The 60,948-nt window shown below is 35.9% G+C and overlaps 1 protein-coding gene across 1 annotated transcript; it reads left to right on the top strand.

The window, feature by feature from the left end:
- The first annotated feature begins 2,925 nt into the window (after positions 1-2,925).
- LOC149801679 (protein disulfide-isomerase A3-like) lies at positions 2,926-34,763 on the top strand. The gene is made up of 13 exons (XM_089956828.1): positions 2,926-3,097; positions 4,409-4,624; positions 9,819-9,912; positions 14,181-14,268; positions 16,188-16,302; positions 18,043-18,150; positions 19,515-19,641; positions 20,839-20,952; positions 23,315-23,437; positions 24,403-24,609; positions 26,877-26,979; positions 29,763-29,891; positions 34,680-34,763. The coding sequence occupies exons 1-13, from the start codon at positions 2,926-2,928 to the stop codon at positions 34,761-34,763; spliced, it is 1,680 nt and encodes a 559-aa protein (XP_089812954.1).
- Positions 34,764-60,948: the final 26,185 nt, after the last annotated feature.

Raw genomic sequence — 60,948 nt, 5'->3', positions numbered from 1 at the left:
AAGCCCTTAACAAATTTCGCGACACAGGTCTTTCAACTGATTATAAAACAATAGCTAAACAACTAAAGAACATTACACTGGACAACAAATTTTTACAAAAGTCATGTTACTGAAATAAAATTAGTCAATTCTTATCAATTTTTATGTGCTGAACACGAATATGACAGTCAAATTGCAAAATTGGCTCTAGTTTTTTTGCAATCTGCAAGAAATTAATGTTTACATAACGAAATGCATTCCAATAGTAAAAGGTCAACTGTAATAGCCTACCTATAAAAAATCAAGTCATTGACTACATCTTTGATTTCTTCGCCTGTCTCTTGTACAGCTGTTCGGGAGCATCTCTGAGGAGTGTCCAGCAGTAGTCAGCCAGCATTGTAGTGGACCATTTTCCCTGGTATCTTTGTTCCATTGTTGCGATATCTTGATGAAAACGTTCGCCGTGTTCATCACTAACAATACCACAGTTGCTAGGAAAGAAATCCAAATGGGAATGAAGGAAGTGAATCTTTAGAGACATATTGCAGCCAAGTTTCTTATACTTCATCAACATGTCTTCTACTAGTTCCTTATAGTTTTCTGCCCTAACATTTCCGAGGAAGTTTGTAGAAACTAGGCGAAAAGCATTCCATGCTTGTTTCGCGTCACCTTCCAGCAAGTTGTTGAACCGGTCATCTTTGAAAAGCTCTCGAATCTGAGGACCCACAAAAACTCCCTCTTTAATCTTTGCTTCGCTGAGTCGAGAGAATTTTTCATGCAGGTATCGGAATGCTGGCAAAGTCCGGTCAATGGCTTTCACGAAGTTCTTCATCAAACCTAGTTTGATGTGAAGGGGTGGTAGCAAGATTTTCTGAGCCTCAACCAGAGCTGGGTGTTGGATATTCTTCTCTCCAATGGCTACATTCTGCCTGTGAGTCCATTCCTTCCTCATGTAGTGCATTTCCCTTGCTCGGCTATCCCACTCGCATAAGAAACACATGTATTTTGTATATCCTTGCTGCAGTCCCATTAAAAGGGCAACTACCTTCAAATCACCACAGAGGTGCCAGCTGTACTTGTTATACTCAATGGAATTCAGTAGCTGCCTTAAGTTATCGTATGTCTCTTTCATGTGGACAGCATACGCTACTGGAATAGATGGAAGAATGTTTCCATTGTGCAAAAGCACAGCCTTGAGACTCAGTTTCGAAGAGTCCACAAATAGTCTCCATTCTTGTGGGTCATGAGTGATTTTTAAAGCATTCATGAGGCCCTCAATATCGGAACAGAATATCAGATTACTTTCCTTTCTGAAGAAAGGCTCCAATTGCTGGTGGCGCTTTCGATATGCAGTAATTGTGACATCTTCTTCTAGAAGATTCCATTGTTGGAGTCTTGATCCTAGCAATTCTGCCTTGTTCTTTGATAAGTCCAAATCACGAATCAGGTCATTTAGTTCTTCCTGTGTTATTCTGTGTGGGGTTGATGATGCACCACAGTGAAAATCTGGATCACTGCATGCTGATGGACCAGGAGAAGAACAGGTCGACTCACCTTTGTCTTCGTCAGATGAATCAAGAGAATATTCTGCTGGAGGTTCTGGAATAGGAAGTCCCTCACCATGTGGAACTGGTCTCAATGCAGACGGAATGTTTGGGTAGACTATTCTCGACTTCTTTCGCTTCGTTATTCCGCCGGAAAGAGGAGGAACCAAGCAGAAGTAACAGTCATTTAGGTGGTTGCTTGGCTCTCTCCACACCATTGGGACTGCAAACGGCATTGATGACCTTTTGCAATTCAACCACTGTGAAAGCTGTGTTGTACATGTAGCACAGCATATATGCGGAGCCCAAGGCTTGTCTTGGTCACCAACCTTGCATCCGAAGTAAAGATGATATGCCTTCTTCACTTGAGAATTGATACTTTTCTTCTGGTTGGCAAATGTCACTTCCCCACAAATATAGCAAAAATTGTCCGCGGTATTAACACACTTTCGAGGCATTACTGTTCTTTATTGTACGTAAATGGATAAAATAATAAGTTTTATGTAACAGTAGCTTGAACTGTCTCGCACAACGTCTAAAATATTTTAAATGCTGAACCTATCTGATTGGGCTTTATATAGTACACTGCTTACGTCAGCTTCAGCAGCCGCCTGGCATTAGTATAATAGGCCTACACATGTATAGTACACTGCTGACGTCAACTTACTTCAGCAGCCGCATGGCATTAGTATTGCATTGCATCAGAAAATGATGCAATCAACTGTGGATGATGTGAGCATGATGGTATTATGCAATGTTACATCATTATTCCGGATGTTGCTGCAGTCCTACTGGAGAAATTTACACAGTGAAACATAGAAAATGAGGTATATGAATATCTTCAAAACGAGAGCCAATACAAATTTTTCACGGTTATATTCGTGTTCGGCACACCAAAATACTACAGATTAGGGCCTTTTCAAGTCAGTAATGATTTCACTGTTGACCAGTGTTATTAAAAAAGCAAAAGGACATATATTGGCAAAAATATTGCTCTACCGTTGAAATTAATCAAAGTAATTCGAAACAAGTTTGGAAGAAACTAAAAGCAATTCGAGGCGCAAATAGTAACAGCATTCCAAACATTAAAAGTGCAACAACTGAAAAAGACAAAGCTAAAAAGCTAGCAATACACTTCGCTGGAATGAGTAAAAACAATAACCACACAGCTAAATTCCAAGAACATAGAAAAACAACAGAGTGTAAATATTCGCACCTATTTACCGAAATGGATCCAATGAACATCGATTAAATAACCCATACAGCTTGGACGAATGGAAAACAGCAATTAGATATATATTAAAAAAATCCACTCCCCGGGGGAAGACAACCTCGGATACGAGATATATAAGAATACACCAGCAAATATGGAACAAGTCATACTAAACTTCATAAATCAATCATGGCAGACTGGACGAATCCCCCTAAACTGGAAACAGGCTATAGTCATCCCTATCCCCAAGGCAGCAAGGATCCCACTGAAATATCATTCTACAGACCGATATTCCTTACATATACAACACGCAAGTTGATGGAAACGATGATCAACAACAGACTCAAACATCACCTTGAAAGTAATAATCTTCTCAGAAAACCAAAGTGGCTTCCAGAATAAAATATTCACTTTAGATCAACTAATAAGGATTGAGTCTAGTATCAAACTAGCCTTTAATTCTAAAAGGAAAAACGATATAGACTTCGTAGCTATTTTCCTAGACCTTGAGAAAGCCTTTGACTCAGTCTGGACTGATGGTCTCATTATCAAATCGAACCGTTATTGAATCAGTGGCAACATGCATAAATGGATACAAACATTTTTAAAAGATAGACACATCATAACCAGAATAGGAGCTCAGTACTCAGAAGAACACGTGCTAGAGAACGGCACCCCACAATGAAGTGTAATGAGTCCGACCCTATTCAACATTATGATAAACCATCTAGAATGTTCCACCAATCTCAGAAAAATAGACCTATCACAATTTGCTGACGACAATGGTCTATGGAAAGCAGGCAACCCACACAGCCAACAACTACTAACATTACTACAAGATAACCTAAACAAGATCGGCATAAGGAGCCGATAAATGGGTGTTTAATCTATCAAAGAGAAAACAACTGGAATTCTATCCCCCATCCATAAGGGCTATAAAATAGAACCACCCAACCTATATATCCAAGGCTAACAAATGAAATTTGAAAGATTCGCAAACGTTTTAGGCATGTATTATGATCAACAGCTTACATGGAACCATCACATAACAGACCTAATACGGAAATGCTGTGGAGACCTAAATCTTTTGAAAAAATGAACGGCTCACAATTTGGTGTAGACCAAGGCACGTTGGTGACGCTGTACAGAACCCTAATTAGATCTAAAATGGACTATGGATGCCAAATCTACGCATCGGCTAAACCAACATTACTAAAACGCCCTGATAGAATCCAATCAAAAGCATTACAAAAATGCACAGGTAGACTCAAAAACACATCAAAAGAAGAACTACAAATCCTTACAGGTGAAACAACACTAAGACTAGGGAGAGAAGAATTTATACTTAAATACTCCGCCAGCATGTCGATACATAATTGAAGCCATCCAACAAGAAACATCATCGACAAATACAATATCCCACTAGCCGGAGACTCGTCCCGCTCCGGCCATCTGGAAATAGTATCCATACATTATGCAAAGAACTACAACTCGATTATCCATACGCAGAACCAATACGATATCCGGACCTGGCCCCGTGGTCAAGGGACAAACCAACGGTCAACACTATAGCAACATCATTCGGATGCAAAGAAGAATTTCCATTAGAAATACGATAAAACATCCTCGATATATTGGACAACTCATACACAGACTGTCAAAATATACACAGACGGTTCTAAATCAAATAACCCAGACAAAACTGCTGCAGAACTAACCATACCGGAAATGAAGAATGAAATAGGATACCGACTCCCAGACAAATGTTCAGTATACACAGCAGACTTCTGGGCCATCCTCGAAGCAGTAAATATAGCACACAAACAGGAAATCCAGAAAATACTAATAGTAAGGGAAACACTTATAGTACTCAGAACACTTGAAACAGGTAACTCTAAGGGACGTGACAACTTTCTTAGAGAAACCTACTTGATAATTAACAACATGAAAAGTCAAGGTCAAACGTTACAATTCTTGGGGGTCCCATCTCACATTAACAACCCAAGGAACAAAATTGCAGATCAAGCAGCCAAAAACGCCCTAAACAAACCTGAGTTAACCCACATCGGCTACAGCGCACTAGAACTATATAGCAGCTTGTGTGGTTTGAACTTCTTTTCCTGCTTTGGGAGATTCGATAGCAGAACGGTTTTCGCATTTGCTTTTGCCAAATTATTTTCAATCATGAGTCTTATAATGGTCTCTTCATTTTGGTGTGGGGGCAATCTTTGGAGATCGGGTGATGTGGGCCGTTGCAGTTAGCACATGTTTGACCAGTGTATGTGCATTTGCTGCTATGATTTCTGCCGCAAGTGTCACATCCTTTTTTGTTTTTGCAGCTGTTGGGTTGATGTCCCCATGATTTGCAGTGGCTACAGAATCGTGGGTTGAAGTTATATGGCAGTAGCGGGTGCCCATCGAAATAGACTAGGAGTGGTGTAGTTGAAATAAAATCGAGTAAGATAATGTTGGTCGGGTGTCCTTTGCTTGATTGAAACTGGAGGGACCTGTTATGTCGGCTCCCGGTTTGTTAATTCCAATGCAATGTCGTTGTTACTTGAAAAGGTTGAATGTTTGATGTAGTTTGATAACCTTTTTTGTAAGTCGTATTTGATTTATAACCAGTCTTTGATTTTTGTGGACTGCTGCTTTTTGGAGTGGCATTGGGTTTATCCTTCTTTTTCTCAGTCTTTGTGCAGGCCTGTGGTATGGTATTTGGGGTTCTTTTGGTGAGTGCTTTGTGTCTTGTGACATTCACTTTAGTTGGTCCTTTTTGTTTTAGTTCCACATAATTGACAACTTGTTTTGATGTGCTGCATCTGACTATGATGTAGTTGGTTTTAGGTCAAATAATTTCAAAGACTCCATCGTGGGATTTGGTTAGGACTTGCAATATACTAGATGTGCTTATGTTCAGTTGTTTGGAGCTGTTGTTGTTGATGAATACGGTTAATTCTATGTTGTGTTCTTGCCTATTTGTGTTTTTGTCTCCCCTTCTATCTGGATATTCGGTTTGGTATGATGGGTTGTCCCTTCATTTACGTTTTTATTTCCTCTTGTTGCCTGGGTCGATATCGATTCTTTCTTTGTGGCTTGATTGTAGTTTTCGTTGGTTTTATGATTATTGTTGCTGGCTTGCTTGTTTCTACTGTTGTTTTGTTGGCCTTAGGTATTCCATTTATGAGTGTTTTGCCTTTCTTGATCTTTAATATTTCCTATATTTAATATAATTTGGAGTCAAGTTAGTGGGTGAGGATAACTGCGCGGATTTTGATAAGTGTGAGTCAGTTGTGGAGTAGCGGGTAAGAGTGTGTGTGGGTCAATTGCGTAAGACGGGCGGTCAGGGTTCTGTCTGTTGTAATGAAATCCAGCAAAAAATTAGAAAGGTCCGGCAACCCTGGGATATTTGGGAAATTTGGGACAGTTCGTTAATTCCGTCCCGTTCTAGATGTTTGTTGACCCCAGATGCGACTCCCAACATCCAATGGGCGCTCTACAACTAGACATGCAATAAGACTGGAAGTAAAATGACCAAGGATTGTATGGAAATTAAGAGGGCAGTCTGGTCTTGTATCTGGAGTGGTACTGGTGTCATTGCTTGCTTTATGTTCGCCAATTTTGCCTGAAATGTCTGGACTGCTTACATTGGAGTTGTTGAGCTTGATAACTTTCTTTAGCAAGTTTTTGGTTTTCCTTATTGTGTATCTATTTATGTTCATCTTAATCTGAGATATAGTAACTATCGAGAGTGTGACCGTAATATGGTGGGTCTGTACTATCTGTGTATTTCCTACAAGTTGACAGTTATAAACAATTGCAATAACGTATTTGTTAAAAGATTAAGAGCAAGAGATAGAAAGAATAGTGATTTTCAAATAGCACAAATAGATGTATACCCGAAGGCTTAATACCAATAATTGATTTACCTTAAATTTCCTGACTAACTTTGGTGAAATTATGGTGTGTAGCGTAATAAAGGTTTCCGCTTGGCGGGCTGCTAGTCCTCTTCTGCATGTCGAAACAGCTTGGCGGGCTGGATAGCGGGCTGTTGGACCACTTATGCAGGTCGAAACTGCTTGGCGGGCTCCTTGGCGGGCTGCGGATTCCTGTATATGTTTTGTTGTTGTTGTGGTTGGATTTTGGATTTGGCAGTGGGTCACGCGCATCAGATTAGCAAACTAGTATCGAGGAATTGGGTCAGCCACTTCTTGAGAGCGGCTAAACCCACGGCCGCTCTGTTCGGTTACTAAATACTGCATGATAGTCAGACTTCATCACCATCATCATCAGTTAAATTATAGTGATTTTCGCTCTCTTGGAGCATGTAATAATAATAATAATAATAATAATAATAATGAGGACTTTGTATAGCGCCTAATCTTTAGAAGCGCTAAGCGCTTTACAACATTAGACAAGACCTTTAAGATAAAAAACATATAATAAGATTATTAAAAAAACAAACACCATGAAATTAGAAAAACATCAAAAAATAAAAAACATGCTAGGAAACATTATTAGGTCTTTAAGTTTGTTCTTGCTGTCGAAATAAGTGAATTTTGAGAGCCCTCTTGAATGTGATCACTGTGTCTTTGTGTCTAAGTTCAGTGGGCAATACATTCCACGTTGCTGGGCCTTTTTATGCAAAAGAACGCTGTCCATATGACTTTGTCTTTATAGTGGGAATAATGAGTATACGATTGTCAGAAGAGAAGAGTAAGTATCTTGCTGGTATGTACACGTGGGTGAGATCGGATAGGTATGTTGGACTAGAGTTCAACAGTGAAATGTAGCACAGAGAACAAATTTTGGATAGCCAGTTTAGGGTACAGAGCAGCGGGGAGGTGTGCTCTGATCGTGGTACTCTAAGTATGATCCATGCAGCTGGGGCATTTCAATCCAACTAAGAGGCATGAGTGTGTGGTGCGACTATTCTCACTCATGTTTAAAGCAATGATGATAAAACTGAGGCCATTCTGATCACAAGCGGCACTCCTACGATTCAGTCACTTGCTGATATCCACCCCGTGCAGCAATTATTGCATTGCAACCACATGTCCAAATGCAAACAATATTTAAGAATTAACAAGAAAACAAACAAATATATTTCATATATAAATCTCTTTTTGACAAGGTTGACAACGTTGTGAAGTAAAGCTAGACGTCCAGAAACGGAAAGTCAGTGTGCCATTGATGTGCACTACGTTTCCTACCTAAAGACAAAATATAACCATAATGGTCACAAAACCATCTATCTACTTTGTCATCGTTTCTGGAAGAGTGACGATCAAATTACGTCACTAAATGTTCTAAAGAATATCAAAGACTGCGTTGATGAAGAAAATACACACAATATTGTCCACACACCATGGAATCTGTGCCTTGTAATTTCACATTATTGAATCGTGTCGTCTGGGCATTTCTTCTCATAAAGTCGATGATGTCACTTGTATATTTGATTTTTTATGATTTTATATATTAGGTCTCTAATTGCGGCATTGAATTTGTACATAGAAACTGGCCCCTGCCCCCTTAAGACTTAACAAGCTAAAGAGGAAGAAATCAAGGTGTTGTCTGCTTCCGATTGGCTCAATAATGCAACCCCACTGGATCGGTAGAGTCTTGTATAAGTACTACTTCAGCTGGGCCTAGAAGAACATGTGCAAATGTTTACCTCTGACCCGCCGCAACACGACGGGTCACGCAATAAATACGCTTTATCACTCATAAACAATTCAACACTGGTCACCTACCTATTGTAATGATGCCATTTTATCTTTATGAATCAATATAGCAAACGGTCATTATGATTTATGTCAATATATTGATCAATATATTCACTGTTCAAAACTATTTCAGAAGTTTCTGTGTAACGACTAGGAACAAATACTTATATAAGACTCATGGTTTCATGTTACACTTTGCCGACATTTCAATACACGACTACCATGAAGAGCACATATGTAGATATTGAACATGACTGTTTAAGCAAAAATAAATGAAAACTCGCTTCCATAAGATTCATATCAATTTGAAGACGGGAATGTCTTCAATTTTAATATATTTTTCTTTTTAATGGAATAATGAAAATTAATTAAAAGTTTTGAGCCTTGTAAAAATAATACTGAGTTTTGTCTACTACTATTTGTAGGGTTATTGAAATGTTCAATGACAAAGGCTATACTGATTAGAAATATGCATTTAATGTAATAGTTGCACAAATCAAACGTTGATACAATATAGACCACTAGCTGCAAGAAAAAAATAAAATACTTTGACCAATTGACATACTGATGAAATCCGTGCATTTTATATGGTGCTGTTGTTTGGGATTGGACTTAAGCGAATATATTCTTTGCATAATAATCATTTTTTATTCAAATTTAAAGGCAACGTTTTCTGAAGATTAAATTTACTTCTGAAACTAACAAAGTCTAACACATAAATGGAATTTAACTGCAATTTAAGGTTGTCTGTAAATTAATGTTATTGCTAAACATTTATGATAATTCCATACTTCTAACATTATTGAAACTATGCATGTCTTTAACTAATACTTAGTTTTCATATAAGAAGCATTAACATGGGTACAGTCGCCAATATCTGTTTGCTTTGCCAAGATCACTATTTGAAGACACCATATTGATAATGTTTAGATATTTGACCGGACAGTAACCCAAGCCAAGAAAACTATACAAAGGCACAAATGTATCATGAATGGTCACGAATTATTTTCGCACCTTTCACTCGTCATTACTGCCGATTAGGACGTAACAAACGACCAATCAAATGAAACTTATATTTTTGCATCCGTGAGTCGAAAACGTATTTTCTGTGTGACCTGTTCGTAGCAGGTCAGACTTAAGCAGATATATTTATTTGTCTAGCCTTAGGCCCAGATTATAAAGAACTTATGCCAGATTGTACAGCTCAGTAAGGAAGAATGATTGGACCAATCAGAAACCGACAACGCTTTGATATTGTCATCCTTAGGTAGCATATAAGACGAGAAGCTGTCACAAACTTGGAACACGCACGTACAAGCATGACACTTTTACTTTGTTTAACAAGTTTTATTTCGCTAGTATTTGCTGGTGATGTTTTACAGTATTCCAACAATGACTTTGCATCCAAGATTATGACACATGACTTGGCTCTGGTTGAATTCTTCTCACCTTGGTAAGCTCTCATACTTCTTGTAAAAATAGCCTGGGTTTCTTTTGTCACACCAAAACTGTATTGTTAAGTAAAACATTTATGTCATTTCCTTTATGGATAGTCACGTAGGAGTTATTTAAGACTAAATATTTCTTAGTACTATTTTCCGCCATTTCAATACACGATTAGCACGAGGAGCACATATATGGATAGTGAAGATGGCTGTTTAAGAACAATGAAAAGAAAATTAGCATCCATAAGACATATATCAATTTGAAGACGGGACATTCTTTAGTTTTCAATATATTTTCCTTTTAAAGGGAAGCTTAATCGTAATGCTACGTTTTGAGCCTTTTTAACAGAATACTGATTTCTGGCTCCTACTAGTTGCTGGGTTATTGTAGATTTTAAACTAGCAATGTAAAACATCTAAGTTCAATTGAAAAGAAGTGAAAGGCAGTGTGTAATTTAATTGTATTTGCTAATCATTTATGAAACATCCATATTTCCAAAATTATTTCAACTGCTTTTGCCTTCAATTCAGTGGTAGATTTCATATAAGAGGAATTAACCTGGATACAATTATCGATTTATGGCTCATTAGCCAATGTATTTTCTCTTATTATTCCCGGACTGAAAATCCTATCGAAAATAGATTTTCATTCATTAAAGACCCCATATTGAAAATGAGGTGCTATTTTACCATAGGTAACCAAAGCTAAAGAAACATATTCGCATTGATAAATGTATCAAGAATATTTATGAATTAATTTAGGATTTTACACACGTAAATACTAACCACTATGACGGAACACGAAAATATCTAACTGAATCTTCAATTTTGATCTCTCTGTCTCTCTTTCTCGCTCATTCTCTCTCTCTCTCACTATATATATATATATATATATATATATATATATATATATATATATATATATATATATATATATATATATATATATATATATATATATATATATATATATGGCCTAGTGGTTAGAGCGTCTGCCTCGGACGCGGGAGGTCCTGGGTTCGATCCCATACCAAAGACTTATAAAAATGGTACTAACATCTGCATCGCTTGGGGCTCATCATTAAGAGGTTAGTGTTAGGACTGGTCGGCCTGGTGTCAGGATAATGTGACTGGGTGGGACATCGTGCTACATGTCTGCGGCATGATGCCATAGTGCTAGACATCATTATAAACTGCCACACTGCAGACATCGTTGCGATATGACTCAGAAATTGTTAAAACTACGTTAAACAAAAGTCCATATCACAGTCCTACTACTTCTTCTCTTAAGAATAAATAAATTTGTGTTTGTTTTTTAACAGGAGAGTGTCGAAAGACTCTTGATTGAAAAAGAGTATTGATTGCGTGACCCTTCGTGTTATCGTAAGTTAGATTTAAGCCTTTTAAGTTTGTTGTCTAGTCTTATGCCCAGCTTTTACAAGACGTTACAACTCAGTAGGGAGGAATTTGTGGACCAATCAGAAGGTGTCATCGCAATGATATGACACTAGTTAGGTAACATTTAAGTGAATAGAAGCTCACACAAACGTGGAACCACGCCCATACAAGCATGAAACGTATAGTTTATTAAGCAAATTTTATTTCGCTAATATTTGCTGGTGATGAATTACCGCATTCCAAAAGTGATATTGCATCCAAGGGTCAGACACATGACTGGGCTCTAGTTGAATTCTTCGCGCCGTAATAAGTTCACATATCTATTATAAAGATGGCTTGAGTAACCTGCGTAATCAATATGAAGACGGTTAATTCGTCCGTGTCTAAAATATTTTCCTTTTAAAGGGAAAAATGCGATGTATCTTTTAAAGTTTTGAACCTTTAAAGATAATGCTGGTTTCTGTGTCCTACTAGTCGTAAGGTTATTTTAGCGGTAAATATCAAAAGGAAGTATTGAAAATAAATTGGCATTTAATTTAGTATTTACACAAGTCAAACATTAAATGACAAAATGGTACATTGACTAAAATTTGGCACAGTACAATATCCCAGCTGCAGGAAAAGGTGAACTAAAAATACTTTGATCAGCTGTCTTAATCGATAAATGTTACATGGTGCTGTTAATTATGATTGGACTGAAAAGTTTCGGTAAGGGAATATATTCTTTACCTAGTATTCCTTGCTTATTCAAATATAAAAGCAACATTTGCTCAATAAAATCTTACTTCTGAAACTAATAATGATGTCAAACATCTAAGTGCAATTTAAAATAAGTTAAAGATAATTTGTAAATTAATGGTATTTTTCTAAACATTTATGAATATCCATAGTTCCATCATCAATCCATTTTGCCTTTTATTAGGTTTTATTTCATATAAGTTTGCTTTGCCAATGAAGTTTTATTATTATGATTTCCGCTGATTATCCTTTGAGAAAAGATTATAATTGTTAAAGGTATTAATACTGCGTCAATATTTGACCAGACGGTAAACAAATCAAAATAAACTCATAAACAGGCACAAATGTACCATGGATTTCCATGAATTATTTTCAGACATTCACACGACAGTACTGACCACAAAGATGATGCACGCGACTACCCAAATATAGTTTAAATCTAAGCATACGGGAATGCAGTTCGATTGTAAATTAAGCTATGTCCATGTGTTGTTCTCACTCTCTATATGTATGTGCGCTTCCTCTAAGGTTAAAGAATGTTGTGCCTTTTATTTTTTTGCTAACGAAGATAATGTCGAAATGCTTGTAAAATATAGTTATAGCGGGACCCGTCTGTTAATGCTGATCAGACTTAAGGTTTTTCCAATGTATTGTCTAGATATAGGCCCAGCTTATGTATTACTTACATGACACTTTACAGCTTAGTAAAACAATTTTTACCTTTCATCTAGTTTCAGGTTTCATTTAAGAGTCACTGTCCTCGGTACAATCGTCGATATATATGTGTTTCGCCAGTGAAGCCTTTTTCCTCGGCTGATAATCCGTCGAACATCGATCCTCACTAATTTAAAGCATCTTGTTTATATTTTGGTGATATTTAACCGAACGCTAGCCCAAGCGAACGAATTTAGACACGCACAAATGTATCATGAATATTCATGTAATATTTTCGTAACTTTTCCTCATCATTGCTGCCCACACAAACGTAACAGAGACCCACCCGAAATGAAGCTTATATCTTTTCTTCAATTGCACCAAAAGAGTATGATCAGAATGTGGAGATATCCATTGCTTTGCGCTCTCTCTATCTCTTCTCTCTCTCTCTCTCTCTCTCTCTCTCTCTCTCTCTCTCTCTCTCTCTCACACACACACATTATTATATCCCATTGCACAGATTAAATTCCCAAATTAAATGGTTTTGTTATTAACGAGGAGCAGATCTATACCGTTATTGCTCCGAAAAACACAGAACTAAATTAAAATATAATGAGTAATCTTCCCAACACCTGTTTAAAAATGACACTGTGTTTAAAGCTGAATAGGTGGGTCTATCGCTTAGGACTCAGAGTAGGATGCGACCAAACGGTTGATAACTATTAAGCTGACACTTATTACTATCGAAAGAAAATATATTTGAAACTTAAACTTAAAATGATAGTATCGTTCTCTGTCAAATTCGCTCCTAATCTGAACTGATTGTTTTACTTTCGGTCCCTTTTGTGCATGGTAAGCTGCAATATTTTCAATTTGTAATTTTTGTGAATGATCCAATTTATGCGTATTGTAGTTTGGGGGGCAAGGCCCATCATATAAATGTTTCAAGATATATTTGTCTAATAACTGCAAAGTAAAATGTCGCTTTTCTTTAAACATTGATGCGTTGGGCGTATATTGTTGCAGATTAATCGGATTGACTGCAATTGTGTTATAGGATCTTTTGTGACCCGATGGATCTAATATTATATTTGCAAAGGGACTTAGAATTATCGTTCCCTTTTATTTAATCACGACGAATAAGAGCAGAACGTTTCATAGCACCCTTTCTGCTCCTACGACAAAATACAAGATGACGAACTTGCTCCGTTTGAATCGTGTCCCGATTGTTAATTCATTGCAAGGAATATTAAACTGTGGACGCATTTAGCCACATATAGCTTAAATAAGAACAAAAGAAAGCACTTTTCAATCTTGACTCCATTTACGATTTAAGTACTTTACTGGTCGTCTAGTTAATGGCATGATACACCATTTAGCATGGAGAAAACCACTGCTGTTCCTTTGATATATACTGGCATGGGTAACTCTTACTAAGGACATATGCAACATACAGTTTCTAATCTCTACCTTGTCTCTACTATAGGTCTGAGGAATGTAAAGAACTAGATCCAACGTACGAAGCAGCCGCAAGAATACTGAAAGACAATGACCCGCCAATTCCTCTCATCAAGGTAAATAATATTTTCCTAAATATAAAAAAAAAAAATATTGGACCTCTTTGACACTTTCCTTGTACTATGTTACATTAAAGCACGTTTGTTTGTCATCATTTTTGTATGCCTTTTAACACTAGCATCACCAGTCCGGCGTGAGCTTTTATTTTCCACTGAAGCGTTTAGTTCTCTTCAATTGCAGCGAGGCAGGTCTTTGCGTGGTGTGTAACTGTTTATTTTATCAAGGTAACTGGTGTTTGTGGGGCTCGTAGTCACTGTGAGAAATGCAAACATACTTTACGACGCATACACTGAAACTGAAGATTTCGTTTGCTTTGTTACACAAATAGAAATGTAACAGTTCGACACTTATATGTAAGCTAATCTTTATGTTTCCACCATAAGATATATTATGCTATAATTTGATATTGTCGCTCCTTCTGCCAGTAGCAAATTCTGTGTATTGATTCCATTGATTGCTTCCTGTTATTTTCGTTATATTACATTACTTTTCAACACTTCCATTTTCAATACTATCGAATTGAAATTATGGTTTCTGTTTACCCTATTGAAATAAAAATGCATACAGTTAAAATATATTGGTCAATGTACAAATAAATAAAAATTATACCCTCAACGACATTTAAAATCACTACTGATTTATAGTACATAGGTAATTATTGTCAATGGTATCTATGACATTTATTATTTAAAAAAAGAGACTGTAATGACAAAAATGTGTCTTATTGTCAATGTATTAATCATGAGTATCCTAAATATCAATCATATCCTGCACTTTCATTTCGCTTTAGTTTTGCTCAAAATTCATTACTTAATGTTTTACATATATATGTTTCATTTGTTTAACTCGAATATATAGTTTCGTTTGCATTCAGTTTGCACCGCGTATATATTCATTTTGTATTTCCTTATCCTTTATTATACATTACAGTTCCATGTAACTGTAGTAAAACTGGATTGTTATTGCTCCTTGTTACAATACTTAATTTTCTAAAGTATTCTGTATTCTGTACTGCCACTAAGATCGAAATGGAATTGTTCTCTTATGTGAGTGATGATGCAGAGATGCATTGTATGGCAACTGTAGTAGTAATCACATCTTCATTGTGGAGTTTAAGCATTATGCATTTACTGAAAACGGTTAAATCTTACCCACATCATTTGATATATTTAATTCAATCTTTTTAAATTTTTTATTTCGTTTCGATCGGTTGTTGCCAGATATTATAGGCCACAACAAGGAATGTTAGGAATGTTTAGTGTGAATCATTTGATTTGTTTCCAATGATGATCGGTTATTCTGCTTGATAATCGTTTGTTAAGTTTTGTCTCTAAGGAAATGTTGACCACGTCACGATATTACAAAATGTAACTTTGCTCAGCTCTGTATGATTGACCTTCTGGGTATATAGGTAATATCTTTAACCTGGCTGGTAGAAAAGACCTTGTATTCTGGTGACTTTCACTTTGCTGCATTGATTTATTTGACTACGTAAAATACGTAAATGAGAAAGCTGGTTCTATTAAACCGAGGAGGCACACTTAATAAACTACAGTTGTTTACAGCATTCTCTGCAATATAACTCCTAGATAATGTCTGTGTTCATCCAAATGTTCAATTTGTCATTGTTGTATATGTAGATTGATGATATGATATAATGCAAAATTGTTTTTTTTTTTTGTGTAAAATACAAATAGGATCCCGAAGACTGGTCAGTAATTATGTTGAATCATTTTCTATATGTGGAATATTATATCCATACACATCCTCACATGTTGAACCATTGTTCTATAGGTGGAATGTACTGTTAAGACATATCATTAGATGTTGAATGATTATTCGTCACATATTCAATCCTTGTTCTATAGGTGGACTATCGATACATATCATTACATGTTGAATTATTGTTTTATAGGTGGACTGTACTGTAGATACTGCAACCTGTGAACAATTTGGTGTTCAGAACTATCCCACTTTTAAAGTGTTTAGAAACGGTGATGCAGAGGATTATAACGGCGAAGTTACCACAGGTAGAGAGGCAGAAAGTGTTACCGTTTCTCTTATCTTTTTAATTTTAATTCGTCTAATATTTTGACATTTGTATTGCTAAAACTATTTAAGTTCGGTATAAATAGAAACTTTAATCCATAAAAAATTATTTTACCAAATTAATATTATCAAGTTATCAAAGCGTATATCTGAAACTGCAGGAATTAACTTCTTGCAAACAAAATCGGATAAAATTTTGATTAATTGATGTGCGCATTTAGTACATATTTTGCGCAATATGTCTTTATGTAACTTCTCTACATTTAGAGATTTATCTCTAGAAAAGATTTGTTTTTGTTTGCATTGCTTTTTATTCTTAGGCGCTTTTTGGAATTTACCAAGCGTATTTCGATATAAAATGATCGAATATACCATTTTATTGATGACGACATGAGTGGTAGACTACTGGACTAAAGACATGTTGAAACTAATCATTAATTTTAAAGTTTAAGGAAAACACGAAAAAGCCATAATATTATCAACTACCAGCCTGTCAAACATTTTCTTTAGAATATTTTCACAGTTAATTTTCATCATTATTTTAATGATTAACTTATTACATTAGAAGTTTATGCATTAGTTACACAAATATCGATACAGACATCTCTATCTCTTTCAAAATAACAGTCAAAATGAGACTTGAAGAATTTAAGTTTTTTGAATTCTTCACAATACTTATTTTATGATAGAATGTCTAAAATAAATTTTTGACAACATTCCTGAAGAAAGGGTTTACATGTCTATGCATTTGGATCATGCCGTAAATCATGAAAACAACTTTTACCAACTGGGCTAAACTTTATAGATGACTAACACATCTCACCTATGTTTGCCTGGGTCCGAGTCTCTGCTTCGCTAACGTGGGAATCTAAGACAGCTTCCCAATAACTTCCCATGGTCGTGGTGGTTCTACCTAGGATTTTACACCAAATATACTAGCGCCATGTATAGCAAATTATGTGCTGAAAAAAATGGCGTCAAAGCGGGCAGCTTTACCAACAACAATTGTTTTATCGTATGGCCGATTAATCATTGGTTAAATTTCCACCTCCTTTTTGGTAATTTAAAACTCCCTTGTTTTCTGTAGCTGTATTACATTTGCAGTATATTTTATCTGCGCGTTATCTACATATTGCAAAGTCGTTCTAACTGTAGTATTTTGCATAATTACTACAGTTTATATCTGCATACTATTATATTTGATTTGCATTTTGTGTTAGTTTTTACTATATGTTTTTATTTCATTAAATTCTATTGTAATGTAACATTGTTGTACTTGACCTTGTCATAAACTGGGCTTCGTTAGTAGTTGTGCCACATTATCTGTTTAATATAGGCGACACTGATCACCTTCAGATATCTTTTATTTAGGACTATAGATTATTAGGACTCGGTATCTGTGTTCTAGGATTATTTGGGATTTAATTCGTAATACCGTACGTTCCTAGATATTGCATTTTTATTTTATAGAGTAGGGAAATAAAGTATTTGTTTTATTTTACAAAGCTTGTTGCTTTTCGCTCTTTTTTATAATTCATTTTAAGAGCATATACTCGTAACAATACTTTAATTGTTTTTCGTGTTCAAGACAAGCACTTTATTTATTATTGGATCGTTAGATTTTCTTCGGATTGTAATCAATACGCAAATATTTATACAGCATTTTAATTTCAACATATCAGAAATGCTATCATAGCGTTATATTTACGTTTTATTATCAGATTTGATTGTGAAGAACATGCAAAACAAGGCCATTCCTGCATCTACAGAACTGAAAACTGTTGAAGCTGTCGAGAACCTATTAAAACATAACGCCTTTTCAGTGATAGGTATGTACATAGTTATAGTTGGTATCTGTGTGAGCGAATTTCACCTATATTGACAAAACAATAGGTGCTATATCGGAGACTGTTAACTTCTAAATGACCTCCGTGTGATAGCTATATTTTACATGCCCTCCATCAGGCAGAACGTTTATATTATGATTGCTATAGTCTGTGTATCATAAGTGTCTTTGAATAATTAATTTAGTATCTGCAGGATACCATCACTGACCCATTAATGAACAGTGGGGCACGACAAAATCTTTTTAATTTAACTGACAAGATCCTTCTAATTTATGACCAGTAGCTTAATTGTCAATATCATTTTGATTGAAAGAAGCAAATGTTCTCCGCACATTAACACTCTCCTAATTTCACATACCTGTATAAATGTTTGTAATGCTTCTACATACAGTAAGAAAGAAGCTTTTGAATTAGGGATGAAAATGTCAAACTTAACGGTCACTGTGACAAGCTGAAGAAAAGTGGTTTCAGCTATCCAACTTTCTATACAGATATGACTATTGAACATTGGCAAGATGTACATAATGTACCTTTCACGATACACGTGTTATGACCCTCTATTAATACAGAAGGTGTATATAGAGTTACATTGGCTGTTTATCCTTACATGTGTTAAGCTGTTTAAGTTTGCTTGTGATACAGATTTACGTGCACAATTGATCGTCAGTGAAGAGGTAACCAGAGTCGATTCATCTTCATAAAATTGGAACATAGAAAAGCACAACGAATATGACATGCTTGAAATTAATCCCAAAAGACCGGCGACCTATTAATGATAATGTAAAGCAGTTGATGAGCACACCTTTAACAGTGATAGCATTTGCTGGTGGTCCATATTTACAACAAAATATATATATTATCAGACTTTATATTGAAAACATTTAAGTGAAGTTGAAATGTGAAAATGCGACCTATATTTATATAAGGCGTTTCCTATCAACAGCATCATAGCGCCATATCATCTATTTCGTATTACCACGGTTATGTTTCTCTAATTACAAAAGTCAACTAGGGTTATATTTTATTAAAACTGATAATTATATTCTGCTGGCTAATACACATCTACAATTTTAGTTCATCCAATACATTTGTTTTCGTCTGTATTTAGTATATCCGTTGTGCAGAAAATATAATAGACTACGGGTTACTTTAAAGTATACTTTTCTAAACAGAGGAAGTGTCCATAATTAATGTTCTTTAGCATTTTATGCAGCCTGTTATTTACATAGGTTTATCTTAAAATATGTAAACATATTTATACAATAAGAACCCACGTAAAAAAAACAACAGAGTGATTGAAATGGTTAAGATTTAATAGGTCTTGTTTTTTAAATTTTATGTTGCAGGTTTCTTCAGCAATAGCGAGAGTGAATTGGCAAAAATTTACCTGAAGGTAGCGCATGCTATAAGGGGTGAAATATTATTTTCCCATACCACAGAACAAGCCATCAGAAACAATTATAGTTATAACGAGTAAGTGTAGAACTTTCCACTTAATGACAATTTAACCCTTTTGTCTTCATTAACCATGTACCCGTGAATTTATTTATAGCGAATCATATAGCCTATATAATAGAAAGTTATAATTGCAAAATTACACAACTGTGTCGGTCCACATTGAGCAAGAAGGGATTTAATTCAATTGCAGCAAGAACTGATTAAGCTCAATTTGGTTGTATTACAGATCCTGATATAAGTTTAGACTGGATCCCTGCAAGCCTTCAGTCTCGCCTCTCAAATAACGAACATGGTACTTTCAGTTTTCTTTCAAACTTCGAGTTCTGTTGATGCCCAATTTCCAGTAAATCATGAACATGTCTTTGTTGGCCAGTTACGGCAAATGACAAGAAACGAAATTTATCTTACAGTGCATTCGGTAAAGAATATATTCAATAATCTAAACTGTTACCAGGGTATAATTATATCCAATCATTCTATTCTAATAACATTGTAATTCGTTTTAAATAGCGATTTCTTGACCACTGATACATTCCAATTATCCTTATTCAAATACGTCACCCGATCATAATACCTAATGCATTATAATACCACCTCGCAAATCCAGACCACTCAGGCTACAATGTTCGTCTACTATGCTTAAAGTTATCTGCCAATCTAGGTGGTAGTTAGATAGGGTCACTGTCAAATGATTCGAGAGACCTAAATTAAAGATTAGTATTGAACGTATTTACAAATTAAATTGGAAATATGCAGAGTAAGCTATGATCATCTGAAGAATCATACATTTCAAAGTTAAATACCCACGAAGAGCCCTTACTCAAAAAGTCTTTCCTCCCTTTTCTCTTTGTTTTTACACTACATTTGTAGTTCGTGCTAGTCATTAACTTTCATTATGTACTGATTAGCAGACATGTGTAATATAAAGACTACGTATATCTAGTACTGAGTTAGACATCATAATTGTCAGCAAAACATATTTTAGTACTTACCGGACTAAATAGTGGATTCGTATTCATTTGGGTAGCTCCCGGCTTTGGAAAAGATCTTGCCTCAAATTAAAAAGTAAATTTTACCTTGAATCTTTGGCTTCCATTGAACAGTTACGACAATACTTCTTTCGCCTGCATTATCACTTTTTTGAGACATATCTTTAACGTGCACATTCTAACAACTCATTAATTTTGTAACTGATACTACTCTGTTTTTCAGTGAAATTGTATTGTTCCAGCCAAAGATTTTGCAAAATGAGTTTGAAGAACCTGCGAGAAAGTATGATGATGTTGCATCTGTGCACAATATTACAGCTTGGATTCAAAAGGAAAGGTATTCAGGTTTTAAATAACCACTTTATTAGCAATCGGAAAATATCTCATAGACATATTTACAGTGTTTTTGCTCACAAAATGGGCAAAAGAGTCAAGCAGCATCATACGTATGACTAATAAGAGCTGCAAGACATTTGCTCATGCCATTTTTATAGGTGTTTTTCTCATCTTGATTGCACAGTCAAACTCACCCATGGAATTATCATGTCATGTTCAAAATCTGTTTCTATTTTATTTTCACGATGCAAATAAACAAAAACTGTTTATGTTAGGAAAACGTTAGAAATTAAATGGAGTCCGCGTTATTGTGGACATTCCGTTTCTCCCAGATTCTCGTTTTTTTTTTCGGAAATAGAAAACATCACTGACTATAAAATTGAAATAGAAAGATAGAATTTAGTTGTGTCATATTGTTGTATGCGAGACCGCTATCGAGTACGTACTCCGTTAAGGGAATTTGTACCTACTCCCTTAAGGGGTGCGTCTACCTATTCCTTAAGGGGAGGGCTATAGCTCTCTATCTCTCAAGAATTTAGAGATTTATTGGGAGGGGGTAAAATATTGTATTTGAACCTTTTCAAGATTTATGCTGCTCCCTTATATTTACGAAAAACGTGTGGTATGTATACTCTGTACATAAGGGATTCATTTAGGATGATAGACAGATCCAGTGTCAGATCGCGTCGTATGAGTAATATGATTGACCTTTATTACTTGCAATGATTTGTTTTCTTCAAGTGTTTCATTCATTTCAAAATTTAGCTTGCTTTAGCCAACTGTGAATTGGATATGGTTCCATCTAATCAGATAGCAAAGAAGTATACACTTTTAAACTAGCTACATATCTAGTGCATCGCAAGCGGATGGAAGACAATCGGATTAACGAGAATGCCTTTCCAATATCATCGTAGACTTCGATAAAGATATTAACATTGTTTGAGTATCATAAGTAGAATACAATCTAACCTCGATTTACAAAACGAAGAAAAACAAAATGAAGAAAAGGCAGATAAAGAAAACAGAGAAGAAAGGATAAGAATGCTGTCCTAATAGCAGAAAAAACAAAGGAAACAGCATAAAAAGAAAACAAATAAAGATGAAAGAGTACGAAATATGGCAGAAGAAAAAACAGCAAGGACAATGCCGTTAAGGAAAATGTAAAGAAAATAGAAGCAGCAAAGAAGTAAACGAAAACGATGAATAAGTAAAACATAAAATTAGGAGAAGGAAAGAAGAGTAAAAAAGCAGTAGAATCTTCATTACTGCTAACATCAACAAAACCAAATATAATACCTAAGAAATACCGGCCAAACCGGTACAATCAACAATTATAGAAATAAGGAAGCAAAAACAAATTCGGATTACACAACGGTCATGGAAGACAACAATCTTATGATATCATAAAGCTAATAAACAAAGAAATAAATGTAATCGCAGAGATTAAGACAATAAGGTGTAACGATCTTATTCAATGGTTTATTGATTTTACTTGGTATATACAGATAGTCCTAAATACGCTAGACTCCACTTATTAAAGATACACGTGCCAAATGTTGATCTGGAATGAATTTGACTGGCAAACGTTACCTACCAAGAAAGGGAACAAATTATGCAAAGTCATATTTCAGTTTTACACTATTACGCACGGAACTATTTTTATTCTTCGCGAACTTTCTCCGTTTTGACGAAATGTCAAAACCTTTTCAACGAGGAACATTTGCCAGCATTTCATGTCATTTATATTGTTTTTTCTTCTGATACTTTATTCACATCTTTGAACTCCATGTGCATATTTTAATTCTTAGGATACATTTCTCAATATAGTATCTTATGTTTAAATTTTACTTCAAAGTTTCATCTTATCCCAACTTTAGACAGTAAATTTAATTAATATCATCATAATATCAACACATTTGATTTTGTTTGGGAATGGCATATCTCAGACCAGTCATCGTGAATTGAAGACACCATGAATATTATCCCGAAGACTCCCAATTACCTTGTAACTTACATTATTGTCATTTAAATGAAAACTGTTTTAAGGGTTCAAATGTCAGTACAAATGAATAGCATGTACCGAATCAATTCTATATCCTGAATGTGCTGATGCAGCAACAGTCTGATATATCACATTGACACTATCTGAATCAATCAAAAACAAACAAAATATAGATATATAACATGCATTTAATGTATTATGATGAATGTGGTAACAGCATGGCATCTTATACCTATCTGTATTTTATGGTGTTATGGGTTTATCTCATTTACTCCGTTATGGACATGGCTATTGTCCCCGACAACCTCAGTAAGCAATATCTGTTTCGATGTACTAACTCTAGTTTATTTACTTCTTGCAGCCTTGGTCTATGCTCTGAGCGTACTGAGAAAAATGCCGAAAAATTTAAGAAACCTCTTGTTGTGGTATATTATGATGTGAACTTCGTTGAGAAAGAAAATGATACGATCTATTGGAGAAACAGGTTTGTATACATCTTTGTTCGCTGTATAAAATGTTACTGCTCATACACTTTGGAATTTTTAATCAACACTATTTTTAATGTCTTTCACATTATTGTTAAAACTAATATTAGATCATGGACTGTTTTAACAAAATATTTGAATTATTAGCCAATCCTTTTTTTTGGCACTAAAGCTTCACCCTGAAAGACATTTAAAGACCTCAATTCCATGACAATTATAACGCGTTGATTTACCAAATAGAGTTCTGTAAACAAGTGATATCATAATTAATCTTTCCCATCGATATATATTGAAACCTATAATAATAGCATATATAAACGACCCAGCCACCGATAGGACACTGTGAAGCTAATTAAAATCTACTATCAGAAGTGTTTCTCCACGCTGATATTTGTATTGTGACATACGCAATATGTAGAAACGATAATCCAAAAGCAGTGTTTCAGTCAAAATGCCAATGAGCACTTATAATTCCATGTTATATTAAATTTAGACACATAATTCCTCTCCAGTTATAACTGAATACAAATAAATATGATGTCATAGTCAGATCGTACGTCATATAATAAGACCCTATTTATATACAAATGATCACCTGACCTAGCTATTAGTCGTTCAAATGGAAAATTACAATAAATTTTAAATATATTTGCTCCAAGCACATTCTCATTTCAAAAGGCAGTGTCAACACATTGTTTATAAATCATAATTATCTTACATTACAATCTAACGATCAAGGACAAAGTGAAGAACATACTATGTCTACATACATACATACATACATACATACATACATACATATTAAAATAAATAACCATTTTTAAACCTCGATATTAATGTATTAAACATTCAGACAGGTCTAACATGCCAATTACTTAACCATCATCATGTTTGTACTTTTGAACAGCTGACTATATAAGTATATTTCAAAAAGGTTTTAACATGTTGTTTGTTGGACTTAAAGAGTACTGAAAGTGGCTAAGGACTTTCAGGATGAAGGGAAAGAGGTTACTTTTGCCATCAGCAACCACAAAGTTTGGGTTCATGAGCTTGGGACGTTTGGACTCACTGAACTTAGAAACAACAGGCCGGTGTTTACTCCACGAGACAAACCAGTTGTTACTGCCAGAGACACAAGGGACAGAAAATATGTCATGTCTGATGAGTTCACGTAAGCATTTTACTCACCATCAGAACCTTATTTAGAGTCTAAAGGTAGAATGTGACGATTGATTGTGTTTAATACAGCTAAACACTGATTATCCAGATATTAAATTTGCAGATCATTCACAGTTGTATGAACTTCCTTACACCTACCCTACTATCTATAAAACTAATTGTCTCGACAATGTTTATGATTTTAGATAAGGTTAGTGATACAGTGACACGACGTATAGCTTACATCGTTTCTAAGCAAAGAACTAAAATACCTGCTCAAAGACAAATCACAGTAGTCAAGCGCATTCCTTCAGTTGAGTGGATCGAGAACGGACTTGACAATGCTATTTTAGTTATAGTTGTACTTAGAGTATACATCAAAACCGGAAAGCTCTATAGTAATATATATTCATGTCCCTCCATCTGCCATACTTCATCATACTTCTTTTACTCAGCATAGCTTAACCAGATTTAGAAATAAGTGGGTGTTGTTTAGTAATTGAATTTCCGGTGATACTTAGATATTTCTTTTAACGATCTTATCTAGTAAGGACTGATTATGACAGAGATACTGCACTTTTTTCACCAAATTTAAATTTTCACTAAAGAAGAACCTTATAACCAACATAGCTCATTAATATTATTATACCCTGAAACAACTTGATATGTAGGGTCTATCATTGACCTAGATGTGGGTTTAATTGTGTTTTTTTTCTTAGCCGTATTTTGCTTATAGTTATGGCTCGTGAACATTAACCGTATTATGTTCATATGGGTCACGTATGCGTTTAACAGGAATTATATCAGTAATGGATATCATTGCTTTAAGAATTTAATTCTACATACCTTTAAATGGTAATTATTTACTTTATTTGGATCCTCATTCATTTATATTTCTTTGGAAGGTCGTTGTTCACATGTATGTTGACATGTTTGGACGATATCAACCGAACGGTGTGATCAGTAACTTCCAGATTTAATGGTGTGCGCTGTGATGTCATGGCGAAAGCTACGCATGTTGATAAACAAGTTCGCATTTCCTATATATATCGTGGCCATTAGACTCGACGTGTTCTCTTCATTACTAAGTCTAGTCCTTGGCTAAACTTGTAAATGCCCATAGCAATCGATAATTAGGCTCAATCATTGGTCTTCGTGCTCCCCAATAAATTAAACCTACATCTATGCCAAAACTACCTACCCATCAATCTGATCAGTTACCCAAGCAAGGTCACACCAAGATCATACGAGCCATCGTATCATACGAAGGCCACTTGACCACTGTGAAAAAGCTTACACTAAAGTAGTACGGTCATGTCTCATACTATTCTGGACTGGCAAAACCAGTCTTGCAAGGCACAGTACGAGAGTTGAGACGAAGAGGCAGCCATAAACATAGGTGGGAAGACAACATTAAAGAGGGGACAGGCATGGGATATGTATATTATTAAAGGACAGTAGAGAACAGGGACAGATGAAGACATTTGGTTGTAAAGTCAATTGTGGTGCCAAAACAACCACTTGCGTTAAGGATTGATGATGATGATGATGATGATGATGATTGTCGAATGTTCTTAGATGATGCTATTTGTTATGACTACTGTTTGTTGAAAGTGCTTAGATAATGTTATCTGGTATAAATACTGTTTGTCAAATGTGCTTAGATGATTTTATTTGGCATGAATACTGTCGAAATAGTTTTAATGGGGTTTTACATAGTTTGAACATTCGTATGCCTTTCTCTAGGCAAATTGTTTACGCAGGTGGAAACTGAAAATGTTGCTTCTAATAAGCACAGCTCAAGAATAATTCAAAATATTTCCATGAAATTCTGAAACAAAATTGTATCTTAGATCTAGAAATGGTCTTGTGAGGTGTTTTATACGTCATGACCCTGTGAATCAACTTCATATTTTCGGATGGAATGTTACTCTAATTAGCCTGACTCATGAATCACGTAGCATACTTCAGTGCAAATTTATGTGAACATTGTTTATTGAACCGTGATGTACTAAAGGCTAGTACTTCTTGAATTTCTTGTCAACCGTTTGAAAACGATTATTCCAATTTTATTTGACTTTTCTAAAATGATACCTGATTTCATGAGCATTTAATCTCATATGTGATTATCGAGATATATTTCACTATTTTTGGCAGCTATATCGTCTTGAACATTTTAACATTTTATGTTAAGCCTTTTAGACAGTCATGTCATTTCTACATCAGTCTTCGTATTGACCTATCATTATTATTATTATTATTTTATTATCATTATTACAGAGAGGAGAATCTAGAAAAGTTTGTAAACGACCTGCTGGATGAAAAATTAGAACAATACTTGTTATCTGAGCCTATTCCTGCTTCAAATGACGGGCCTGTCAAGGTACAAAGCAAAACAAACTAGAAATCAAGCTCAGTACTCGAAAATGATAACGCGTTTCTTACAGGTGTATAGTATATTATATGTGCTGAGCTCCAAGGTTTCACCTGTTAAATTCCGACTGCTCCCTGCTGTTATTGGCTCATGCATTTCGAAAACACAATGTCTCACTTTCGATATATATGACATGGTGTGCGTATTAATTAATAACAGCAGGGATACTAACGTTTTACTGAGCACATACGACATCTTAGATATTCCAATTTATTACGCCCACAAAAACCAGATTGTCATAATTGCAAGATTTCCCAGTTTGTTTCAAATCTAATAATCATTGCTAGAGATAGGTAGAAGAAAAACATTAGTACAATGGGCAAATCAGGTTACATTATGCATCAAAATATTCTTCTATAGCCCGACAAAAATCTGTTTCCATGCAATATAAAACAATCTGCATTATAAACCATATTTGGACAACATGTTATAATTGCCTATAATGTGATCAAGCTGATACCGAACGAGGGTCAATGTTCTACCGATTTCATTGAACGAGATATTAGAAACACGTCTAAAATGGAGTGATAACCATTTATGGATCACCGTTGGAGAAATTGATCGGCTTTCTCATCATTAATGCGAGTCAAATCTTAAAGTCGTTTGTTACAAAAAAAGTTAAATTAAAGCACAACGAAATATCAGTATATACCGTAAATTGTGTGAAACCATATTGATTTCCAGCTTTTCATGAAATTTACAGAAATGATTTCCTCTGATTTAATTATATGTCATTTCGCAGCACAACTTTGATCCAAGACAATAATTGTTCATAGTTTTAATATTTTCTTGCCACGTTGGCATTACTGTGCAGATATATTATCGACGCATCATCACGCAATATATAGCGCTCATAATATCCATTCATACTTCCAAACAAACGTTTGGTCAAAGGATGTTGAAAGAATAGTATCTCATCTCGTCATCAGAGGATCATCAACGGAGTTTGATTTCTTCAGAAGTGAACGAATATCACTAGTCAGTTAAGATCAAAAAGGTATTTGACTCACGGTACAATTATCTGTTCCAATAGTAAACGTAGGCAAACACCAAATTAACAACTCAATAACTTTTAATATCTGATTGCTTGTGATTTATATACATATCTTAAAGGACTGAAATCTCAGCAATAAAATAGCTTCTGTTATTTCAGTTACAGCTCGGATAAGCTTTCAAAAGATATATTCCTAAATAAGTCTTATATTATCAATCAATCCTGGCCAGACAACCCCATTTATACTCTGTTTATTCGTACATGGCAGTTCTATCTTTTGTTGCCATGTATACATGGACTAAAGATACGTGAATTATATAATTATTCTTCTAGGTCTGGAGGTAAAAAGGTTAAGTTCAAGGAAGTCGTTTCTTAAGTTCTTATATAATTTGGATAAACAAAATTTTGTATTATGACGCATTTGAAAAATGTTAGTCATTTAACCGTTTGTTAATCCTAAAAGCATTGTATATAACTAGAGATGGTGATATATTGAATTGTGGCTTACCGTGACGGCATTGATTGTGTTTAAATTAGGATGAAGGGTTCATATTTTTAATCTCAAAGCACACACACACACACACACACACACACGCATATATATATATATATATATATATATATATATATATATATATATATATATATATATATATATATATATATATATATATATCTTACATTGGTCACACATTACCTGAGTAATGTGGTGGTTTTATAACTATGATCTCAATTCATAGAAGTCGTTCAGTCATATTAATGGGGCTGCACTCCAAGAATGATGGTACGTTCTCGAACTTTATACTAAGGTATCAATGACTTTACCTTGATTGTTCAACAAATGCAATTAAACATAGCAATTGTATATTCACAGGACTTAAATCTTCGTAGCGGAGAAAATGTCGATTCACAGACGGAATGAAATTTAGATGATACAAATCAAGCTAGGGTCCATCATAACAGAATGCAAATGCGTATCATTATATCTCCTGCTAGAATATTTTAATCCTTTTAAGGAAATTAAATTTTGAAGGTTTTAACAACACACAACATCAAAACGTATTACTAAATTTAGATGCGTAAATTCTAGCTGATGTTCTTCGAAATCTGAATTGTTAATAATTAACAAGTTTTCTGGACTTTAATGCTTGAGTGTCAGGTTGAGATCTCGGAGAAGAAAACTTGTGGTCCGATGGGACCCAAAGACCTTACAATGCACACCTTCATAAATATTTTAAGCATTATCGCCAAATATACATTGCTCTCTTTTCTAGTACTCAATATTTTTGCATTGGGATGTAAAAAGAAATAAGCCATAATGATGAAGACCACTTCATATGTATCATGTTTATTGGTGTGAGTGTCGCATCAAGTTTCTGACTGGTATTATTTCATTATCTGAAATCGACTGTAGTGTTGGCCACCTCTTTATTTGTCATAAGGAGACTTCAAAAGTTAATAAACAAGTTATACCGGTATTAATATTTAGACCAATCTTGTCTCTAACAACTTTGTTTGCATGATGGAAGTGGGTGTTAAAATGGAGGTAAATTCAAAACCTAACTGGATACAAGAGGTATTTGTGTGATTATTATGGGAGGTGGACTGTAAATGTATGTCGTTATTCAAATAATTGAACATTATACATATACATATATATAGATAGATATTATTCTATAAAGGAATCAGCCTTTATCTTATGGCACAATACTTTGCATTTGGACGGTTTTGTTTCCAGGTGACAGTTGCTAAAAACTTTGATGAAATAGTCAATAATGAGGACAAGGATGTTCTGATACAGCTTTATGCCCCATGGAGTCCACTTTGCAGGTCCTTCGAACCTAAATACCAGGAACTGGCTGAAAAGGTATGAAGATACTGAATACACAACAGTTACTGAATTTTCTACAAGCATACAATATTTGGAAATAAGTGAGACACGTAACGATTTTTAATCTTTGAAAAATGTAGTTTTTGTTCACATACCAAAAATTGCAAAATGATTTTGATGCATGGATTTTAAAACTTGTTTGATATTAATGCTAGTATACAATTGAGTGTAGAGGATATTAGTGTTGCAAATCAGTTGGAAAATGAACATACCAGGTAGCCAATGTTTAAAAAATCTTTTCATGCATCGAACACATTTTTGTCAAATTATGAACAGATTACAAGCAATTTATAAAGTCAAATCACTTAGTTACATTTCTTATTGTACTCAAACATTTTACTAACAGATGATTTGTGTATCACCTATTAATGACGAGCCTAATATCATTTATTATATTCTCATGTTTCGAAACGTAAATCCCGAATAAGGGTTTTAAAGTATATGAATAATGATGGGTAGGTTACGAAGTAGTGTATGGTCGAGACAGATTTATCTTTCGAACTACAAAGTATGTCGTACCAGCATGTGCAACATAAGAGATGAACACAATTCTTGTTTACAGTATAAATGGTTGTTACAAGCTATAATTCTAGTTTATTAGGGAACACAGTCTCTATTTCGATAGTATAGCTGCAAGAAATATTGGAGATTTTCGTCACATTTGAACTATGCTGTCATCATCAATGTTGGAGAATGCACTCGTGTGTACCATGTGGTGTACATGGTCAAACTGTAATGAGACAAATATGTACATAATATGCCACTTGATCAGCATGTGGATAATCAGGGTACATGTTCTTTTGGATGTTGTACATATACCTATGTAATTAGCTGCACTGGTTATGAGATTAAAAGTGCTTATGAAACAGGTCTGCGTACATCGTCTATGGTCTGTTCATCTTATATCGTTAGTCCATCAATAGCTGATTTCTAAAAGACTAGAACCTATTTTTCTGATATGCAATCAAACATGCATTATGATTTAATATCATTCACATGTTTGACAAGATCCTGCACAATAATAAGGTGGTATATCATGTAATTTGTAGAGCTTGTCTTCACCCAGAAAGCTATATTTCTTATCCTTTTTGCTTGGATAGGACATTGAACCGTTTGCTTATATCATGCTATATGAACCAAGTTGGACATTTCTCCAGCAATGAGATATTCTGCCTCTTTGTTTGACTTTGATGCAACTGTATAGGCCAGAATGCTAGCCCGATTTTGAATAACCGTAAAGGATTTGTTAAGATGATAAATTAACATGAATGAGTTTCACGATTACTAATGTGATGGTCTTGCATCAACTTCGTTAAGCTGTAACCACAGTAAAAACGTAATTTTCATGCAGTACTGAATCCATCAAGAGATCGGACACTTTCGAATGTGACTAGGATCCACACATAATTGTGAGGTGATCTTATTTCAGATTGACAGAAATCTTGTAGCCATAGTTTTTATATTGTGCTCAAGATTAAAATGATATAGCTTTATATGAGCAAGAACCTGCATGAACTTGCTAATGCACGTAATCTGTATATACTAAATACTTGATTTTTATGAGAGTGACTAGTCGTATTACCAATTTCCTAACTGTCCCTCTGGTCCTATATTTGATCAATCATGGTCAATATTCTTAAGCCATTAAGGTCTGGGATGGGTACAGTTATGCAAGGGAGCCAGGCATATTAATAATTTAGCTTTACCTCTGATATGAAATGTTTATTATGAACACGATCTACATATATTAGAGAGGTGATTTTACATATAACTGGACGAGCTTCTTACCAAAGGAATATACTGTGTTCTCACCAGACTGTAATCATACTTGTACAATTGTAAAAAGGCGTAGTGATGTTGCTTGATTCTTTCTATCAGCAAGACTTATGCATCAATAGGTGATTAGTTTATATTTGGTATGGAGATACTGTAAACATTAGAGACTATATATTCATAAGACTGTGATCTTACTTTGCAATTTGATCGGTGCCATCAGCATATTGGTTGAGTACGAGTTTGATATACATGCACACTAATGATGTAAAATAGTATCACATTTGTCAACAATTTACAAACTCTACTTTTGATCGGACTTAGACCCCTTTTGTTAAAACTTGTTATCATATTGTGTAGATCATCAAAGCAATAGTATTACATATTAATAAGCTAATATTGTGCCTGACTGTCAAAGCTTGTTACCATTCCGGGGAAATAATTACTTGGATCTGTAATGAATTTGCTTATAACCATTATGCTATGCGTATTAATTAAACATAATGCTTAAAAATACTCCGTATGAGGAAGATGCTGTTGTTGGCATCCGTTAGTCTAGAGAGACGATGCAACTGCGCCCATGAGAGATGTCCCAATCGGTGGTTGTGCAGCGTCTGCTGTGGCTAAGTAGTCCAATGCGGGAGTGGCAGTCCCTGCTGATTGTGTTGCACTTGAAGGTTGCGTCAGGTGTTGGTTGGAGCTGCTTCTTCTTCCTCTGCGATCGTCTTTCATCAGCTAGCAAGCGTTGCTTGTCCTTTCCGGCGTTCAGACCAGTGATCAGAGCATGTCGCCAGCTTGATCTGTCTAGAGCGAGCTCTTCCCAGGTGTTGACATCGGTATCAAGGGCTTTCATGTCGTGCTTACACACATCCTTGAAGCGGAGATGTGGCCGTCAGAGGCGAGTTCCGAATACATGGCCCAGCCATCTGATGCGGCGTTGGCGGAGGAGTGTGATCATGATGGGAATCTTAGCACGCTCGAGCACCTCGTTGTTTGTTACTCGATCGCTCCAGGTGATCCCGAGTATGCGTCGGAGGCATTGCATATGAAAGGCGGTCAGTCTTTTCTTTTGTGAGGCGTACAGAGTCCAGGTTTCACTGGCGTACAGGAGAGTGCTTAGCACGCATGCACGGTACACGGTGATCTTAGTATTCATGGTCAGCATGCTGTTGTGCCACACTCTCTGCGACAACCTGGAGAGAGTTGTTGATGCCTTTCCGATCCGCTTGTTGAGCTCAGCATCGAGCGAGAGGTTGTTGGTGATGGTAGAGCCGAGGTACATGAACTGACTCACCACCAAACGTTCGTAGTTGTTGATGATGATGTTTGGGGGGTCCGCGTCCTGAACCATCACGTTTGTTTTCTTTAGGCTTATCGTTAACCCAAACTCATCGCATGCTTTAGCAAAGCGGGCCATATGGCGCTGAAGCTCAGTCTCTGTGTGGGTGGCTAGAGCAGCATCGTCTGCGAAGAGCATGTCCCTGATGGTTACTTCACGCACTTTGCTCTTTGCCTTCAGTCGTGCCAGGTTGTACAGTCTGCCGTCTGATCGTGTGTGCAGGTAAATCCATTCTGTGGACGTCCCAAAGGCGTGCTTGAGCAGGACTGCTGCGAAGAAGATGCCGAAGAGCGTGGGAGCAAGGACACAGCTCTGTTTAACTCCACTGCGGATGTCAAAGGGGTCGGATGAGACCCAGAATCTGGTAGTCGTGTCTCCTGTATTGAGGCGATGTCGACCTGGAGTCTTGCGAGTTCGTCGTTGATGACTGAAGTCTTTCGAACATCACTGATTGTCTGGAGATCATCTGAAAGCCCAGTCAGCATGGTCCGGACATTCCAGGTACCTAGCCTGAGGATTGAAGTCTTCTTTTTTATTTTTATTTTGTTATTTCCTGGTACAGTAGTTTCAGTCCGCTTGTCAGGTACTCGCGTACCTTAAACCATACGCACCCAGCAAGGCAGGCGAACTGTGGCGGGACGGCACCTTATTGGCTGGGGGCTGCCCAGTTTGAGGCGGGCCATAGCTGTCCAGTGAAACATGTTGGTCTCTCCCACCGTCAGAAGCAACCACTGGCGTCTGGCTCTACGCCAATCGAGCAGTGACTTATAACCGGTAAACTGCTGCTTCCCCTGTTGTGTCGACGCTGTGGATCGAAGCTGGAGTGCCCTCTCCAGGGCGCAAGCCTGGGCAGGGTGATATGGAGAATCAACTGTTGCCCATGCAGGTGATCCCCCCTCTCCACGCAGCTGATGGGTCCAAGGGAAAGGACAAGCCGATACGTCATGGCACCAGCTGTGTCGCAGGAGTTGCCGAGATCACACTGATATCAATGCCAAGTCGCCTTAGGGACTCCGTCTCCGTATTTTCTGTTGGGGTTTACTCCCTTAGCCTTTCCCATGAGAGGGTATAGTCGCAAGGCAGCGAAGGTTTGAAATCGGAGTTTACCTTCTCCTAGATGGGCGACCACCCAATGTTAACGAGCCCCATCTGCCCGAAGCATCTGGTTTTGAGGCGCCAGAAGCTCGCCTGTCATCCCTTCTCCAGTCAGTTTAAACAGGTTCCGCCACTCGTGAAGGCCTGGAGCTGGATTTGGTTGTCAGAGGCTCTATCAGACGCAAGCCATTGGGAGATTTCCAAGGGTAGTGGGTGCTTATCTCCCACATCTGCCCCAGGCAATGACAACAGCTTATATACTCTTCATAAAATCTGAGTTGCGGTACTTGTTCATCACACACATTTTCACAAAAATCTTTGAATAATAGATAACCTAGTTTCTGACCAAATATCAGAAAGAACGTGACTTCTCCCATTTTCAGCAGATGCTTGTGTTTTCAGGAGGATGAAGTAAAATAATTCCAATCCATATAAATGTCTGGAAGAAAGATTGCATACGTTTGTTGTTGGTTTGCTTTGTTTAACGTAAACGTCATCGTATTGTTTAGAAGATATTACCATAAAGTATATATCATTTAATTAAATTTTGGTTACAGTTAAAGAATGTGTCAGATCTGACCATTGCCAAAATGGATGCCACGGTTAATGAGCTGCCTGAGCCATATACATATACAAAGTGAGTATCATGTTTTGAGAACAGACAATATGATTAGATCACGTGATAACATATGTAAAAACATCATACAATTTAAGCTGCTTTAGAAACTAAATTATATTATCTAAAATGTTTTAGTTCTCCTGATTAACAATATGTACACAATATGTAATGTGTAGCACCAAACATTTTATGTCAATTGATGCAGTTGTTGCCAACGTGCCATCAAATATAATGCCATTGTTACAAACCAAATATTCTTCAAGAAATGTCTTCAAAAACCTATTCAACGTCAAGGGACCAAATTAAGGAATTGAATTTTCCCTTCAAAGTAGATTTATCTTGCTCTCTACATATTGTAAGACACAGTGTACATGCTTATCTCTTTCTAAATCATGTTTAATAATGACCTTTGAATCTGAAACGCAATAGATATATATATTGTTCTTACTTTGAAAGAATATAATGCATAGTATCCTTCTACAATGTAGGTCCTATAGTAAACATTTGATTAAAGACAAAACCAATTTGACTCGGCTGACAAAAGTAAAGAAAGTGTTATCCATATTGTATTAGTGCCTCGTGCTTCTGAAAGGTGTATTCTACCATTAGATGGTCACATTGAATATTTTGCGGAGTTTTTTCTGTTAACGGTGAATACGAAGGATTTCTGAAATGTGTTATCTCAAAGGTTTCACTTTATTTCAAAATTGAAATTATTGTTTACGTATTGCTTGGTTTGAACATCTCTCATTTCAATCGTATTTCAGCTTCCCGTTCATATATATTGCTCCTAAGGGAAATAAGAAAAATCCAACGCTTTACACTGTAAGTATTATAAATTCAGAATGTATTAATATGTGACATATTCTCCCTCACATGTGAAGCAGTGGCGATATATAGGTATCAATCTTCCAACGTAATTGTCATTAATTTAGACGTCCACATGAATGCGTGACACTATTATACAATACAGTCAAGAAACGTTTTACACCACTGTTAAGTAATAACGTTATGAAATTGCTTGTGACACTTTTACATAATACAGTCATGAAACCTTGTGTGACACTATTACATAATACAGTGATTAACTTGTGACAGTTTCATAATAAACGTTTTGTACACTACTTTCATGAAACATTGTGTGACCTTGTTACATAAAACCGTCATGAATCCGTGTGTGAGATTGGTACATAAATACAGACATAAAACCTTATGTGACACTGTTTCATAATACAGTCATGAAAAGTCATAAGTCTATATGTTAGAGAGGGTATATATATGATAACATACTATTGTTATTTGCAAGCTCCAGTGGCTTATTATAAATATTGTCAAGCTCCAATGACTTATTCTAAATACGCATATCTGGAAAAGACAACGATTGTCAGTCTACGAATTGTTGTTTCGTGTATTAAGGTTAAGAGAACTACCAAATCCTTCCTTATTGTTGTTAAGCCCTCAATAGTACAATGTTTACTGGATGGTTTTGAAATTTAGCAATGGTTGGAATGGAAGGTACATAATGGGAAGGCAGATCCAGAAATATTGTTTAGCAGTGGAGTTTGAGAATAATGATAGAAAATATTCCAAGGGACTGTGAGATGGAACCCCATGCAACATTTGTCGAAACATTATGTCCAAGGTATCGGTCGCTTATATAAGCGGTTTGTAAGTAACAGTCCTTACACATTCGTGCCAAATTTGGCTTCAGCTTTAAACTCCACTGGTAACAGACTTGAAGACATTATGTAATAGTCCTATGTATGGCATCTAGTGTCCATGAGCATATGAACGATATCGCTACTGCTATATCATTTGGCGGAATATCCTTTTAGGTCATGTATGTAGTATCGTTGTATTTCTGTAGGTAGAATGGTCTGGGAAACTGTATAGGCTGATATGTTAGAAGTTTAGACAATACTTCCTTTTAAAAAAGCTAAACTCACTTTAGTGTGAAGTTGGTGTGAAATAGTGATATTGTTTAAAACGGTTATTGGAACGAACTGCTAGTGGAGGTGAGTTTTGTAATCATTGGCACGATTCATATTTAAATCATTATGCTAAACTGAGCTCAGAACATGGTCGTATTTGTGACAATCTTTCAAGTTTTAACACAGTGTTTCACCATGAACATACTGTCATATGAATTTAAAGTATTCATTAATTCCTTATAAATATAGCTGAACAGTCTTGAAAAAAATTCTCATTATGTCGAATCTTATTGAATACATACTAATATAAACATAGGATTTGCTTTAAGACAAATACCTGAAATATATAATTGGTCCCATATAACTGTATGCTAATCTTCTGGGCCTTGTGGAATGATCAGAGTTTGAGTAGGGTAACCTTATTTGTATGGTTGTACTGCCAACATTTTGAAGAATACACTATCACTGTCAACCGTTTAAAGAATATTCAATCACTGCCAACAGTTTGAAGAATACACTATCAATGCCAACATTTTAAAGAATATTCTATTATTGCCAACATATTGAATAATATATATCATTGGCAACATTTTGAAGAATGTAATATCAGGTTTGCTCTTTAATATGTCCTTGTGCGAAAACTGCACCACGCTGTGTTTGTCAAAAGGCCATTTTATGTCGCAGATTAGGAATCACTGGATTCTAACAGTTCTTGGGGATTCATTAATATGAACTATATTTCAGTCTAGAATTGATATCCCTGTAATGTCCGTTATAGCAAATGTTACAGTTTATGATTCTATGGTATTTTGTCTAATAAGTAGGAGAAATAAATGCATAAGCAAATAATAAATTTTCTTTTTCTGTCAGGGTGCACTGGATGTTGATGCACTGATACAGTTCATAGCTAAAGAATCAACAAATAGACTCGAGGGATACAACATAAACTGAAAGTTGAAGACAAGCAGGCTGTAATACGCTAATAGCACACTTACATTCTATAATGTGGTTTACGATATAATATTGCCTAGTAGAAACCCATTTATCGATATAACGTGTTTTCATATATTTCTCAGTCGACAGTAATGTACCACATCTTCAATGTTACAAGAAGTAAAATGTATACTGTCTATTTAGTTAGTAACAATAGTTAGGAATGTCTTTTCTCTATGTAGTGTAATCAACTGAGAAAACTGTTTAATTATGTTCAATTCAGAAAGATAATCAATGTAAAAGAGAATACCGTTCTATTTTATTTCATCAATGCTCTTGTAGTCTCTAAGTACTATCGTTTGTGTTAAGTACAGAAGTATGTGTTAATGGAGTAAATAGTCAAGAATTTGTTTCAAGGGTACATAAATTTAGGCGGAAAAGAATTTGTTTATCACCTGTTCAACTCGTTGATATATGAATGTGCAGTTGTAGAAATAGTACTGAATGTGCAGATTCACCAATTAATTTGAATGTGTAAATAAATCAGAATGACACAACCGAGTATGTCTTTGAATGCGTTGTCCATAAGCCCAAAGTAATCTTTAGTTCAGAATATAAATGGTCACGTTGTATTTCCATGAATAATTTAAGAATATAATCATCTACAATTACATATTGTTACAACTCTATTTTCTTACATTAAGTAACAAGAAGGGCGAAACCGATCAAATTTTGTTTGAATATATTACAATATAACTTATTTCCCTACTCACAAAGAGACAGAAGTAAAAATAAAACAATGTGGCGATTGTTACGAATATATGCTCATAGAATAAGTGACATAAAAGAGTTAAAGACCACACACGTTGTGAAATTTAAATATCAATTTATGTCCCTTGAATACAAAATGAAAATAAGAAGATGAGAAAACAACTTACAGTATTGCAAATTATATCCCAATTGTAATCAAAATATTACAGACACAAGTTCTAATAATATAAAGTCCTGAATAAAACTCAGTAGAAGTCTCTAAGAGATCCAAAACTGTATTTATGTAGGGCTGGTGTGTCAACAGTCTTTAGTTGAATTAAAGAAATATAATTCCAGGTTTGTATTCAGTATGATTTCCTGTCAATGTCTGTATCCAAGAATTGTATACGTTCTTGTAGGAAAATCTGGAAACAAGTGCTCATATACAAGTAATACATTTTTAAGTTCATTCTTTTCTTGTTGCTCCAATCGGGAAATCTTTTATAGGAATTTCTCAATTCATAAGATGTGTTACTCCAAAATCATTAGTGTTCGATAGTATTTCTTCGCTTACATTCTCATGGAGTGGGACAGGTATAACTAAATTAATTGAAAGATTAACCTGATTATCTCTCACGACCAACTGGTACTCCTTTGATTTCTTTGCATCATAGGAGTACTATTATTGTAATTTAACTCATTCAGTTTCATGTTAACTTTGAAAAGGTCATAACAATTAATCTGAAGAATATTTAGAAGAATGAGCAAGAGAGACAGAACTCCATTACTAAACTGGAACATTTCTCTCCATTTTTGTTCTGTCTAACCTTATGTTTAAGTTTTGACTTGAACTGCTGAATGACAATATCAAGCATATCTAGCTGGAGACTTCCAGAAATAAAATGTGTCCTTCGTCAGATTGAACAGATGTGGGAAGGCCAAATTAATTCAACAACTATCAAAACTTATACTGTTGTTTTAGATTTAATATTCCTCAAAGAATTTGTCTCTGGGAATCCTGTTGACGCGCACATTATGGTCAACAAGTATAGGTTACATGACCTGATCTAAGGTAAAGGACCAAAACAATCTACCATAATTCTGATAATTGGTTCTTCAAATGCAGGAATAGGTTGCAGATGAGCCTTAGGTATCTTCTGATTGCGTTTTTCTATACTTTGACATGTGTGACAAGATCTGCAGTATTTACAAACATCACTTTTAAAGTTCGACCAATATAATTGATTCAAGCTCTAGTGATACGTCTTATCAATCCCTAAATAACCAGCCAAATGAGTTTCATTGGCCAGATTAAGGATTTTCTGTATGTATGATTTTGGAACTACAAATTGATATTTCACGTTCCAGTCGACATCATCACGTACCTCATGTGGTCTCATTTTTCTCATAAGAATCCCATTTGTAATGAAATAACAAACAGGTACTTCTGTTGCTTCAGTTTCCCTAATGCAACCAAAATATGTGTTCAGAAAATGTAACAATATATATGTCATATTATTTTTATCTACGTTGCTTAAGAGTGCAGTAGAACCAGACTTTTGCTTTGAGATGTCTCTAGTTTTGTTGGAAAGTTTGCCACATTGATGGATATCCTACAAATGTTTTGGTAGAATGAAAACAACTGTCTTTGAACATTTCTCACATAGAATATATCGTTGGATTAAGTATAATTATCCTGTAATAACTTTACAAAATAGCATAATAAAATCAAGTGTCCTACATTTCCGTCTTTTTTCATTCTTTCTTTCTGCAATGTAACGTTAAGTCAGTCTTTCCTTCTCTCAAATCACAGTCCCCGTTATACTGTCACCCAATGCAGTGGCACCTGTGTGCATGAGTGCATCTGTGTGTGTTAGTTTTCGTTCTTGCCACATTTTCATATGAACATTACATTAAAAGACATAGTAAATATCGACTTAAACCGTTTAAGTTCTCCGCGTAGGTGTATTTCATCGTTCACAATTTTTGGGTTACTAGATAGCAAAACGTAATCTTCATGAGACACGAAAATATTTTATTTCTTAACTGATCTTGTTGATTTTGTCATCCTATCATATTTACCACCGTTTTTGTTCTCTCTCTCACAACCCTTCAGCTTCTCTCTGTAGTGGATGAAGATATGAAGTAATCATTTCCTCTTCAAGATGGATAACACAAACTTCTACTAACACATCTGGAAAGTATTGTATGACACGGATCGCTATTGTCGATTGTTATCTGCTTTCTCATTTAAAAGGTGTCATCGTTTCATCTTGACTATAAACTTAAATTTGACTAAGGTTTACACATCCTTGAACATTTTACATCTCACAGTGCATTTGTAATCCCATGTTTTCAATTTTCTGGAAGTGCGTTTTTAGCTCTCAAACGTGAGATTACTTTTAGGGGGAATAACACTCTTGTTTGAGGTTAAATCAGGACTCTCGTGGCTTTCTGACAGAAGTGGAGGACACTGATGCAGGCTTACTCATATCATCTTCGAAATCACTGACATAGATCTGAGCTACTGTTCGACTCGCGTGTGAGGAGATGGATGATATAGATTGTGTGATGAATATTAATTTTTGTAATGTAAGGGATAATATAATTTGTTAGATTTTATCTCCTTCTCTTACATTCTTAACACAAATAGGGCGTTTGTGTGGTAGGTATGATATAATGGATGTTACGGTGGATGTAATGGATGGTAATTTGGTGGTGTATGGGATAGTCTATTTTCTGAAATTTCATCTTCGGTTACATTCTAAGATAAAACATGATGTTTGAAGTGCGTGCGTGTGTGTGTGTGTGTGTGTGTGTGTGTGTGTGTGTGTGTGTGCTCATTGAGTCAAGAACGTTTGAGGCTATAAATATAGACTAGGGTTTTCCATAGGACATTCCTCAGGTTGTTGAGGATTTTAAACCGGGTCTTCACACAAGTTCAGACAATAAAACTACTTACGCCTGCGTAAGTACATTTATGGGTGGTGTGAGGAAGTTGGGTCTACCTGTTATCTTACTCTGTTATGACAGTGAACAAAGTCCGGAAGGGCTAATTGAATTGCCCCGTAGTGGTCACATCGGTTTCACTGGCCAATCATTAGTCAGGGCTTGCAAATGCGTACAGTTACTGAATGATAATTAGCGTCACTTTCAACTGAACAGCAGAGGAGCAGAGACGTAATCCTAGATTCTGAAAACATTTGGTGTGGAATTTTAAGTTTTAACTCCCACCACCGCCCCTACACAACCTCCCATATATATGTATGTGTATTTATTCGAGTGTAGGCATTCAATTTGTATGATGTTGCATATATAGGTGTTTTGTAGATATATATGTAGGTATATGTGTGTATATATATTATATGTATTTGTATAAGTATGTACATAGAGAGATGCGGGGAATTTATGGATCACACCTCATGAACAATAACGAATTTTGTTACTGTCCATTAATATAATCTTCTGGCTCAATAATCAGTCGTTCTTTCGCATTGTGTATTTCATTATTATTTCATTATTGATATTTTATGTGGTTTTTATTTATATTGTGTTGCGGTCTGAGCCCCAAATTTCAAGCACTTGAGCTTCATTATGTATGTAAACCATCATAGCAGTAACTTTCATGTTTATTTCTATAGATAATCTATACTCGTCACTAAAAGTGGCCTGCAACAACAATCATGGTGTATGTTATTATTTCTTCCCTGCGGCCGAACTCGAAACACACTCGCCTTGCAGTATCATTCCTGATTCCGTTATCCGTGTCCAGTCTTGCTTTCCTTCGGGCTGTAAACAAAACCTAACCATAGATACTTACTCAATTTTTCCATAGGAATTCGCTACAAGTTGTGACTATAAATAGACACTGGCATTTGTCCACATATTATTTTATGTAGTGTAAGAGATATTCTATTATGTGAGATTTTATCTACTTCTCTTACATTTTAAGCTAACACAAGTCGTTTGGATAGTGAGTATGATTTAATAGATGGTACTGTGTGTGTAATGGATAGTATTTTGTGATGTAAGATATATTTTATGGGATTTCATCTACTTCTCTTACATTCTCAGCGAGCACACATAATTGTGGATAGTGAGTATGATACATTTAATAACATAGTAGTGTGACGGATACTAAATTTATGGTATTTATGGTATAACAGATGGTCTTGCTTCTGAGATTTCGTCTTTTTGTTTACATTCTGCGATAATTTAAAAAAAAAGAATTTTGCGATCGTGTGTTATGTGGGGTGTTAATTGTTATAATTAATGTGATGGTCAGTACTTTTATGATGTAAGTATATGGTCGTATTTGTGAAATTTCATCTTCTTCGTTTACATTCGAAGCTAACGCTTAATGTTTGGTGTGTGTGTGTGTGTGTGTGTGTGTGTGTTGGTCATTGTTTGTCCTTATTAAACTCCCTTGGTCCCTGTAAATTTCAGTTTACCTACCTACCTACCTACCTACATATAGTAGCGCGTATTCAGGTCAGCCACTATATGGTAAAATTGACCATATAATGAAACAATAAGGACACAGAAATTGGGACATAAAATTGCCATAATTAGCGATACACTGGGGACACTATAGAGACAAACAAGACATACAAATCCAATGGATAAAAATGTAACTAGCTAATCAAATTTATAAATAACCCACCTATAAATAACTACGAGATATCATTCTCGGTTCAGCTAAATCACGGAGCCTCTCGAACATAACTCTCCGTCTTAACTTACCGACACCTTAGCGACACTATACAACCAAAAAATAGGGACACACAAAAGAGACATTATAGAGACACATTTAGGGACATTGTAGGGACATTAAAGATACTTAACGATTTTGATCCACATATCTATAGCGTAGTATGTACCTAAATACACAAATATTCTAAAGCATAACGGACACATAGACTAGATCAGCTGACTAATTAAATCTATAAATAACTTATGTATAAGTAACAACATCTCTCACTTAGTATTTGTGTTTATGTGTGTGTGTTGGTTTTTTCTTAACAAAATGCAATTTTATCTTAGGACAAAAATGTGTAAGTGTATGCATGTGTTTCGTATGTACGCGTTCGTTTGTGTATGTGTGTATTTTGTTTGTGTGCACACGTACGTTTGTTTGTGATTGTGTGTTTGTTTCGTTCTCTTAACAAACACCTAATCCCTTAGCAAACATTGTTTGTGTATGTATGTGTTTTTGTATCAGCGTGTTCGTGTCTTTGTATATGTGTGCGCATGTAGATTCGTATGTGCATGTGTTTGTTTTTGTGATTGTATGTGTTCCCGCGTACACTTGTGTGTGTGTGTGTGTATTTTGTTTGTGTGCGCGTGTAATGTTGTATGTGTTTCTGGGTTTGTTTCTTTCTATTAACAAAAAACTTAACCCTTAACAAAAACGTGTCTGTGTGTATGCATACGTTTTTGTATGCACGCGTTCGTTTGTGTGTGTATTAAGTTTGTGTGCGCGCTTACGTTTGTATGTGAAATACTATCCCATAACAAGGTATTTGTATATGTTTTGTATAAATGTGTTTTTGTATGCACGCCTTGTTTGTGTGTTTGTGTGTATACATTTTGTTTGTGTGTGTATTTTGTATGTGTGAGCGTTCGTTTATATGCGATTTTGTGTTTGTCTCTTTCTCTTAACTAAAAACGTATCCCTTAACATACAATGTGTATGTATGTATGTCTTTCGAGTTCGTTTGTATGTATGTGAATGCATGTCTTTTTGCATGCACGTGTTCTTTTCTATGTATGTTTGTGTGTATGTGTTCTTGTATGCACGCGTTCTGTTGTGTATCTGTCCGCGCCTACATTTGTATGTGCTGCTGTGTTTGTTTTCTTCCCTTAACAAAAAGATTATTCCTTAACAAAAATGTGTTTGCATCTCTGTGTGTTTGTTGTTTCCTTAACAAAAAAAAACATATCTCTTAACAAAACATGTTTGTATGTGTGTATGTGTGTTTGTATATGTTTGTGTGCGTTCGTGTACGTTTTTATGTGTGTTTATATGTGTGTATTTGTATTCGTTTTCTTCCTTTAATAAAATGCTTATTCCTTGAAAAAAGTGTTTGTTTATGTATGTGTTTTTGAATGTCTTTTTTAAGTGTGTTGTTTCCTTAACAAAAAACAAACCTTGTCACTGCTCAATGTGTTTGTTTTGTGTGAATGTGGAGTAGTGTGACTATAACCGCTAACTCTATTGCTGATGTGATTGTAGGTAATGGTGTTTTGTAGACAAAATAATTTCCTGATCCACAATGTATTGATGGTAAATAACGTGGATTTGTTAGTATGAGTGTGTTGTTTTGCATAAAATGTATTTTAGATAAGCAATCTCATCACAATGGATTGTTTGGTAGGTGATTCTATGTCTATTCCCCTCCAAGCATTATGCATTTTTCATCCGCTGTCACTGTTTTGCCCGACTGAGGTCAGCAACTTGCAGCATTCTTACCGGTGTTCATAACCGTAACGTCACCCACCTGTTCCATTAATATTCTCCCTAAACAGACCCTAAATCTAGTCAGTGAACCGTCCCAGGGTATTTTGTACTGGTAATCAGTGGCGTCACTAAGGCGTGCGGGGTTTGCGGGCCGTACCGGGTGACACCAATAGATAAGGTGAGAATAAAACTACTGTCCATAAAAAATTTGAATTTTTGTTCAAGAACGGATGGTCATGGTGGTGACGACTTGAATTACAGCACATGACTGTCTATTAAAAAAAAAATTTATTTTTCTGCAGTAAAGAAGATCATGGAGGTGATATCATGAGTTATCGCACTGGGTGACATCAACCCTAGTGAAGCCACTGATGGTAATTACCATTGTTCGTGAATCGTCGTGTAAAGCTATAACGCTTGGCGGGGCGTGACATATTACTTTATATAACGTCTGGCAAACATTGTTGCCAATATCCAGCACCATGTGGTCATCATTCATATTGTCCCTATACAAACCCAATATTTTTGTCCCTATACAGACCCAATATTCCCAGGTTAAAGTCCATTGTCCAAAAAGTGGTTGTCCTGTTTTCCCCATGCTAAATTCCCACTGTCTCTAGGCAGACCCAATCCATTGTCACTATATATCCCTATGTTCAATTCCCTTTGTCACTATACAATCCCAATCCATTGTCATTATACATCCCTATGTTTAATTCACCTTGTCCCAATACATACCCAATCCATTAAATGTCCCTTCTCCCTATAAGGACCCAACCGATGTTAAACTTTCCCTTGTCCTTATACAGACCCAATCCATTCTATATCCTTTTCCTTATGCATGCCCAATATTTCCAATGTTAAATTCCGACTGTCCGTAATCTAACCCAAGGGTTTTGTTCAGGTAAAATTTCCATTGTCCGTAAACAGACCCAGACCTTTTTCGACTGAGAGTTCCATTGTCCATAAACAGCACATATTAAATACTAATTTTATTTCAATCTCTTCTTCATTTTGCTCAGGCATGACTTCAATAAATCACAGTATGTAAAGTCCTTTTAGCATTCCTCCTAGGTCAACAGATTTGTTTGTCTATTGCAGCTGATTTATTTTCTGTTGCATCTAATTTTTGTGTATATCTGTAATTCATAAACCAAGAGCGTGTACGCTTTCTCGTTATGTTTTAATTTTCCTTTCCCAAACTCTCTTCGACTCCACCTTTAATCACGCGTTGTTGTGAAATTATGTTGTTCTGCAGTAGGATGAAAACTATGTTTAGCTTGCAAACTTGCATTAGTAAACATTTTCTGATTATTTTACATTATTTTGTTCATGCGCTTATTCAAGTTAAAATTGTATCTAGCTTTATAATGACAATGATGTGGTCAGTTTCTTGTAGATCTCGCTATTTTATATGGCAAATATATGTAGGTGAGAAACATGCATCTAAGTTTCTTAGAATATCCATTTAGATTGTATGAATTAGGTAACATTTGCATACAGAATGCCTAAAAAAAGGTGCTGCCTTAAGATCGCCTCTAAAGCCCTGTTAAACTGACTCTTGTTTCGATTGAGCGAAGTTGTAGTTTCAATTTTGCGAGGTGGAGAACATTACTGAGCATGAGTTCAGCTATGTGCGTTGCATAGAGCAAGTGATTGAAAAGTATCTCCTGAATGGCTCTCTTGTGTCTTTGCGTAACTGAGACTGATATATTTCAAAACGGTTTCACATGTTGGCCACTGTGGCTTGCTACGAGTAGTGTTATTGTTCAACATAAAAATTCCATTGAAACTATATTTAGCCTATTTACAAGAGGAGTTCCGAACATTTTGTAGTTTTATTTTCATTGATACATACTTGCAACATACGAAGGTACGTTTGCAAGTATTGTGTGAGATATATTAACCGTGATGTAAAAAGACTGGACAACTTATGATCACATAAGTTCACTTTCATATATTTTGATTGAATCCCAAAATTAGAGAACAGCAAACGTTGATGTTGACAGAATGCTGGGTGCAATGCAGCTGAGCAGAAAGGAGGGTGAATATAACACTTTTTAGACGACTCCATTCACGAAAAGACGCTTTCTACACAAATTAAAATGCAAGGTCATTAACGGCAACCAAGACTTCTAACCGACCGTGGTCTCTCTAACTGGGTTATTTTATCTTTGGCGCTGGTGTTTTGGCGTCCTGATTTACCTACCTGGACGCAGACCCTTGGTCGTCCCCCTCCATGCTGATGTGTCTCTCAACCAAAAATGGTATCCAGACCTATACGATATCGCGACCGAAGATCACGTAAATATATAAAGATATTTCCACGAGGAAGTGTTTGAGCGCGCGAGACAAAGTTTCTGAATTCAATCATATCCATGTGGACTAAACACCAGGTCTGCGTATGTGTATGGACTCCGTTAAAGACAACCAGAAGATTTCAGTTATCTATGATCATTTTAGGTATGTGTTTATATTGCTGAGTAACATAAATCATGTCGTTTATTTTTGTGTCTACCATGGAAAATATCCAAACTAGATTTGATTGTTTGGTCATCATCACATCATCGTATACTGCGAGATTATTACTAAATCCATCGAGATCATCCACAGATGGAGCTTCATCAATATCGGTGATAAAATCAATGCGATCATTACAGCCTTCATTTGATGACTTCGCTTCTTCATTAAAATCAATAATTTCATTGCCGTCTTCATTGGATGACTTTGCTTCTTTATTACAATATTTTAGCACGTTGTAGCATTAGTGCTCATCTACAGAAGGTGCCACTATATATAACGTATCAAACTTCAGCCATCTCGCTATCAGCTTAAGCAACTATTGCGTCTTACTAGACCCAGAAGGACCTATGATAAATGCACGGATAGAATTTGGCAGCGCTGGATGATGCCTGACTGGCTCTTGGTTTTGTGTCGCTGAAAATCAATGATATCCATGTTGTGTAAATATAATAAATAATATGAACATGGATTAACAATAATAATAACGAAAAATAAAAGGCGTGCACTTACAGGTAAGTGTATAAAATATGGTACCACAAAATACAAATTTATATATAGTAAAACAGTTGGAAATATCGTTGCTTCACTGGGAAAATTACCAGGAGCTCCGTGGGATAAGAATCCTGGCAAGAAGCATTTACCTATATATATTTATTGTGGTCCTGGAACTCGACTTGATATTCTACACGATGAGCGAAGTCGGCCAAGACCTGGAGAGCATCTGATACATGTAACTGATCAAGCGTGCCACGTTCATGATCTCGCGTATAAAAATCCAGATTTGCAACAGCAACATATTGCAGACGTGAACTTGATACACACGATAACGTCTGTAAAAAATAAATTTCTCAGAGAATTGCTTGCTAATTTTTGCTAAGTTCTGCGATGTAAGGTGAACTAGTGCTAGGTGCTGGTAATTAGTTGGCCGATTACTATGATAATTTGGAATCGAAGAGAAATGCTTGCTAATTTTTGGTAAGATCTGCGATGTAAGGTAAACTAATCCTGGGTGCTGATAATTAGTCGGCTGATTATTATAATAAATTTATTTTTATACCCCAAGAGGGTATTGTAGGGGAAGAGCAGCTTTTAGTAAACTTGCTGATTCAGCAGGTGTCGCACGTTGATGAAAATCAGTTAGCACTTAGACTTGAATACACTCAGGTAGAGGGTGATCTACTAAATTTATTTTCCAGTATAACACGACATTGCCACGAAGATACGCGTGAACAGATCAGAGCATTTAAACAATACAACATCTAAACCAAGTTAGATCAGAACACGATTTTGTTAATCAGGTTATCATCGAAACAGTGATTGCTGATGGGAATGAATTCGTTGATCCTGAAAGAATAACAAAGGTTAAGCAGGTATTTAAGACCTTATAAAACATCGGAAGAAATATTACGAAGCAGATTTTTCATACCCGACTTAAACTTTTCCCTGACGACTTCGTCGTTGTCTCCGCCACCAGCTATCGCTGATACCATCAATAAATACTATCCACAATTCATTGCTTCACCAGCAAACATCCTCAGATACAACAATGATCCATATTTAGGAAATCGTCATATATCACCAGGTATTGTAAACATTACATCAACGTACCCGTTCAATCTTTTACGTAATGCAATTGATGGCAGCTATCAAGTACATCTTGAAAACTCCAGTTAGGACCAGCAAGGATACATTTTGTATACACTCACACCTGAAGCACCTCCTGGATTTTCAATTGTATTAGAACCCGTTAATCCAGTTTAGCTCCGATGTTAAAAACCGCTATTATTACGGATACGTTTCAGAATTACTGACCAGCTCGGGTACTTGCCTGATTGAAGAGGAGAATGTTTACATATAAATCTGTATGTGAGATCATAGATCTTCATCGTATAGGACTTTGTGAAATCTGTTTCTGAGTAGATGTTCAATGGGCTTACACAAAATTACATAACACTGGTGATGGTCTAAAGTTGAGTAAAAATTCCAAACCAGGCATGTTGACTGCCATTGACAAATTATATTATGAAGTATATCCTGTGACGGCAGCAGTTTATGTAATCTGTCCACTGAATGTTAAACATAGAGGTGATGACCTCTAACTTAATGAAATTTTCGACGATGAATTATGTAGCTGAGCAAGTCAAAGAAAATTTCACAAATGCTATATATGGAAATGGTTTAACGGATCTAAGACGTAAATAAACAATGAATGAGCTAAGCGTGTCAAAAATCATGGCGCTTCTATTAACGACGTTTCCGAGCTTGAAACAAATTAAAATTTCTGATATGGGTGAAAACAATAAGAGATAGATATCATTGATCATAACGTGCACGCGTGGACCTCAAAACTTATTGGTCGCTATGGACTTTCACAATAGTAGCATGGTATTAAACATGGTCAAAATAGAGAGAACGTTGGATTTACCATTACATACCAGGATAGCACGAATATTGTTCAGTAGCTAAAGCTTGTTTTCACTGTGACTACACAGTAAGCAACATTCAATTAGGTTTGTTATGGATGACACCTTTAGGTTCACCTCAGTCAGAAATGTTAAAATACTATAACATTGATATTGTCGTATGTATGTCTCTGAGCGTGAACAAGGAATGAATAGTTATGTTTGAGGTTTTAAATAAAGTAAATAAAAGATATTTAAAGGTATGTGTCAACTAAATCAACTTCTAAACAATTGCACCCATTAGTAACTGAAACAGTCGGCACTGAAGGCAGAGTTTAGCACAGGCACTTTATTCAGGGGAAACTAACGGGTACACGTTAACTGGTGAGTTTACACATTAGTTTCCCCTGAATCAAGTGCCTACGGGATCGATGTCTTACACTGTAGGACTAGGGTTGTGGTGTATTCATACAAAAATATATTGTAAATAAAATACGTCGAGTGCTGCAAGAAGTAGTAGTGGACCATACCACTTTATAAGTGTGACCAATCGAATGTCCGTAGACAGACCCTGTATTTCTTGCCACAGAACGCAAAGATCAGTTTTGTATGAATTTTACCATTAGGCCACTACATATTATTTTTGTCTTAAGCATTTTAAATGTGCAAAGAAGTTTTAAAATGTCAGATCCAAAATACGTGACTCAGAAATAGTTTATGAGAGCATGTTATTTATGATTGTGTCTGCACGGATAATTTTAACTGTAAGTAGATGGGATAATTAGGATATCATGCTTAGATGATACTAGTCTTGCTTCCGCAAATATTCCAGTTGTATACAAAATCTTCGACCAAAAAGCAAACTTAAAACATGATATATGTTTATAAATTGTATCTGCAGAATCATAAAAGTCTAAATTAAACATAATATTCAGAAAATGAGAAAAAGTGAAAATCTGATGAAATCACATTAAATATAATGAGGTCATCACCATGTGCATTTCATCATGCAATCCAAATTCATTCGACAGCATTAAGTGGGTCTTTTCTAAAGTGTCCTAATATTGTTTGGCTTGAAAAATCCAAAACAGTAAACGTATGACAATTTTAAACATTTCTGTGACAGCGTAAACCTATACAGGTCTTTTACATATTATGTCGAGACGACCGTAATCCACTTCCATTGCCTGATATGTAATCATTGAACCAGATAAACGTTGTTGAGAGGCTTCATTTATTATTTTACTGACCGGATCTCGCATTTTTGCCGTTGATGGAAGTACAATCGGCTTTGGTTGTCGAACCAATAATTGACGTAGAGGATTTCGATTTGATTGACCCGCTAGCAATCCTAGATTTTTCAACTGATCTGTTGCGGCTATTTTTAACATATCAACAACTTGCAATGCAACTTGTAAGCGATTGGTGCTCGACATTAAGATAAAGCCTCAAGGTTTTCACGAGTTGATAAGACGCACAAATTCCATACGTCCACGTACGATGGTCCCGTTTTAAATATCAGGAATATCTCTAATATACAGTTGTACTTTCAAGGTCTCATCGTGCAAGTCAAACATTTGTCTGACATGATCAACAAGCGTGAAACAAAGGTTTCCCAACTGGGATAGTTAGACAACTTTCCAATCTGTACCAATGTCTGCAGAAATGACACAAATCTGGTATTTGCGGCGAATTATTCAAAAATGGTCGCGATCGAATATTTGTCCAACTGCGATAAACGCGCAATAATGCTAAATTTTGATTTTGATGACGAGATCTTGTTCATCGCTATAATTCTCGGGGTATTTGCAACAACACACTATATTGCAGAAATGAGTTCATGTAAAACAGAAAGTGCATCAAAACTCATCACTGGTGTTGTATACAACATTGGTGTCTTCAACAAGTTTATGTATCAACGCGCGAAATGTCTCTTGTCTATAACCAATTTGGTGAGTTACTGCTGGCATATTATTGTTGTCTCATTTATAACTTTTGTTGCTAGAGCGCTAACCGACCCCAAGAGTGTTTTCAACCGATCCGCATGGTCGTGAGGGTCACACAGTACTACAAGGTCGTTTCTTTCCTCTGGGTGCTGGCCTATCCATCTCTTTAGATATATTTATTCTTGTGGGATTGGACGAAACGTTTGCTTCGCTATGTATAAAAAAGGTCTTTGTTTATCCTTAGAGATGGTTCTAGAAGGATTTCTAATTGTTCCTTTTGGGTAGGTTCGTATGTACCTGCAGGTTCTGGTGGTGCTGCCGCTTCCGTTTATGTGATTGGGAGAAATTGTATCAGTAGAGGTTGGGGACTTGATACTGTTTTTGATATATGTTGCATTAGTTCTGTTAACGTCACATGGGCTTAGTAATATTTTCCAGCTTCAGCTATATCAAGTATTTTATTAAAGATATGAAATAGATGGACGCTTGTATTTTTAAACCCAGTAAATTCCCTGTATACCCACTTGACCTGTACATTATATAAACTTTCTGTTAATTCTTAAGATATTAGTTCTCCCCAGGTTGCGGGTACACTAAGAACAACATAGGTGGCATTTGCAAAGAACCAATGGCGACAATATTGCAGTAAATTCTTGCTCCGGTGAATATATATATATATATATATATATATATATATATATATATATATATATATATATATATATATATATATATATATATATATATATATATATATATACGCTTATTTCATTTTGAGTCCAGTAAGGCGGATGGCAAAATTACATTACAATTTCGAAATGTGTGATCAAGATTGCGAACCTATGACATGGCTCACGTAATTAGGAACTTGCAGAACTAAGAAAGTATATTTTGAGGACATTCAGGATGTAAAACTGTAAGCATATATTTTTTGACTTTCTTATCACCAGCTGAAAAACAGTAATATGACTTGTCACTTGCATGTTATTTGTAAGGACCTTTTCTTGCGTCTGTTGGATACTGTAGCTTGCCTAAATCCGAAACATTGTATCAACGCGGAATGTGCCAAACAGCTGGTATGTGGCAGTCCACGAAACGTTTGTTTTACTTCATTCAGAAACACATCTAAACAACCACAAAGTAATATATAATAATAAAGTATACAAGAGTTAATAAAACCAATTTACTGATTCTATGCTGGTCGTCAAATAAGAAAACTATTTGTAACAGCACGATATAATTGCCCGATGATCAAGATTTTGACCCAGTAAACATCGCACTAGAATTTGAACAATTAAACATAATTTGAAATAAGACGATTTGAGTTATATAACTGAAGAAAACAAATACATGACTGATAATTATTTGCAGAACATAAAATTGCAGTCTAAAGATTGAGGAACCTTCATTTTCTACAAATAATATTATATGCATTGATCTGGAAGAGCTGATTACACCAATGTCTGTTTGAGTCAAAACACGTCAGCTGAAATCAATGAATGTTATATTCACTACGTCGCAGCGTAGCCAAAGACATGCTAATAAAAAAATAGGATGGGTTTACAATTATCAACTTGATTGCAGTGGACTGACAGAAGACGGAAAATCAAAGTATCAGATATTTGTTGATATGTATTTCATAAACAATAAAGAACATATCACACAGTCCATTTCCAATATGCAAGACACTCAATGACGTCGTTACAAGAAATTAATAAGGTACGTTTATGACACAATTGCAAACATTGCAGTAGAATTTCTGCAATATATTTAAGATTACAAAGCCAGACTAAACTAAGTTAATCCAGGTGATGATGTGTGTGTGCGCGCGCGCGTAATTTTCAAAGCAGCTTTAACAATTTTTCAGCCATATCGCTACGATGTCTGCAGTGTGGCAGTGTATAGTGATGTCTAGGACTCGAGACATCATCCTGCAGACATGTAACATGATGTCCCACCCAGTCACACCAGTCCTAACACTAACCTCTTATTGCTGAGTGCCAAGCGAGGCGACTTCTAGTATCATTTTTATAAGACTTTGGAATGACGCGACCGAATCGGACGCACTAACCATTAGGCCACCCGAATTGTCTGGCAATGGTCTATGTCCCTTACTAAGTGATATGGTGACGAACACATATAGCATTACTGGGTATGAGAACAATTTTAAAAAGCAATCAGATAAGTAGTTTTTGTAATACACACCGCTATAACTAGCAAACACCACCAGCTGAAAACAATATATAACAATTAGATAACAAATATTTTGAAAGTGGGATACGGAGCAAACACTAAATTATAATAGATGAGAGAGGCGAAAAGGTTCTTGCGTACGAATTATCGAGACAAACAAAAACAGAAAATGGTGAGAGTCTTATAATTACAACAAGTCTGCCTCCAAGTCATGGCTTAAAAGATATAGATAGTGAAAGATATCAAAAGGTGTTTACAGTTATGAGTTGGTACAATTGACCTTTTCAAAGAGAATAACTAATATTAATTATTCAGCCTTTCTAGAAAACCCGATTTTATCCGCTTGATTACAAACTGAAAAATTTAGTCAAATTTACCTTATATTTTACTTACAATCTATATTACTTTAGTTTCATCAGGAGTTGCTCTCAGACCTGTTATTGAAGCAAAACCATTCTGCTAGATTTAAAGCAGAATGATACGATTTCTGAGAGATGTCAATCTTAAGTGCTGTATCTATGTAGCTATGTAATATTGTACTCCTTGTTATTTACTTCTATACACTTAATATTTGTATTACCCCATATCAAAATAATATCTCAATACAATGACATATGTAGTACGATAGGGTGTTAATCTAATTCTTTTTGAAAAACTGCCCCTAAACTTAAAATACTTGATAACATTTTTATAAACATCCATGACATTATATAATTGTTTTCAAAGCTAATTAATAAGATTGTTGTTTATTTTCTTAAATGGTGTAATTTATCGCATATTAATCTAATGTTTTCACTTATGTTTGCCTTTTTATAAAATCCTGTTGGGATTTTGTATTTATTTTTCTTCTTTTAAAAACGTTTTTCACCATTGTGGATTATACATTATATTATCAATGTATAGATTATCCATATGTTTATCTTTAGTTAGTTTATTCGATTTGTCTCTCGCTTTTAGGTTATTAACATCGGTATACCATTTAAAATCCAAAGTCGGACCTTATTGTAAATCGAGGTTACCAAATTGAATATTGATGTTATTTCTTCCACTCGTTTGAAAAATTAGTATCATCTGAACTGAACTGGGACAATACAAGATAATAGCTTTATTCTACTGTTTTGTTACAGGTCCTTTGCTATTAAATTTGCTATATTTCATTGTACAAATTTACATTCAAAATATTATTATATATGTTGAATGCTACTAAAACGACTAAAATTGTAGAAAATAGTATGATCCTCACAATAGTAGAGAGGACTGTGACAACGAACAAGAGACATCCATGCCATGACCACTTGGAACAAAGCTACAACAGAATTGAAAAGAACTCATTATTTTGCAGCGTTATCATAATGACCCAGTTTGCATTAGCATATCAGAAGGTCCCTTTTTCATAGAATGCAAATCATCTATTTTGTTATACATGCATGATTTGGCAACGTCTAACAAGTAATACATCTTCAAGCAAACAGAAGCAGGTAGATGCTGTTTAGAACATGATACAAGTTTTACATTAAAGGCTTCTGGTTCCTAATTATTAACAGTAATACTGTTCCTCTCTTTGATACAAAAGTTTTTCGCCAAATATAATTCTTTTGAGAGGGAGCTAATCGATTTGACTTTGGTTGCTTTACCTTCACGTTATTCTCCTTTTGCAGGTGTTGAAAATCAGGTAAATTATCACTATTATACATAGTCCGAAGTGGGAGAGCAAGAAAGGAAATACTTTCTTAATTGGGACACATACTTTACTTCAGATGGTTTCTTCAGATTGAAACCAATTTCCTGTTTTCCTCTGGTTTACCGGCTGAGTCGAAACGTTCTGGTTTTACTGTTTTAAATATGAAATGAATTCATTTCACTCTCTGTTGTATTTTCTACTCTTGGATTGGAGACAATCTCATCTAGATTCAGCGTCATCATCACTTGTTTGCACCTAAACAGGTTTCTAACAAAAAGAAACAAAATTATTTGATTCATCTGTGATGTTCTGAAATAATCTATTTAAAAAAATTGATGATCCGTATACAAATTTTTACAACGAGAGTCACCTTCGATAAATGTCGTCTCATGCTCTCTCCAAGTGAATCCCGCTAGGTTTCAATATATACCTTGTCCCCGTATCAGTAATTATCATTTGGAGTTCACAATTTTGAGATGGGGAAGGGGCCCAGAAAAGGTCGACTAGAAACAATCAGTTAAATAGTGTTCGGTTGAAGCAGGCTAATGCACGGGATGCTTGGCTGAAATTATGGCTTTCGTTTCTGGCGAGGATAGATTTACGAATTTTTTAAAAAAGTAATAAGGCGCAAGTGACGTAAATACGTAAGTATACACTTTGTCTGTAGACCTGTATTAGTAATGTATAATTTGCATAGGGTCCGAAGAAGTCATTCCGTGTATATTGTTCTCGCTGGGGTGTTTTTTCGAATTATTTATATAAATCATTTAAGCAGTGCAAGAATTCGATCATAATTTACCATTGGCACAAACGTTAAAGCGACACACATTGGATCTGCATTAGTTCCGTGTATAGTTATCAACAGTCCTTTTAAACGGAGACTGTTTTATTCCGAATGACCTCTAACATTTTAATCTCTTCAGTCCATATGAAAAGCCCATTGTTTGTGATGATGTGAATGTTTATGTTGTGCGCATTCGCAATGCGACCTGGACAAATTTGTAAATCGATATGCGCGATCTTTCAATACAATCTAGCGTGGTTTATGAATATCCGGATATCGATGCATGAGCTTCCAAAGTGGGCTCTATTTACTATTAATAGCTTATCACTTACCAATCATACACAGTTCGATTATTGTCTTGCATAGCAATATAAACGATATTTTACAGATCAAATATACTTTTAACCTCTCATTGTAAATAAACTCAAGAACCCTTTCATTCAGTTCTCTCACTTGTAGCTCCATGCGTGATATGCAAAATAGTGTTTTTAGTTTGAATCACTAAACACTCTCATGGCTTTAAAAAAAATTATTAAAGCGTACATGATTACTTAATTTGCCTTTAGCGAATTGGAGACAACAAAATATCACAAAATGTTTTAACAAGAGAATGAAAAAAGTTGGTAAAATTAAAAATAAAATGTTTAAAGGAAATCGTATTATATTTAACTTAACAAATATATAACTTGACTTTTCTTTTCGCTTTTGTTTGCACCTGAAAACAATATATCGATAGTAAACGTTATAAAAAAGATTTATGTAATTCTGCATTGAGAGAGAGAGAGAGATGTCATGGGAAGAAAATAAAAAAATTAAATAGCCAAGAACAGAGCTGTCTTAATTTTAATCTCATTGTAATATATCATAAATTTTTGTTTATCTACGTTACCACCTAAACTTCATATGATCATGCATATTTAAGTACAAGGATTGTCTTTATTGAGACAGTGTAGACCACTGGCCCAAACGACAAACATTCAACATTTTAAGAAATAATAAGCGTGTGAGTGAAATTAAAAATTACATGAATATATAACAAACTATATCATTATTATTCACCAGAGTTGACATAACAAGATATCCGACATCCAAGGAGAAGCTGATTAAAAGTGTCCTAGGTAAACTTATCTTCATTGCTTCTGTTAGTAGTATATGGGGCCACCCTAGGGACAAGTGACTTTACCATGCAAAAACGGTCCATGCATTCTGGCGACAATGGGAATTTAACATGGGGCATTTTAACATGGATCGGACTGTAGAGCGTCAAGGGGAATTGAAAATGGAAATTGAACATGGGAATGTCACCTGGGGATCAATGGGAATTAAACATTGGTAACGTCATAGGTTTATAGGGTCAAAACCTTTTATAGGGTGAAATGTATTTGTAGGGACAAAGGGTTGATAGGGACAAACATAGACATACAGAAACAAACAAACACACATTCAAACACACAGAAAAGAGGACAGAAATATTCTAAAGAAAGACTCACAGATAGAATAGAGACTCGATAAAGAAAAGTATGTTGTATGGGTTCAAAACATTTATTCAAGTACATATATACATGGGCTCTCTGGCCTGCGCTTTGGTCTAAGCACTATCCATTAAATACATAAACATTTGAACATAAAAGAAACATATTTACGAGTTGTTTAGTTATTGACTCTAGTAAACTAATGTTTAAAATTAACGTTCACTCCTTTCTAAAATCACTTCATATGCAACGAATTTACATTAAATGTTCGTTTATAAGAAACAGCTAAAACAAAACAAGTAACAAACAATCAAATAAGAGACAGTTCGTGTTTGTCTCTCTATCCGTCACACACGTTGTTTAAAATCTGGTCAGCTACCACTTGTGTCCCAGCATAGATGTTTCCCATCTCGTATTCCCTGTCAGTCGTAAATCTGCTGTTACGTCCATCGTGCTAGGTACACTTATCGGTAAGCAGATCAAGAGCAGTGATCGTCTTCTTCCCATGGAGGTACAACATATGCCATATGAATAATCACTTTTCCATCGGTGATGTCAAATTTTTCTCTCATCGACCGCACGTCTTCAATAGCCCTCAAATGTTTGGAAGAAGTTATTTCTGCAGGTGTGCTAAATCCGAGACATACAGACGAGTTCAAACTGTCGTGATACATAGATAGGCTCAAACGACCTTCATCTTTGACTTGGCAATGACATTTGAGTTCCTCTAACAGTGAGTCAAGTAGATCCGTAATGAAACCTGATACTTCATCGGCTGGAACGTCAGGCGCGAAGTCTTTAAATTTCACCGTGTAGGTGTAAGTTGTCGTTCTAAATTTTCTAGAGGTCGCTGTCTGGGTCATTTGGATGCTAAAATACTCCTTTAGGTCTATTGAATCCTTTCCCTTCTTGAACGCACTTTGCTGTGACGGTATGGTGGTGAAAGAGGTCAATGATGTTTGTTCTTTCTCTTTTTTCTTCTGCGTAGAGTTATTCATCTTTCTCGTCGCTTGTCCTCGCAATGAAGTGTCGTTCTTGGAAGTCATCCCTTTTTATACTGGGTGATATCAGCATGTCCATAAGGTAAAGTTTTGTGGTCTGGAAGTTTCACTGGTTGCACGTAGTTTGTGATGGCATTAGTACATAACAACCAAGATGTGGTACTGAATTGGTGATGTGATCGTGAGGCATAGAATCACACCCGAGTTTCTCGTTGGACTTGAATCTTACGCTCTATACTTGCTGTTTGAAAGGATTCATTTTTGTCGATTGGTCTTGGTAGTGACAATGAACTATTGGTCTTGGACGTTGTCCCTTTTTATATGCTGCCCAATATCGATGTGACCGTACGGCAACGTAAAGTGATTGGGAAGTCTCACTCGCTTCTGGTACACGATTTGATAGATTTTTTCCAGGGGTCGACTGACGATGTGGTGAGTGGGTAAACGTACAATCTTGTTCGGTTGGTGAGTGGTCAATTTAAAGTTTCCATCCTCTCCCGATTGCAAGGCTTCCTTCAATACCCCAAAGTTGACCACTCGACTGGTACGATAATTCAGAGTCAGTCCTTTCACTTTGCACTCCGTGTGCACTTCTCCTTGTTTGTTCCGGTATTGGTAGCCGTAATTTTTAGGTCCGCCACTCGCGAAACTTAGAATCTTGTCGTCGGGGTGTTCGTCTGTCCAGGCTCCTAAACGGTCTTCTTCGATGTTAGGGTGTTGCTGACCCGGTCGATCGATGTAGATGCAACTGTCCGTGTCAAAGTACAGGACACGATCCCCTAACAGTTCTAAAGCTTCGTACAATTTTAAGCGAGCATGGGCTGTCACATAAGCCGCAATGATGACATTTCCAAATTCGTCGGCTTCTACAAAGTCCAGATCTTCGTAATTGACCAAGATCAAATCCTCACGAACGACGTCCACGTGTTTCATGTATTTGGTTTTGTCGTGAATCATCTGGAAGTAGCGGGAAGGTTCTGTCAAATATTCCGTCTTGGGTAAACACGGTCGTTGTGCCATTTTACCCCACAAGCAATTTAACATCACTTTGGCAAACGATCGCCTGCCTTCGTTTTTCTCGATGTGGTCTAAAGGAATACCTTCTTGTTCATAGTATTTCTCTTTGAATGTCTTTTCGTCTTCGGGAGTGTGACACCAGGAAGGATAGCCGCTGGCTTCTTGCTTCAGTTTCCAAAAGGCATCCACGTAGTCTGCGAAAATGCCTTTCTGACTGGGGTCACCCTTGTGGTATTGTTTTGTCTTGGGAAAGTGGCAAATTTCGTACACTTCTAACAGTTGGTATCCCATGTCCAGAGCTTTGAACAATTCCACGCTAACCCACGTCCCCGTCAAGGCACGTTCTTCCTGGGTGTGCTGACAAGGCTGATCTTGGTTGCACGTTTCGGCACAAGTACGGCACAAAGGAAATATCAGTTTGCCTTGGCAATGGTGAGGTAGCACGGGATGGTACAAGTCCGTGGGAGGCAAGACTTTGCACTTGATCAGACCTTCGTATTGTCGAATGTTTTTCAGGTCGATGTGTTCCGTTAGCAATTGCGGGTGCCCTGCAGGAAAGTGACAATATTTGCACACGTAAGGATACAGCGAACACACGTCCAAGTATTTTATTTCTTCTCCTTTCTCTTCGTCGGTTTGGTACAGCAAACAGGTGGCATTGGTTCTACCTCCGTACAAACTATTCCTTGGGTTCAGGGGGTCCACCCACTGGTAACTTTCTACGATGCGTTTAAATTCGGGATCGATTTTCAAACGGTGATCGTACTCGTGTTCCCACATTTCCACCACTTGGTATCCTTGCTGTTCTAACTTTAGGCGTCGCTGACAAGTGTCCTTGTACAAGTCTTCCATGGTTCGTTGTAAAAACTGATTTTTAGTGCTACGATCAGGGTAACAGACGGGACATCCGTGAAATAAGCAACCGTTAAACTCGTACACGATCTTGGGGTTTTCTAAGTCCCAGCCATCTACCGAATACGTTCCGATGGTCTTTTCACCCCCTCCGTTGCGGGCATGCTGAATCCATTTGTTTTCCTTGTCGCACAAGTAATGTAACCAACGTAGGGCTTTGACCGAGTATTGACGTTTGACAAAGTTGGTCGTTTGAGGGCTG

Source organism: Sinohyriopsis cumingii, chromosome 4 (assembly GCF_028554795.1).
Source record: "Sinohyriopsis cumingii isolate HCF-2022 chromosome 4, ASM2855479v2, whole genome shotgun sequence".
Classification (NCBI taxonomy): domain Eukaryota; kingdom Metazoa; phylum Mollusca; class Bivalvia; order Unionida; family Unionidae; genus Sinohyriopsis; species Sinohyriopsis cumingii.
This window is presented reverse-complemented; position numbering and strand designations above follow the sequence as displayed.

Excerpts from the sequence above, each read along its gene's own strand:
- LOC149801679 (XM_089956828.1), top strand. The coding sequence starts at position 2,926 with ATGGCAGACTGGACGAATCCCCCTAAACTGGAAACAGGCTATAGTCAT. Across the intron at positions 3,098-4,408 it reads ACTCAAACATCACCTTGAAA|ACGGTTCTAAATCAAATAAC; the intron begins GTAATAATCTTC and ends AAATATACACAG. Across the intron at positions 20,953-23,314 it reads GCTTGGATTCAAAAGGAAAG|CCTTGGTCTATGCTCTGAGC; the intron begins GTATTCAGGTTT and ends TACTTCTTGCAG.